Genomic DNA, 72089 nt, shown 5'->3' on the forward strand with positions numbered 1-72089 from the left:
AATAGCAATTAAGTATTCTTTTATTAAATTAAATAAAAATTTTTTATTTCGCCGCATATTTAGAGATACTTTCTTGGTATTGCCATCAAAGAAAATATGCATTGCAGATTGAACTATTTTGGCATATTGTCACTAACGACAATATGAAGGACACTGTCATCTTTATTTTCAGATGACAGATTCATGTTCATTTAAAATATCGCTTGACAGGTCCATCATCATTTTCGCGACAACTTTATGAAAATTATATCGAGGATTTGTATGGGCTGTAGGCAATGTGTCTTCAGTGATTTGTTATGGTCATGTACCGTTCTTTTATGATGTCTTAAAGACACTAATGTGCAAAAATGTAGTCAGAAAACACCAATGGCATCTAACAAGGCATACGTTCTCATATTTTAATACATACACTAATGTACAGGTAACTTTATTTTAAATACATTGTATACAATGGGACCAAAAGTAGGCCTTACAACCAAATTATTCTTATATATGTGCGTGCCCTTGTACTAAATTCCAATTCCAAACTAATTATTTTATTACCTTAGACTATTATATTATCTTAGACTATGCACAACTTTCGATAATGATAGTTATAATCTTTTTGAATTACGTTTAACATTCAGACGATATTTCAATATCGAAAATGCCAACATGCACAAAACAACAGTTGTTGCTCCCAGAACTAATACAGAGCGTATGTAACTTATATTTAAGCTGCCGAACATTTTCAAAATATATTTTGGCTTTGTAATGGCAAACTTCGCGCCATCGTAAGGATCGGGGAAATCCGGTCTATCTAGGCAAAATAATGGCACCAGCATTCCCTCCAGAGCATGTCTCAGAAAATTGCTGTACATTAATATTTTGTGAAATAAGGAGAGATCTGTACCTCCAAAGGACAAATAGGAAAAGAGCAGCATTATTCCAGTATACATGGGGCCTATGAACAAGGCGTGCTACAAAGAAATACAATTAGGGCTAGAAGGGAGATCACCTTAAAAACATGTTTCTTACCATTATGCCAAAACTTGATCCCACCAGTAGGCCATAACTTGAAGAGGCAAACGATATCAGAGTTGTTATGGCAGCGAACAGAATGAATCGTCGTAGCTCCATGGGCTGTCCAGTTATGAAGTATATCAACACTGAGCATACAATCGACATAAAAAACAGGTATGGCAGTTGGGCCGTCAGAAAGGCCATATAATAAGAGCTGAGGCGGTACCATTGATTAAAGTATTCCGTTCTCATGAATTTAATCATTTGCGGCACTATGGACATGCAATTATTGATTTTATTTAAGTAACAATATGAACTCGTGCACTTACCATTTGCTACCATTGGAGCCATGGCTAAAAATATGATTTCCGTGGTGAATGTCACTGGCAGGAGAAAGGTAAAGAGGCTATGTTCAGAGTTTCGAAAGACATTGTAATAGGCAAGGCCAACCACAATTGAACATAGTATCGGAGCACTTAGTCGTAAATTTACATTTGCCTGAGAAGAGAAGAATTTAAACATTAATAGAATTATTCATCACGAAGTTGCTACAAGCTTTGAGTTGTCTGTAATATCAGTAATTAGTACCTAACAACTAAAACCATGCTAAGTTCGGCCGGGCCGAATCTTTTATAGCCTCCATCATGGATCGCATTTGTCAAGTTCTTAGAATTACTTTTTCGAATAGAAAAACACCACCTCCAAAATTTCAAATCGAGTAATAATTACGTCCTCTAGAGGCTCAAAAAGTTAAACTGGCAAATCGGTTTATATGGCAGCTATATCAGGTTATAAACTGATTTAGACCATACTTAAAACAGTTGTTCGAAGTAATACCAAAACAACATATGCAACCATATTGGATAAGAATTTCGCCCTCTAGAAGCCCAAGGAGTCTACTCGGACGATCGGTTTATATGGCGGCTATATCAGGATATAGACTGATTTAGACCATATTTAACACAATTGTTGGCAGTAAATATAAAACACTTCATGCAAAATTTCGGCCAAATCGGATAAGAATTGCGCCCTCTAGAGGCTCAAGAAGTCTATTCGGGACATCGGTTTATATGGCGGCTATATCAGGTAATGGGCTGATAAAAACTATGCTTGACACAGTTGTTGGTCAGCCAAATCGGATAAGAATTGTGCCCTCTAGAAGCTCTAGAACTCAAGACCCAAGGTCGGCTTATATGTCAGCTATATCAGGTTATGAACCGATTTGAACCATAGTGAGCACAGTTATTGAAAGTCATAACGAAACACATCATGCTAAATTTTACCCAAATCGGATAGGAATTGCGCTCTCTAGAGGCTCAAGAAATCTATTCGGGAGATCGGTTTATATGGTGGCTATATCAGGTTATGGACTGATATAGACTTTACTAAGCATAGTGGTTGAAAGTCATACCAGAACACTTCATGTAAAATTTCAGCCAAATCGTATAATAATTGCGCCCTCTAGAAGCTCCAGAAATCAAGATTCAAGGTCGGTTTATATGGCAGCTATATCAGGTTATGAACCGATTTAGACCATACCTTCAAAGTTGTCGGATGTAATACCAAAACACCACGTGCAAAATTTCAGCCAAATCGGATTAGAATTGCGCCCTTTGGAAGCTGAGGAAGTCAAGATCCAAGATCGGCTTATATGGCAGCTATATCAGGTTATGTACCGATTTGAACCATACTTAGCACATTTGTTGAAAGTTATGACAAAACACCATATACCAAATGTCAGCCATATCGGATGAGAATTGCGAACTTTAGTGGCACAAGAAGTTAAGATCCCAGATCGGTTTATATGGCAGCTATATCAAACCATGGACCGATATGGCCTATTTACATTCCCAACCAACCTATACTCATAAGAAGTATTTGTGCAAAATTTCAAGCACCAAGCTTTACTCCTTCGAAAGTTAGCGTGCTTTCGACAGACGGACGGACATGGCTAGATCGACTTAAAATGTCAGACGATCAAGATATTACCCCCATCCTATGGTGGAGGGTGTAAAAAAATTATAATGAAAAACGTTACGCTGAAAAAGTGAAATTGTGAAATGGAAGGATATGCGACTGGGAAGTGTTGAATAACAATAGCTCCTCTAATCATCGTTATATTAACTTCAGCCTTATCGAAAATAATGCAGAAGTGGTCCCCCGGCTGAATGTTTTGAAAAATATTCTGTTAGACTATCCCTTCTAGGGCTAAAAAGGGAGTGGAAACTTCGACATAGCGGTCAAGCGGATCACGAAGACCCTGTCACTGGTGTAAGCATGTTCTCTAGCCAAACAGCGACCGCCATGGTGGACCCCGGAACTGGTTGGTCTAAGGAAGGGCCGCAGAAAACTCTTCAACATGGCGACAACCCCAAGGGCACTTCACGATTGGTACATTTATAAGGCAAAGCTAAAAAAAATACAAGGGCGAACAGAGATGGGCTCAGAACAAATCCTGGGTGGAATTCTGCAGCTTCGTGGTGGATACATCTGAGGCGTCTTGGCTAAGGAAGATCCTACCCTCGAAACATATTACGGCAGGATACATTCAGAAGTCAGATAATGGGTGAACAATGTGTAAGGAAACACCAAAAATTACCGATTCTTCCAAGTTTCACTTAAACGGGATTTTTTACTAAGGCGTATTACAGTTTCTCGCGTATTCGCGTGGTATATAAAATTCGTAAAAACATGTTTTGATATATCGCTAATGTTTGTATCTTACTTTTAAAGGGTTTCACCGAACATTGCTCTTTTCCAATCAAAGTTATTTTATACTCACTTGTGTCTTATCCTCAAAAACTGTTGTATTTTTAGCGTTTCACTTAGCCGGTTTCGACTGTACTTCTAAATATCCCATAAACATTCCATTTATGAACAGGGGATACAGGGGATATTTCAATCCAAAGCTAATTTGGCAAATTGACCTATATTACATGTTTAATATTCACCTTTTCTCGCCACATTTGTTGCAAACATCGAATTAAGATAAATCTGAACTCCAACCACCAAGATCTTTCATATGCGCTCGATTCATTTAACATGAGACGGGAATTCTCCAATATGTCAAACATTTTAAATTTATTTCGATTTGGAAAATCTCTGTGATTTGCATACGCTGACTTAGGAAACCAACTTGCAATTTTACCATTTCGAATTTCTTCCACCATTTCATATTGAAAATCTCCAAAAGTCTTTATGGAGACATCGATTACTAAAAGACAAAAAATAGACACTTATTGCAACTCTTAAAGAGATTATTTCAAACTTACAGAAATCCACGGGATTATGTGTTATAGGGCAATTTAAACTAAATTCTTTTAGAAAGGGTACTATATATTTTACTGGTCCTTGATAAATGCATTCGCCGCTCGATATTGCGTAAATCTTGTTGAATAATTGCGATAATCTGGCCGATGGAGCATGCAGAGAGCAAATGACCGTTCGTCCGCAGTCTGCCAAATGTTTCAAAAGTCCTAGGCATTGCGCAGCAGAAAATTCATCCAAACCTCTGAAGATATAAAATAAAATTAAATAAACAAGTAAAAGCGTGCTAAGTTCGGCCGGGCCGAATCTTATATACCCTCCACCATGGATCGCATTTGTCGAGTTCTTTTCCCGGCATCTCTTCTTAGGCAAAAAAGGATATAAGAAAAGAGTTGCTCTGCTATTAAAACGATATCAAGATATGGTCCGGTTCGGACCACAATTAAATTATATGTTGAAGACCTGTGTAAAATGTCAGCCAATTCGTATAAGAATTGCGCCCATTGGGGCTCACGAAGTAAAATAGAGAGAACGATTTATATGGGATCTGTATCGGGCTATAGACCGATTCAGACCATAATAAACACGTGTGTTGATGGTCATGAGAGGATCCATCGTACAAAATTTAAGGCATATCGGATAATAATTGCGACCTCTAGGGGTCAAGAAGTCAAGATCCCAGATCGGTTTATATGGCAGCTATATCAGGTTATGAACCGATTTGAACCTTATTTGACACAGTTGTTGAAAGTAAAAATAAAATACGTCATGCAAAATTTCAGCCAAATCGGATAGGAATTGCGCCCTCTAGAAGCTCAAGAAGTCAAATCCCCAGATCTGTTTATATGACAGCTATATCAGGTTATGGACCGATTTCAACCATACTTGGCACAGTTGTTGGATATCATAACGAAATAATTCGTGCAAAAATTCATTCAAATCGGATAAGAATTGTGCCCTCTAGAGGCTCAAGAAGTCAAGACCCAAGATCGGTTTATATGGCAGCTATATCAGGTTATGGGCCGATTTAAACCATACTTCTCACAGTTTTTGGGTATCATAACAAAACACGTCGTGCGAAATTCCATTCCAATCGGATAAGAATTGCGCACTCTAGAGGCTCAAGAAGTCAAGAACCAAGATCGGTTTATATGGCAGCTATATCAGGTTATGAACCGATTTGAACCATACTTGGCACAGTTGTTGGATATAATAACAAAACACGTCGTGCAAAATTTCATTCCAATCGGATAAGAATTGCGCACTCTAGAGGCTCAAGAAGTCAAGACCCAAGATCGGTTTATATGGCAGCTATATCAGGTTATGGACCGATTTGAACCATACTTGGCACAGTTATTGGATGTCATAACAAAACACGTCGTGCAAAATTTTATCCCAATCGGATAAGAATTGCGCACTCTAAAGGCTCAAGAAGTCAAGACCCAAGATCGGTTTATATGGCAGCTATATCAAAACATGAACCGATATGGCCCATTTACAATACCAACTGACCTACACTAATAAGAAGTATTTGTGCAAAATTTCAAGCGGCTAGCTTTACTCCTTCGGAAGTTAGCGTGCTTTCGACAGACAGACAGACGGACGGACGGACGGACGGACAGACGGACGGACATGGCTAGATCGACATAAAATTTCACGACGATCAAGAATATATATACTTTATGGGGTCTCAGACGAATATTTCGAGTAGTTACAATCAGAATGACGAAATTAGTATACCCCCCATCTTATGGTGGAGGGTATAAAAAAAGTAAACTTAGCACATTAAGTTCGGCCGAATCTTGAGAACCCACCACCATGTATTGTACTTAAATGTACGCTTTCGTGATTTCGACAGACGTACGGACGGACGGACATGGCTAGGTCGACTTAGAATGTGACGTCGATCATAATTATATGTACTTTACAGGGTAGCAGATATTATATTTCGAAGTAAAGGGTGATTTTTTTGAGGTTAGGATTTTCATGCATTAGTATTTGACAGATCACGTGGGATTTCAGACATGGTGTCAAAGAGAAAGATGCTCAGTATGCTTTGACATTTCATCATGAATAGACTTACTAACGAGCAACGCTTGCAAATCATTGAATTTTATTACCAAAATCAGTGTTCGGTTCGAAATGTGTTCATTCACCGTTCAGCGATGAGGCTCATTTCTGGTTGAATGGCTACGTAAATAAGCAAAATTGCCGCATTTGGAGTGAAGAGCAACCAGAAGCCGTTCAAGAACTGCCCATGCATCCCGAAAAATGCACTGTTTGGTGTGGTTTGTACGCTGGTGGAATCATTGGACCGTATTTTTTCAAAGATGCTGTTGGACGCAACGTTACGGTGAATGAACACATTTCGAACCGAACACTGATTTTGGTAATAAAATTCAATGATTTGCAAGCGTTGCTCGTTAGTAAGTCTATTCATGATGAAATGTCAAAGCATACTGAGCATCTTTCTCTTTGACACCATGTCTGAAATCCCACGTGATCTGTCAAATACTAATGCATGAAAATCCTAACCTCAAAAAAATCACCCTTTATTACAAACGAAATTATTAGGTTAGTATACCCCATGCCATTGTGGTGCGTGTAATAAAACATCTTGGGAAGACAAAAAGTATTATCTTCTTGAAGTAGAATTTCAAGTCGATACATTTGAAATTGTACTTGACAATTGGTATATACGGACACTCACTCTTGTTGGCTAGTGTATGGACACTAAGAATTATAGTGTTGATAATATAATTACTCTAAGAATAAAAACAACTTACGTAACAGGCTCATCTAAAAGCAGTACCGATGGATTATTTATCATCTCCAGTGCAATACGAACTCGTTTCAGTTCTCCACCTGAGGCACTGGCAATTAATGTATCAGCTTGTTGGCGCAGGTGGAAAATTTCCAAAATTTCATAAATCAAGGCTACACGCTGTTCTCGGGAGCATCTGTTGTCCAATTTCAAATTCGTGGCAAACATCATCGTTTCCCAAACTGTAAAACATGGTAGAATATCATCATCTTGCAGGATATAACGGGACATTTGACGAAACCTTTTCATATTGCGTGGATTGCCGTTAATTGTAAAGTTACCCTCTGCAGTGTAGAGTCTGTAGGTTAAAAGAAAGTATTGTATATAAATGTGAGGTATAGATGACGCGATTATTAGTGCTTCTATAAACAATTTAGTTTAATTAGTTTATTACATTTATTTTGTCATTCCGTTTGTAACACACCCTATAAAGTATACTATAAATCTGTAAAACAATAATCGTCCATCTGTCTGTTTAAATAACTCATGAGTCTTTATCAAATAAAAACTTTCGGTCGAGACGAATTTTGAGTAGCCACGACTATGTATTCGACTAAAAATCGAAACATATTAACTCAGTTTATGTCTGGATTAGTTTAAAGACATCAAATCGGCTAATGAATGACTCTTCTTGGAGCCTCAGTAAAACAAATCGGCGGATGGCTTTTAATGGGGACTATATCTATTGAAAGACTATCTGGGCGACACTTCACATAGGATTGAATAAGTGTGCTCTAGGTATCCAATATCAATTGAATAGGCTAAACAAGTAAAAACGTGCCAAGTTCGGCCGGACCAAAGCTTGGGAACCCACTACCATAGATTCTTCAAAAAATGTACACAAAATTAAATTTTTTTAATTCCGTTCGGAGTTTCCATGCTACTACTCCCATTGCACGCCTCCTCCCCAGGTGGTATATAGGGGAAAGCTCAAAATATATGATGGGTAACGCAGAAATATTGGTTGCCCAAAAAGTAATTGCGGATTTTTCATATAGTCGGCGTTGACAAATTTTTTCACAGCTTGTGACTCTGTAATTGCATTCTTTCTTCTGTCAGCTATTTGCTGTTACTTTTAGCTTGCTTTAGAAAAAAAGTGTAAAAAAAGTATATTTAATTAAAGTTCATTCTAAGTTTTATTAAAAATGCATTTACTTTCTTTTAAAAAATCCGCAACTACTTTTTGGGCAACCCAATAGAATGAACAAACAACAAGAAAAAAGGCGTTAAGTTCGGCCGGGTCGAACATTGAATACCCACCATCTCGGGAATATATATATAACCACCTTTCTTCATATCGAAATATGGGTCGATTCGGACCAAATTCAGCACGGACATTGAGTGGTCAAATAAATACAAGTCACTGTTCAATTTTGTAGAACAAAACATTGGTCCTTTCGCAGCTATAGACCGATCTGAACCATATAGGACACGGACGTCGAAAAACCTTACATTAGTCACTGTGTCAAATTTCAGCTTGATCGGATACTAAATGCGTCTTTTATGGTGTCAAGACTTTAAATCGAGAGATCGGTCTATATGCCAACTATATCCAAATCTGGACCGCTCTAGGCTAAATTGAAACCAGTAAGGAAGGGCAAAAGGCGGGCGGTGCCGACTGTATAATACCCTACCCTATAAGTACAATGTGGGAGCTACATCCAATTCTGAACCAATTTTGATGGACCTCGGCGGATTTTTTCAGATGGGTTATTTAACAATCCTTATCAAATTTCGAGCAAATATGTTCAAACTGTAATAACTACGGTTGACAAATGACAACATTATTGCAAATTAACCAAAGTCTGACGAACATATATATGGGAGCTATATCTAAATCTGCACCGATTTCAAGCAAACTTCTCAGATATTGTGGTAGTCGTCGAGGAAATCGTTGTGCAAAATGTTGGCAAGATTGGTCAATAAATGCGCTAGCAATGGTTCTTGGAGTGAAAATGGGCGATATACATATATGGCAGCTATATATAAATCTCAACCGATTTCTTAAATTCAACAGTAATGCCGAAAGTCAAGAGAAAATCCTTTCTACCAAATTTCAAGAGAATCGGTTAACAAATGATCATTTTATTGCATTATTACTTCAAATTGGACAAACATATATATGGGAGCTATATCCAAATCTGAACCGATTTTTTCCAATTTAAATAGGCTTCGTCTCTAGGCCGAAAAACATGCCTGTACCAAATTTGAAGACGATTGGATGAAAATTGCGACTTGTAGTTTGTATCCAAATTAACTTAGACAGACAGACAGACGAACATAGGTAAATCGAATCAGAAAGTGATTCTGTATCGATCGGTATACTTATCAATTAGTCTAGATAGTTGTCTATGGCAGCAATATCCAAATCTGGACCGATCTGGGTCACTGTCCCAAATCTCAGCAAAATCGAACAATAAATTTGGCTTTTATGGGCCTATGACCTTAAATCGGCAGATCGATCTATATGGGAGCTATACCAAGATATAGTCCTATATAGCCCATCTTCGAACTTCACCTGCCTATGGACAAAACAAGTAAAAAGGCGTTAAGTTCGGCCGGGATACCCACCTCGGGTATATATTAAACCACCTTTCGTCAAAATCCGGTGAAAAATGCATACCTTATGCCCCATAGCAGCTATATCGAAATATGTTCCGATTTGCACCAAATATTAATAAGTGTAAGTCACTGTGCAATTGTGTAAAACAAAATTTTGATCTTTTAAGTAGCTATATCTAAAAATAAACCGATCTATCCCATATACGACACGGATGTCGAAAAGCCTAACATGAGTTACTGTGTCAAATTTCAGTGAAATCGGATTGGGCCAAGACTTTAAATCGAGATATCGGTATAAAGGCAGCTATATCCAAATCTGGACAGATTTAGACCAAGTTGCATAACAATGTCGAAGAGCCTAACACAACTCACTGTCCCAAATTTCGGCGACATCGGACAATAAATGCGCCTTTTTATGGGCCCAAAACCTTAAATCGAGAGATCGGTCTATATGGCAGCTGTATCCAAATCTGGGCTAAATTGATGGAGAATATAGAAGGGCCTAACACAACTCACTGACCCAAATTTCAGCAAAACCGGATAATAAATGTGGCTTTTCTGGGCCTAAGACCCTAAATCGGCGGATCGGTCTATATGGCAGCTATATCCAAATCTATACCGATCTGGGCCAAATTGAAGGAGAATGTCGAAGGGTCTACCAAATTTCAGCAAAATCGGATAATAAATGTGGCTTTTATGGGCCTAAGACCCTAAATCGGCGGATCGGTCTATATGGTATCAAGATATAGTCCGACTTAGCCCATCTTCGAACTTAACCTGCTTATGGACAAAAAAAGATCTGTGCCAAGTTTCAACACAATATTTCTATTTTTAAAGACTGTAGCGTGATTTCAACAGACGGTCGAAAATGGCTAGATCGTCTTAGATTTTTTGCGACGATCAAGATTAGGTATACTTTATATTATCGGAAATGGATATTCAATGTGTTGCAAACGGAATAACAAAATGAATATGGGGGTATAATCATTTTGTTATTCCTTCGGTAATGGGTAAAATAAAACATTTTAAATACAGTACAGTAAAAAGCAAAAACAATCTAACAACTAACATACATGACCTTTAGAGCGATACTTTCTTTGTAAATATGGCCTACAATGTCCGACAACCACTGGATAAAGCCAGCTAACCACTTCAAATTGGAAAATATTGGTTTTACTACCGTTTGCCGATAGTAAATGACTCAACAACTTTCGCCAATCTTGAGTATTGGTGCGGGCCACGAGAACAAATGTCATTGTTGTCCGCGATAAAACCAAACAAATTTTTTTATACACACCACCGAAGGACGGGGATGTATTCATTTTGTTATTCCGTTTTCAACACATCAAAATATCTATTTTCGACCCTTGACCGTCTCGAAATTCTAAAATGACGTAGTCATGTCCGTCCATCCTCCTATACGTCTGTTTGTTGCAATCACATACAGTTTTTAAATGTAGAGATATTGAGCTGAAACTTTGCCTGACTATTTAGTCCATAAGCAGGCAAAGTTCAAAGATTAACTATATCGGACTACGTCGTGACATAGCCTCCACATAGGGCGATTTCCCGACAAAGGATTTTGGGCGCATAAAAGCCGTTTTTATTGCCCGATTTTGCTAATATTTGGCACAATGAGTTGTCCGTGCTGTTCGACCAATCTCCCTATGAAAGGTCTTTCCTTAAACAGTGTGTTAATCACCGAACTGTCCTATGTTTTGTACCATAGGACCCCAACACCACCTATGGTAAAATCTGACAATATTTGGATATAACTGACATATGGACCGATCTCCCGATTTTCGGTCTTTAATCCATATAAGGCTCCTTTATTATCCGATTAGCTGAAATTTGGAATAATGATTGTCCAGATCGGATTTTGACGAAATGTGCTAAATATATATATGTATATCCCATGTTCGGCCCGCAATTTTCATCCGATCATCTTCAAATTTGGCACAGACATTTTTTTTGCCCAACTTATGGAGACTGGAAAATATGCATATATCTATATGTTTAAAAGAGTTGCGTGGCTAACTTATTGACCGATCAACGCCCAGCCCAAACGGCTAAAGCTAGAATCGTGAAACTTGACATCAATGTTGATCTTGGGTCATTGGCGCGGGATAAGATGGAATTTTGTGATATTCGTCAAATAAGGTACTAAAAAGTGCCAAATAGTACGAAATGGTGACTGTTTGGCAGCGCGAACGGAAAAGGCTAGGGGAACGAATTTTGGCTCAAATGAAATAGCGTCTCGAAAACATTATACAAGAACTTTCCCGAAATTGTATTGTACCTAAAGTAGCAACGTTTAGTGCATTTGAGCTAGAGCCCTGAATTTTTGCTATTTAGGCAAACTATGGCAATGAAAATTAGGTGACTATATGAGTTTTTGGAAAATGGTACATTTAAGTACCAAAGATATACGAAATATGTGAAAATGGAACAGGACGACCGGATAGAGCTATAATTTTGAAATTCTGCTTAAAGGATGATATTGCGTAAAAATGGGAGTGGGAAAAACTGTGTAGAGTTGTTCTCGAAACGGCAGAAAACGTGCGTTTAGTATCGAATCTGGTAAAATTTGGTACTTTCTGTACGGATAGATCTAGAGCTCTGAAATTTGGCACGTAGGTAGAACTGGCAAATATATGATGGGTGCCTAATTTCAAAATTCGTACATTTTGATACCAAAATGGGACCAAAGAGTACGAAATAGCTTATCTTCGTCCACAGCGAACGGCGAAAGGCAAAATTAAACAATTTGGTAAAAATTATCGTGATCTTGAAAAAAATTTAATATTCGGTAACAAATCGTACCTGAGATGGAAGAAAACGTACTATAGTGCTGTTATTAATACTATTCGGTACATTCTTCACTGATTGAGCTAAAGCTTTGATAATTATGACACAATTACACCTTGACAGTATATATTGGACAACTAGGAGATATTCTTGGAATCCGTCTATTTAGTTACCAAAACTTACAAAATCTTACCCTCTATGCGATCCCAACTAGAACTCTGAAATTTGGGATACAGGTACCCCTTGGGGGTATATACCGGCCGACTGGAAGAATTTTTTGAAATTCGACATTAAGGCACTAAAAGGTACAAAATAAGACTTTCTTTACAATCACAACCGGCCTACCTAGGCGCTCGCAAAATTTCGAGCGCCTAGCTTTACTTCTTCGAAAGTTAGCGTGCTTTCGACAGACGGACGGACGGACAGAGGGACGGATATTGCTAGATCGACTTAAAATGTCAAAACGATCAAGAATATATGTACTTCATGAGGTCTTAGATGAATGTTTCGAGGTGTTTCAAACGGTATGACGAAATTGGTATACCGCCATCCTATGGTGGAGGGTATAATTAAGGTATTTAAAAAAAGAGTACAAACTTGATATAACAATTGTCGGGCCCCCAGTGGGTCTCCCCACCTCAAAATTATGCACCAAATGGACATCGATACCGATCGGAACAAGATGGGACTCAAGCGAAAGGTAGGTTAGGTTAAGTGGCAGTCTGCCATCAGATTCACTTAGACGTTTTCGTGATACCACAGGAACTAAAGAAGGAAGATGCCTTCTAGTTCCTACCATTAAACCATCCAGATCGCTTTAAACAGCATATTAATTTGCGAATGTTTATATCCGCTAAATCAGACAGGTTCTTAAAGAAATGAGAACCTAAAGTGGAACTCCTTCTAATTGCTAGTGCGGGACACACACACAGAAGGTTTCTATAGTCTCTTCTTCATCGATGTCCTCACAGCTTCTGCAAAAGTCGTTGCTGGTAACCTTCAGCCTTTTAGCATGTTTTCCGATTACACAGTGACTTGTCATGACGGACACAATGACTGAGATGTCTGTTCCAACCAATGACAGCAAAGCAGTAGACCTCTTCAAGTCTAGATTAGGCCACATAGTTTTGAAATACTCTCAGCCCCCTCTTTGTGACCATCTATCATTCGTTGTCCATCGGGACTGGTCCTGAAAACTTAGCTTACATGTCGCTAGAGGCATACCCACAGATTCCAGTATCCCTGAAATGTGTAGGATAGTTACTAGTCTCGCAAGCTCATCCGCCCTAAAATTCCCTGGGATATCTCTGTGACCCGGCACCCAGAACAGTCGAGGGTGGTTTTTGTGTACAGAAATACGTTCTCCAGGGATTTAATGGCTGCCTGGCTGTCTGAGAAAATACTTATTCCAATCGTCTTATTGACTTAATATTTTGGCCATTCCACCACTTCCTTAATTGCAAGGATCTCCGCTTGATACACACTGCAGTGGTCGGTAACCTTTCGATATGACCAGTTTTAGATCTTTAGAGTACATCACAAAGCCCACCTGATCGTTTAGTTTGGAACCATTCATGTAGAAGTCTATATAACTTCTGTTACCAGGGATATCGTAGTTCCAACCGGTTCTATCAGGAATAATGGTACAATACTTTTTATCAAAAAGCGGCTAAGATAGGGTGAAAACGAAAGGTAACTGAGAGCAGAATATGAAAATTATATAAAAATTTGGCTCAATTCTAAAAAATCGCACCCAAACGAACATGTCGGCTAATCGGAACAATATGGGATTCAAACGAAATGTACTTGAGAGTAGAATACGAAACCTATATAAAAGTTTAGGATCCACTCTCATGCGGGACCCCTCAAGATGGGGCTCAAACGAAAGCTATTTGACAGTAGAATACGAAAAATATATACAAATTTGGATCAATCCGGGGAGTCATCCCACACCAAAATTATGCCCCAAATGGACATGTACATAAATCAATCGGGGAAATATGGGATAACAATGAACGGTATTTGAGCGCTTTATACGAATATAAATAATTTTCAAATTTGGACCCTGTCAAAAGGGGGCCGAAAACACTTATAGGTGTAGCGAATCATACCGGGTCAGCTAGTCTTATATATAAAAATCAATTTGTGTTTGTTTGTAGGCTTGTTTGTTTGTGTGTTCCTTATAGACTCAGAAACAGCTGAACCGATTTTCTTAAAATTTTCACTGATGGTGCATAATGATCAAATGAACAAAAATTTGGTATCCAAATTTCGGATGGGGTACCTAGGAGACTCTATATTTTTTAACAGATTGAGTTACAACTTGCAAAATCGGAATGCAGTATTCCTAGATCGTATATATCGGAGAACAAGGTACAAAATGGTTCCTTCTTTTCGGATTGAGCTCGAGCCCTGAAATTTCCTATGCAGTCACACCTTGGCAGTACATATCAGTACTACAGTACATTAGGTACTGAAACGTACAAAATGGTGCGCTCTTAACAGATGAGCTATAGCTTTCAAAATTTGAATACAGTTACTCCCCAGCAAAATTTATTGGGCGATTAGAAGAATTTTTTGAAATCCGTAGTGGCTGAAGAAGTCCCTTTAGTGATTGAAGAACTCAAACCAAAAATCGGAACCTCTGGTGTTTGCAGAAGTCAAAACCAAAGATCTGTTTATATAGCAGCTATATAGACTCAGAAACAGCTGAACTGATTTTCTTGAAATGTTCACTGATGGTGCATAATGATCAAATGAACAAAAATTTGGTACTCAAATTTCGGATGGGGTACCTAGGGGAGGCGTCCATCCCCAAAACCTACCCGATCACGACAACGTAGGACTCAAATGAAAGGTATTTAAGATTAGAAAACGTATCTGATATCCAATTGTCAGACCAAGTGTTTGGGGGACCACCCCAACCCCCAAACACCCCTAAAATGGACATATTTAACGACAATGGCAATATGGGACTTACATGAAAGGTATTTGCGAGTAAAATACGAACCTGATATCCAAATTTTAGATAAAGTTTCTGGGGTCCACCCCTTCCCCAAAACACCCCCCAAACAGGACTTATTTACTGACCATGGCAATATGGGGCTTAAATAAAAGATATTTGAGTGTAGATTACGAATCTGAAGTCCAGATGTGTTCCCATCCCCGAAAACATACCCCAAAGAAGACAAATTTACGACTATAGCAATATGGGGCTCAAATGGAAGGTCTTTGGAAGTTAAGCACGAATCTGACATCAATGTTCGGCAAAAGTATTTATGGGGTCTCGCCACCCCCATAACACAACCGAAATATTTGCTGACCATTGCAATATGAGGCTCAAATAAGAGGTGTGTTTTAGAGTAGATTACGAATCTGATATATATTTTCAAAGCCAAGCCACTGAACCGGCACCCCATCCCCCAAAATACACAACAAACCGGTCATGTTTGCCGACTATGGAAAAATGAAGTTCAAATGAAGGGTATTTGGGAGTAGACCATGAATCTGACATCAATATTCGGGACCAACTGCCTAGGAGACGTCCCACCACAATTACAACCCCCAAGTAGGACATATTTGCTCACCCAGACAATTTGGGTCTTTAAGACAGTGGAGCTCGATATTCATAGTTTTTAGGGCCGATACCACAAACCGGACATATTGACTGGCTTTTTCAATAAGGGGTTTAAGTGAATGGTATTTGAGATTAGAAAACGAATTTGATATCCAATTTTGAAGCCAATGGCAATATGGGTTTCAAATATATGAGAATAGAGCACATTGCTGATATATTTTTTCGGGCTTAGGCTTGGGGGACTACCCCACTCCCCAAAACACCCCTAAATCGGACATATATACCGACCATGTCAATGTGGAGCTTAAATGAAAGGTATTGGGGGTAGAGCAAGAATTGATACCCATTTTCGGGACCAATTTTCTGGGGGTCTACCCCTTTCCCAAAATACCTTACAAACAGCAATTTTTTAGTGACCATCGCAATGTGGGGCTCAAATAAAGGTATTTGGGAGTAGAATACCAATTTGACATCCAAATGTAGCACCATGTATTTAGGGCATCACCCCTTTCCCAAAAGGAAAAAATTTTTGGCCATGCCAATATGTGGCTCAAATGAAAGGTATTTGAGATTAGAAAACGAATTTGATAACCTATTTTGGGGCCATGTGTTTGGGGGACGCCTCATCCTGTAAACTCCTCTTAAGCCAATAGCAATATGGAACTCAAATGGTATTTGAGAGAAGAGCACGAAGCTGATATTTTTTCAGGGCCAAGTATTTGGGGGACCACCTCTCCCCCGAAAACACCACTAAATCAGAGATCATGAGAATATCGGGCTGAAATGAAGTATTTTAAGAATGGAGTACACCTTACATCCAAACTTAAATTCGTAGACCAATAAAGATCATATGGGATTCAGATAAAGGCACTTATATTGTTAAACTGTTAGTCAAGCGATATACTATTTTCATAGCATAGTATTTCACTAAAAGCTCTTTAATTGTCGAAAATAAACATTCCAATGGACTTTTATTCCACATAAAGTAAAAGAAGGCGCAGCGGAGCGTGCCCGGGTACTACATAAAACACGAATCTTAGTTTCTATTTATCTGGGAACCCTAAACTACTTACATGCATAGTTTCAATCGAATTAAGGGCAGGGGTAATGATCTAAAATGGGTTAAGTATTATCTGGTGTCTTTACTTTCGAAAAAAAAGCAACTTCAAGTATCGATACTAATCTAAATGCAAATAATATTAATAAACCAGTATAGCCTGTAGAAAGCTAATAATGACTGACAATGTTTTATATATGGATGTAGAGTTTAATTAGGTATACTTACCCATAGCCGGCCAAAAGATTTAGCAATGATGTTTTTCCACTTCCCGATGGTCCTATTATGACTGACAATTCACCAGCACGAAATTCCCCACTTATTCCATTTAAAATGGTCTTGACTTTTTTTTTATAAAAAAGGGATATAAAATAAATTAACAAGTTGTTAATAATTTTGGTAGTGACTTTTTTCACATTTAAATAAATTTTTCACAATCACATGTAATATAAATATATTTTTCTTATTTTCCCAATATTTTACTATGAATTTCCTTATAGGAGCACACTTTGGTGAATTTTATTTACTTTTCTTTCCTTCTTTGACTCGATATGATAGATCTGAGAATTTTATATTTACAGGCACTTCACAACATATATTTTGGGTAAAAACACTCTCGTCATTCTCGTTGGTAGTTGCAGAAAAGCGCTTCGCATTACCCATCGTATTGAGTTAAAAATCGAAATGAACTGGTTGTGTTTTTGGGTTGATTAAAAAATTGCCTTAAAATCTTATCAAGTCCGCATTTGATTAACAAGCTTTTAAATATTAGACGTGTTTTTTATATTCTTGACTATTTTTAATCCGATTGAATTGAAAGTAAACGCAATTTTTCTCACAATTTGATCAAGAACATAAAAAATTCTATACAGTTACAGTTAAGCTTAGGTGACAAGGGAAGAAAGATGCGAACCAGATTGCTGTGCAAAAACGAATGCTCTCATTCTCTAATTCATTCTTCACAGCAATGAGAATCCAAGGGTTCTGCTTACCAGTGCGTTCTTCGACATACACACAGCATCCACAGAAATCATTTCCAATAAGACAGTACCCTGTTATGACGGACACAATGAGTGAGACTTCTATTCTAGTCAAAGCAATAAACTTCATCAATTTTAGATAAGGAAAAAAATAATCTTGAAGCGTCCAAAGACCTCAAGTTGACCTTTGGGTCTTATCTCAAAAAAATAGATTATATATCGCAAGTCGCATACCGAAAGGTTCCAAATCCCCTGGAATGTGTACAATAGCTATTACACATAAAAAAAGATTTTTTTTAAGTTTTTGGTCCTAATTTCAGGATGTCGAAATTTGTTCATTTTCAATGAAGCTTTTCTTCCGTAAAAGATATTTGGCCGTATTCACAAGGCTTAAAAACAAAACTTCTACAATGAAATCTGTCAAATAAACCTATTTCAAAACTACATTAATTAATTTCTTATAGTTAAACACAAAAATATTGTATTGAAGGTCAAAATATTGTAAAAAGTTTTTTTAGTGAGGGCTATATCAAGATATAGTCCGATATAGCCCGTCTTCGAACTTAACCTGCCTATGGACAAAAAAAATATTCAAAGTTTCAGCTCGATATCTCTATTTTTAAAGGTTGTGGCGTAATTTCAACAGACAAATGGATGAACGGATATGACTAGATCGTGTTATATATATACTTTATAGGGCCGGAAATGGATATTTCGGTGTGTTGCCAACGGAATGACAATGTGAATATGCCTCCATCCTTCGGTGGCGGGTATAAAAACACACACCTCAATCGATTGATATGCATCAATAATAAATGATTAAAAATATATTTTTCTTTTTATACTCCCCACAATAGAATCGGTAAAGTAAAGCTTGAAATTTTGCATAAATGCTTTTTATTAATGTGGGTTGGTTGGGATTGTAAATGAGTTAAAGCGGTTCATATTTTGATATAGCTCTATCTTGAGTCTTGACTTCTTGAGCATCTACAGGGCGCTATTTTTATCTGATTTGGCTGAAATTTTGCACTTGTTGTTTTGGTATTACTTCCGTAAACTGCGTTCATGTCGAATGGTTCAAATCGGTTCATATACTGATATAGCTGCCATATAAACCGATTTCCCGACTAGTCTTCTTAAACTAGAGGGCACAATTCTTATCCAATTTGGTGGAAATTTTGCATCTGTCGTTTTGATTTGACTTCCAATAATCTCGCCAACTATGGTTGATAACCTGATATAGCTGCAATAAAAACCGAAAAAAAACTGAGCCACTGGAGGGCGCAATTTTTACTCGATTTGCCTACAATTTTGGAGGTGGTATTTTTCAATGACTTCAAACAGCCATGACAATTACGGTTCATATCGGTCAATAAATTGATGTAGCTCATATATGTATTGAAAAAGTCATTCAAAGAACTCGACGAATGCGATCCATGATGAAGGGTATATAAGATTCGGTCCGGCCGAATTTAACACGCTTTTACCACGTAATTTAACTAAAATATGCGCTACTGCATCACATCAAGTTCATTTCCTATACTTTACCATAAAGACCCTTTATTTAAAACAGCAACATCGTAGCCATGTGGAGGCCTTCAACATGTTAATCGATTTGTTAGTAAGTTTCGTAATTGTGATCCTGAACTTTACATTTTCGAGGGTATAGAACATAGGATGGGGGTATAATAATTTCGTCATTCTGTTTGTAACTCCTCGAAATATTCATCTAAGACCCCATAAAATATATGTATTCATGATCGTCATAACATTTTAGGTCGATCTAGCCTGTTGGGATAGTAAATGGGTCATATCGGATCATGTTTTCATGTAACTGCCATAGAAACCCATCTGGGGTCTTGATTTCTTAAGCCTCTAGAAGGGGCAGTTATTATCCGATTTGGCTGAAATTTTGCATGACGTGTTTCCTTATGACTTCTAACTACTGTGCTAAGTAAGGTTCAAATATAAACTCATCTTGAATCATGACTTTTAGAGCCACCAGAGGGCGCAATTCTTATCCGATTTGGCTAAAGTTTTGCATAAGGTGTTTTGTAATGGATTCCAACAACTGCGCTAAGTGTGGTTGAAATCGGTCTATAACCTGATAAAGTTGTCACATAAATCGGTCATGGGTCTTAACTTCTTTCATATAAACCAATGTAGGATCTTGACTTCTTGAGCCTTTAGAGAGCGCAATTATTATCCGATTTGACTGATATTTTGTACAACGGCTTCTCTCATGACCTTTAACTTCATATCAAAAATGGTCTGAATCGGTCTATAGCTTGGTGTAGCTCCATTTAAACCGACCTCCCTATTTTACTTCTTGAGCCCCTAAGATGACTTCTACTATGGGCTCCAACATTCAGTTCGATTATGGTCCGAATCGGACCATAACATGATATAGCCTTAATAGCATAGCAATTATTTTCTTTTATCCTTTGTTGGCCTAAAAAGAGATACCGAGAAAAAAACTCGATAAATGCGATCCATGGTGGAGGGTATATAAGATTTGGGCCGGCCGAACTTAGCACGCTTTTACTTATTAATTATCGTAAGTGAGCATAGGTAAAAATGTAGGTACACGTATGTGCTTTCATTATACCCACCACTATAAAATGGTGGTATACTTTTCTAATCATTCCGTTTGTTAAACCTCAAAATATTGATATAAGACCCCATAAAGTATATATATATTCTGGATCGTCTCGACATGCTGAGCCAATCAAGCCTTCTCCGTCCATCCGTCTGTTGAAATCATAATAGCGGTCGAACGCGTAATGCTAGCGCCTGAAATTTTGCACATATACCCAATATTGATGTAGGTTATTTAGGATTGCAAATGAGCCATATCGGTTTAGATTTAGATATAGCTCCCATATAAACCGATCTCCCGAATTGACTTCTTGAGCCCCTGAAAGCCGCAATTTTCGTCCGATTAGGCTGAAATTTCTGTTATTACTTCCAATTTGTGCCAAGTACAGTTAAAATCGGTCTACAACCTGATATAGTTCTCATAAAAACCGATCTCCTGATTTGATTTCTTGAGCCCTTACAAGCTGCAGTTTTTTTTCGATTTGGCCGAAATTTTGCATGTAGTGTTTTGTTATGACTTTCAACAACTGTGCCAAATACGGTCCAAATCGGTCTATAACCTGATATAGCTCCCATATAAACCGGTCTCTCGATCATCCTTGTTCGGTTCCTAGAAGCTTTAATTTTTGTTGGTTTGACAGAAGTATGGTATGTAGAATAAAATTATGCCCTTCAACTAATTTTAGTTTGTATAAATTTTTAGAAGAATCCATCCATGGTGGTGGGTTCCCAAGATTTGTCCCCGCCGAGGGCGCTTTTTATTACTCTTAGAATAATTTCCTTTCTCGAAGAGGGCAACCATCTTAAAAAGACCCCACTAGTGAAGTCGTATTTCTGTTGAAATTGTCGTCAATGTCTTTTATGCTTGGACAATCTAAATTATCTTGCCCAAGTCTTTCTCTAAACAGTCTTCCGAATTTTGTCCAGTTAGTTTTTAATTTATTACGCAAGTTTATCGGATTCGGCACTGACCGTACTATTCCAAACCTAATGTAGCGACGGTCAGAGGAGTGCTCCATGGAGAACCGCATCGATTAGATTTTTCGAACATATTGTCATATCTATAAATTCTCCTCTGTGTTGCATTTCGCACCAGTCGTTGCATTTCCGACGTGGGTGGCGGTGTCGGAGTGTCGAAAGGCAGATAAAGTGATGCTAGGTATGCTCCACCATATCCCTGTCTTATCCCTGTTGCATCTGGCGTTGACAACTCTGGGGAAATTTTAATTATAATTCTTATGACTAATAATCCAGGTCCACAGCCGAGTCAGCCAGGAGGCAAGGGTTGTATTTATACTTAAGCTCGGCAAGGCAAGTTATGCGACACTAAACACCTACAGACCTATTAGCCTACTCAAAACTATGGAACGTATTGTTGACACCATGGTAAAGAGTAGGACATCCACCGAACTGCTCAAATACAAACAGCTTGCCTATGTCAAGGAAAGTTAGTGGAGACTACCCTGCATGAGGTTGGGCATTAAATAGAAGAATCCTTCGATGCGAAAACGTACACACTGGCGGTATGCATTGACATCGAGGGGCCTTTTAACAATGTGCAGACTGACACACTGATCTAATTCTTAGTCCAGTACCGGGTGGACCGGGTCCTTAGAGACTGGATAAACCATATGCAAAGGAACAGGTGGATAAATTTTCCCATGAAAGTGGCACAGAGCACGCCACGGAGGGATTTCAACCCGCCTGCTACACAGATGATGTTATACTTCTTCTAAGAGGTTGGGATCCAAATCAACTATGCAGAAGGGCGCGAGAGGGTCTTGAAAATTGAAAAAATCCATCAGAGTTTGTATAGCCGTCTTGCTCCGGTGCAACAATTGGTCGTCCAATAAAAAGGCTTCGTTCTTTAGGCTGCATTGAGCTTCCTGTCACTCCCCTGCCTGATGGCCACCGTAACGCAGAAGTTAGCATGTCCGAATAGTTAGCATGTCTGAACACCTGGGTTCTCCTGGAGAGAACATCAAAAAAGAATTAATGTGGTGGTTTTCCCCTCCTAATGCTGTCGACTTATGTGAGGTACTTTGCCATGTTAAAGAAAAGGGGAACATTGAGCTCAAACTTGAATCGGACAGCACTCACTGATGTGTGAGAAGTTTGCCCTTGGAATGTTCATGGGCTAATTTGCACTTCCTGATGTTTCAATTGACTACCTAGTCTTCCAAATCATGAGTAAATGGGCTTCTTGGGAGTGGGTGATGGTCGATCGATGGTGATCGTCGGCTCATTACCCATTCCCAAGCAACCCGGAGATGGTAAGTAAAAGAATACATTTTAAGACATAGTACCTTTTTGGCATTATATTTGTGACAAAATGACTTAAAAACTAAAAAAATATTATTTACTTCTACTTAAATTCACTAAGTAATCACATCTCGAACTTGATGCTAAGATTTGAAAAAGGGAACGGTTAACTGCAGCTTCTAGTTTGACATGTTAACTTTTGGATTTTTTTCTAAAGTTAAGACGATATCTTAACATCACAAAAGAGATAGTGGCAAAGAGTAGAGCAAATGCGTTCAATGCTACAACAGCTCTGGTGTAATCGATATTTGACCAGCCGTAAAGTTTTAAAACATATTCCGGATTTGATGTCAGGCAAAATATTTGAGCTGGTGGGCAGGGGAATTCTGGCCTATCCATGCCAAGTATGGGCACCAGCAAAGCTTCCAAGGAATATGTCATAAAACTAATGGTAAGTACAATATTCTGCAGCATTGTCTTACTGTCTCCAGCCACAGTTTGATGGGCGAAAACTGTCATTAGGGCGGCAAGCAGAGGTCCGATATACAATGCATGCTGTAAGACAAGGAAAACAAATCGAACACATGTGCCGTTCTTAGAAAGATGTCTTATTCATAATATCAATATGCCCATACTTACCACACCTCTTAACGATGTGCCCAGCATCAGTCCAAAACATAAAGCCATAAATGCCACCAGAAGTAGGGACACGGTAAACATAGTGAATCGATGTAACTGCAGCGGTTGGCCTGATATGAAGTAAATTAATGCAGAGCCAACAATTGTCATAGGAAATAAAATGGTAAATTGGGATGTCAGCAGAGCCATAAAGTAGGAGCTTAGGCGGTACCATTGATTGAAGTATTCCATTTTCATAAGTTCTATATCACGTGGAACTGAAAAAGAAAAAAAAATTAGTGTGATTAATATTAATTACCATTGGTTTAAAGGGAGTTTATGAGATGAGGCGTCCTCAAACTCTTGGCCCCAAAATGTGTAATCTTTGGGGGGGTGTTTTGGAAAAGGAGCGGTGCCCCAAATACATGATTCCACATTTGGATTTCAGATTCGTTTTCTACTCTCAAATATCTTTATTGGAGCCCCACGTGGTCGGTAAACACTTAGTCCTGAAAATATATCGCATCGTTCTCTACCCTCAAATATTATTTATTTGAACTCCATATTAACATTGGCCTAAAAATTGGATATCAAATTTGTTTTCTAATCTCAAATACCTTTCATTTAACTCCTTATTGCAAAAGTCAGCAAATATGTCCGGTTTGGGCTATGGGCCCTAAAAACTATCGATATCGAGATCGACTCCCTTTAATACTCAAATTGTCATGATGAGCAAATACATCCTATTTGGGCGTTGTTATGAGGTTGGGACGTCCCATAGGCAGTTGGACCAGAATTTTTATATCAGATTCGTGGTCTACTCCCAAATACCTTTCATTTAAGCCCCATATTTCCATAGTCGCAAACATGACCGGTTTGGAAAGGGGATGGGGCAGCCGTTCAGGGACTTGGTACAGACAATATATATGTCAGATTCGTGTTCTACTCTAAAATACATCTTATAACAGCCCCATATCGGAATGGTCAGCAAATACGTCCTATATGGGTGATGTTATGGGGGTGGGGCGGTCCCATAGACACTTTTTCCTGAATATTGATATCAGATTCCTGCTTTACTTCCAAAGACCTTTCATTTGAGTCCCATATTGCTATGGTCGTAAATTTGTCCTCTTTTGGGGATGTTTTTGGAAGGGCGGCCCCCCAAACACTTGGCCCCACATTTGGATATCAGATTCGTATTCTAAACTCAAATACCTTTTATTTATGCCCCATATTGCATGGTCAGTAAATAAGTCTGTTATAATAAGTTTTGGGGAAGGGGTTGACTCCAAGAAACTTGGTCGTACAATTGGATATCAGATACGTTTTCTTATCTTAAATACCTTTCATTTGAGTCCCATATTGTCGAGATTTTTCTAAATATATAATTGGTGGGTTATAGGGTGGGGCGGCTCCTCAAGGTACACCATCCGAAATTTGGATACCAAATTTTTATTTTCAGGATACCATTAGAGAGCACACAAAATTTCGCTTAAATCGCGGCACACATAACCGAGATCTGGCGTTTCTGAAAATTAGGGTAAGGGAGGATCCTACCCTATTTTCACCACAGGATCATTATGCACCATTAGTGAAAATTTCATGGAAATTGGTTCAGCCGTTTTTGAGTCTATAAGGAACATACAAACAAACAAACACAAATTGATTTTTATATATAAGAAGATTATACCCAATCCCATAGTGATTTGAGACCTTATAACGTATATAAAGTGTGTATATACCTTGATGTTTTTGACAATCTGCCCATCCGTTCGTCTGTGGAAATCACTAAGGCGTTCGAAGGAATAAAGTTGTCCGCTTGAAATTTTCTTATTGAAGTAAGGCATTGGGGATTCCATACGGGCTATATCGGTTCAGATTTTGATATAGCTACGTTATAAACCGATCCCAGGTTTGAACTTCTGGAGCCCCTAGAGGCCTCGATTCATTCCCGATTAGGCTGATTTGGCACAAAAACTAGCGATCGACTTCCAACATCCGTGTCATGTATTATATTAATCGGTCTTTAAACAGATGTAACGCCCATATGATCCTTTCACCGATTTGACTTCTTGAGCCCCTAGAAGCCAAAATTTTCATCCGATTTGGCTGAAATTTGGAGGTACACTTATCGGCTGCAATACTCACACTAAATCCCCAAAGTCACTTAAATATTTATATCCCGATATGACTTCTTGAGTCCATAGGAGCCTCAATCAATACCCGATTTGATTGTTACATAATTCAAATACAAATTGAGTTAATAAGGGTAAATTTGTTGTGGTATCCATGGTGTTGGATACCCAAGATTCGGAACGGCCGAACTTAGCTCGTATTTATATCCTCCACCGCTACTGTGGTACAGTGTATTATAACTTAGTGAAGTTAAATGTTCCACTCGGAAGGAAGAGAGATAGACCCATTGATAAGTGTACCGATCAACTCAGATTCACTTTCAAATTCGATTTAGCTATGTCCGTCTGTCTGTCTGTCTATGTTTATTTGTGTACAAAATACAGGTTGCAATTTTCATCCGATCGTCTTCAAAATTTGGCACAAGCAGTTTCTTGAGCCTTGAGGCGAAACCTATTTAAATTGGAAAAAAAATCGGTTCAGATTTAGATATAGCTCCCATATACATGTTCGTCCGATCTGGACTAAAATTGCAATTAATTCGTCATTTGTAAACAGATGCTCGCCAAATTTTGCACGAGAGGTTCTCTTATAAGTCTCCATATATTCGATAAATTGCATAGAAATCGGCTCAGATTTAGATATAGCTTCCATATATATATTCGTCCAATTTAAACTAAAATTGCAAGAATATCGTCATTTGTAAACCGATTCTCACGAAATTTTTGAAGGATTCTCTTATAAGTCTCGGCATTATCGGTGTTTTTCATAGAAATCGGTTCAGATTTAGATAATGCTATTATATATATGTTCGTCCCATTTTGACTAGTATTGCAATAATATGGTCATTTGTTAAGCGATTCACACGAAAATTGGCACAAAGGATTCCACTATGACTCCCGGTATTGCTATTAAATAGAAATCGGTTCAGATTTAGCTCTCATATATATTTTCGTCCGATTTTGAATAATACTCAATAATTTAGCAATTTGTTAATCGATCTTCATAAAATTTGACACGAAGGTTTCTCTTATTATTCTTCTGATGACAGATGAATTTCATATAATTTGTTTTAGATGTAGCTCCTATATATATGCATCTCCCGATTTTCACTCTTAAGGCCTTTGATAACCGATTTATCAACCTCATCTCAAAAATTTGCACAACGATTTACTCTATGAAATTCTACATATCAAATTCTGAATATCCAAAGTGGTGTAGGGTATCAAATGTCGGATTCGCCCGACTTTAGCCCGTCCTTACTTGTTTTCTTGTTGATATTCTTTCTAAGAAATACTTACCACTTCCGAATATTGGAGCAAAAGATATAAAAACTACAAACAGTATAGCAGCAGCAACGAGATTAAAATCAAATATGCTATACAGTGCATTACGGCTACATTCAAAAAAGCTAAGTCCTATAAAGGCCGATCCCAATATTTGAGCAACAATTCTTAATTTGAAATTAATCTGAAATGAAAAATAAAGATGTAAAGGTTGATTATTTCTCCAAGTATTAATGGGACATTCCTAATATCAATAAGTAAAAGCAACAAAGTTCGGCAAGGCCGAACATAAATTCCCACCACCGTAGATAATTTATAATGCATTTTCATTATTACACCGAGTATAAAAATCGGCATAGGTAATCCGAGCATGCTACCTACTCGGAAACTGGGGCTACCTGTACCTGTGGACTATATTCGGTACGGATATCGAGAGGCCTAGAGCAACCCGCTGTGCCACTTTGGGCCTTAGACCCATAAAAGCAATATCGGCTTATATGGCAGCTATATCCAAATATGGTTCATTCTGGACCATATTCGAGTCGGATTTTGGCAGGCTTAATACAACTCACTGTTCCATATTTGAGAAAAATACAAATCAGCCTATTATTGCCTGAAGACCCTATACCAAGAGATCGGTCTATGTGGCTGCTGTACCTAAATAAAGTCCGATAGGGACAACATTTGGCAATGATATCGAGGGGCATAGAAAAGCTCGGCGTTTGAAATTTCAGCAAAATCGAATAATCCATGAGCCTTTTTAAAAACTCCAGAGCCTATGGCGGTAGATCGGTGGCATCTATATCTGATATGACCATTTCAAGAACTCAACTTGCGTATTGAAGAAATACATGTAAGTGCCCAATTTCAGATCAATATCACAATGTTGAAAATCTGTAGCCTGATTACAACTGATGAAGTCATAGACGCAATCCTATGGCAGCCAACATACGTACAACCATACCGGATTGACCCGATGCAGTGCTACATCCGCAAGGGCTGCCGCCTCAATATTGGTTACACCTCACCCACGCCGACCAATGATGGAGGCGGTTCTGGCAAACTGAGCAGAACCATGGTCCAGGGTTCTTTTCAATTCCGGCATAGACCAGAACCGTGCACAGAAAGCACTCTGAGGCGTACCTCGTTTTTTTCATCATGAGAGAGTCACATCTCAGAGTGCCTTCTCCGTACGCTTCTAGTCTATCTTGGAATTGAAAAGGATCCTGGACCATGGTTCTTCTCAGTTTGCCGGAACCGCCCCTTCATCGGTCGATGTCGGAGAGGTGTAACCAGTGCATGAAGTGTGTTCATTTCCGACCTTGCTCTGGCCTTACGTGGCAAGGTGTAGTGCCACGTACATCTACCTCTCCCGTGCGGTAATATACACAACAGAAGCACCCCAGCCCCAATATTGCCGGGACAATGCCGTGAAGTTTATCATTCTTGAAATTGAATTTCGACTGCCTCCGAGGCAAGATCGAGGAGATAGTCGATTTTATGACCAACACTCGCAGCCTGCACAGTTGTCACATATACAATGTGCAGCGTAAGGATCGCTTAAGGAGTGTAGGTGGGGGATGGACCTTCGTGACATACCATTCCGTACAGTATAGACCCATCTCGCCTGCGTCTGTCGCTAGTGATTACAACATGGATTGTATAAGCATAGCAGTCAAGTCCGGTACTGCCGAAATAGAGCCATACAATGTGTACATGGCGCCGGTCGGTTGTTGAATCCTTATTAATGGCCAAGTTTACAGGCCCCACATTATTGGCCTTCTGTCTGGTCACAATAACCTGGCTTTAGGAGACTTTAATGCGCATCACCTTTCGTGGCATTTTCCCCTGGGTAACGAGGGGCATAGCTTTAGCAGAACAGATTGAAGGCTCCACGTTTTTTACGGTGAATGGGGATGCCCCCTCTAAGATTACGAGGAGGTGCAGTCATATCTTTGGAATCAGATCACCTCCCTATTATCCTCACCATCGACCGACCAGTAGAAAGCCGATTGGGTCGGCTTCAGAATGTTCTCCAATCGCCGCTTCAGTTAACTGACACACGCCTCGAATGTGCTAGTTACCGAGAGGAATATCCGAGACATCATTAACGAGCACCCAGTCTGTTGAATACCCCAAGACAGACCAATTTCCCGGCGCAGGCAGTAGTACTCGCGGACAAGAGTGGTAGGATTCGTTGCACTGACCCCACTAATCCCTGAATCAACGATCTGAATCTGGAGATAAACAGGGTAGTCAACGAACATAAGCGGAATTTGTGGCTGGAACACTTGGAGCAATGTAACTTAGTGCCGGTATATGCAAGCTGTGGTCTACTGTTTAGTCACTCTCGAATCCCTTTATAAGGGATGACAGGATCTCAGTCAGTTTTGGTGGCGTAACTGTGACTGATCCTAAGAAATGTGCCAGGTTATTCAACCGTCAATTTATTGTGCATCCCGAGAGTTACAGGGCTGGGTGTAGAGCCATTTGTCGTATCCGTGGTCTCTGAGCCGATGAACAACCACCATAAATTGGACGATGTTATAAATGTCATCCGTGGCGCCAACTCATTCGAAGCGTTGATCCGCGACGAAATCTCTTCAATGGTGCTGAAGAATCTGAATCTACCAGAGTCGAGTACCTTAAACCGTCCGCAACCTGTCTTTGAACACTCTCATAGTACCCGATATCTGGAAGATGAGCAGAGGGATCCCGCTACTGACGCCCTAAAGGACCCGAGTAAGGGGGAGTCACACGGACCCATCTCACACAGACCCATTATTTGTATATACTATTGGATTTTTATGTTATGGATCGTAACGTAAGTTATTAACAATTGAGATCAAAGCGATTTTTGATTTGATAAAAATTCATTAAGTCATTGATGTTTGAAAATCGCAGATCCCACCACCGCTATGTTTTGGACTTGGGGAGAGAGAGAAATATTTTATCTTGGCGACGCATTCAACGCTATCGACCTGTTCGCAGAAAAATTTCCGAAAATTGTGTTTTTTCTCTCTGTTTTTGGTGTGTAAAAAACATAAATCGCCCGCCTTTGACTACGTGCCTTGCTATAAAGCCTGCGGTCCTTCTTTTCAATTAGCCATATCTCTCCGGTCATCTAAAGTTTGTCTTAGGCTGATTTCCTTTCTCGAAGCGAACAATTCTCTTCGAATCACTCCACTATAGTAGTCAATGTTTTCCATATTTAGTCTGACAAAAGAATTCTGCCCGAATTCACCTCTAAGTAAAGTTTCGAACTGTGTCCGTTTTGGTGCATACTCATACTTAGACGAAATATGAAGCAGAGACATTTTTGTATTAACTTACAGTATTACGCCACATATGTTGTGTAAAACGCCAAAATATCAACCTGTATTCCTGCCACCACGACAACATGTGTTCACTTTTTCCCGATTTGTCTTTTTTTCTATCTTCTATCATTTCAAATTCCATTCTTTGTGAGGGTTGAGGTGGTAGTATGACCGGCTCATCCGGGGACCATTCGAAACAACTGCCATTACCGATTTTTAAGACCATGCTCTTTTGATGATTTCCATACGATTTTGTAGAGACATCAATTACTAAAATTAGGTAGTATGTAAAAAAATATCAAAACATACTTCCGAATCCGCAGCGGGCTACATTGACAAGCAATTATTAATTTGCTCAGAATTTCATTTGTAAGTGATTCAATAAAATATGATTCTATTCAACATAGCCTACTACTGATTCCAATTTGAACAAAAATACCTGATCATAGACTTACTAAAATCCAAGGGATTATACGTTAATGGACAATGCAAATTCAACTCCTTCAAGAAGGGCACGATATTTGCCACTGTTCCTTGATACACACATTCACCATTGGATAGAGCATAGACTTTGTTGAACACCTCAATCATTCTGGCCGATGGACAGTGGAGAGAACAGATAATAGTATGGCCACAATTGGCAAATTGTTTCATGAGTCTTAGACACTGCATGCCTGAGACTTCATCCAATCCACTGGAAAAATAATAAAAAGGATATTTAGAGTAGTTACAAAGGTAAGAAAACTTATTTGTCATATAGAATGCAGATCCTTTTCTACTATTACACTTACGTTATGGGTTCATCCAACAGTAATACGGCAGGTTTATCAATTAACTCCAAAGCGATTGAAATACGCTTTCTTTCGCCACCCGAAGCTTTCGATAACATAGTGTTAGCCAGTGATTTCAGGTGAAAAGTATCCAAAATGGTCTCGATAACATTTCTACGTTCTTCCTTGCTGTAGCTAGAATCCAATTTGAAAAGTGAAGCAAACATCATGGTTTCCATAACAGTGAAGTAGGGACTAAAATCATCATCTTGTAGAACGTATCTAGAAACTTTGCGAAGTTCTTTCGTACTGCTGTTATTGTCATTTATGCTTACGGTGCCGGAAGTTGTATGAATTCTGAAAGAAGCAGTGAATATAAATAAAACAAATAATTGACAACAAATATAAGAACAATAAATTAATAAATTTATCCCATTGGAGATAAGATTTAAGCCGTCTGGGGCCACAAGACATTTTTCAGGATATTGGTTTGTATTGCATCTTAATAAGAGCCAAATCAGGTAAGTTTTGCGTGTTTAAGGGGACTCAAGAATTTTAAACTGTAGTTCCGCTTACAAAGGAGCTATATGCAAATATAGTTCGATGTGGTCCATTAACAATACCAACCGGTCTATAATATTTAAAGTATTTTTGCAAAATTTCGACGAGTAGAATTACTTGCTGTGATAGTTAAGACACAAGCGAGTCGAACTTCTTCCTTCTCCAAATTCAATCACCTAGTTTGGAGATGTCTATCCTTACTTGGTCACTTGGTTTTGGTCTTTCGCTTCTTCATCAGCCTTACCCTTTACCATCAGTATAATTTTTAAATGACTTTTTATACCCACCATCATTGGATGGGGGTATACTAATCTAGTCATTCCGTTTGTTACACCTCGAAATATTGATCTAGGGCCCCATAAAGTATACATATATTCTTGATCGTCTCGACGTTCCGAGTCGACCATCCGTCTGTCCATATCACGATAGCGGTCGAACGCGTAAAGCTAGCCGCTTTAAATTTTGCAAAGCTACTAAATATTGATGTAGGTCAATGAGGATTGCGAATGGGCCATATCGGTTTAGATTTGAAAATAGCTCCCATATAAACCGATCTCTCGATTTGTCTTCTTGATCCCCTGGAATGCTCAATTTTTGTTCGGTTTGGCTAAAACTTTGCACATAGTGTTCTGTTATGATTTCCAACATCTGTGCCAAGAACGGTTCAAATTGGTGAAGAACCTTATATATATATATATATAGCTCCCAGATAAACCGATCTCCCGATTTGACTTCTTGAGCCCCTCGAATTTCATCCGATTTGGCTGAAATTTTGCACATAGTGTTATTATTTCCAACAACTGTATCTAGTACAGTCCGTATCGGTCTATAACCTGATATAAGCTAGGTTAGGTTGAGAAGAGGGTGCAGATATTAATCCCGCCATGCTACAATGGACATACACCTAAACCAGTAATCGGCTTGTTGTGAGCTCTAAAAACTATTGGGTTGCCTAAAAAGTAATTGCGGATTTTTTAAATGAAAGTAAATGCATTTTTAATAAAACTTAGAATGAACTTTAATCAAATATATAATTGCCATTTTGTTCTATAACCTTTTGCCATCTTCCTGGCAAATTTAGTATTCCACGCTCATAGAACTTCTGGCCTTTATCTGCAAAAAACTGAACCAAGTGCGATTTTATATCCTCATCATTGCCGAAAGTTTTACCATTTAAGGAGTTCTGCAAAGATCGAAATAAATGGTAGTCTGATGGTGCAAGGTCAGGGCTATATGGTGGATGCATTAAAAGTTCCCAGCCAAGCTCACTCAGTTTTTGGCGAGTGACCAAAGATGTGTGCGGTCTAGCGTTGTCCTGGCAAAATACGACACCTTTACGATTGACCAATTCTGGTCGCTTCTCCCTGATGGCTGTATTCAATTTGTCCAATTGTTGACAGTAAATATCCGAATTAATCGTTTGGTTCCTTGGAAGCAGCTCAAAATATACCACACCCTTCCAATCCCTCCAAACAGACAGCATAACCTTCTTTTGGTGGATATCAGCCTTTGAAGTGGTTTGAGCTGGTTCACCATGAACGTTTTCCACTAACGTTGTTGTAAACAATCCATTTTTCATCTCCAGTTATGATTCGTTTTAAAAACGGATCGAATTCATTGCGTTTAAGGTGCATATCACAAGCGTTGATTCGGTTTGTTAAATGAATTTCTTTCAATACATGTGGTACCCATATTAAAATTGACGCCAAACAAACAAATGTAAACAAAATTTCGCGCACTTTTTTTCTAAAGCAAGCTAAAAGTAACAGCTGATAACTGACAGAAGAAAGAATGCAATTACAGTGTCACAAGCCGTTGAAAAAATTTGTCAACGCCGACTTTATTACTACTATATTACTGACAATTACTTTTTGGGCAACCCAATATAAAGTAACCCCCAAAGAAGGTGTTAATCTCATTCTTACACTGCAAGACTGTTCGTGACCTTACCGTCCTGGTTGTTATTGCCCTTATGGTAATTTTACTGTCGGTAAAGATGTTCACACTCGACGTCCTCATTCATCTCAGTTATGCGATCGGAAACCTCTTCCCTTCCTTCCAGGTTTCCTATCGTCGCCTCGATTATACCGCGATGGTATGAACTGCTCCCATCCTCGATCTATTCTTCCATCGCCTTAAGTCTCATAGCCGCAGTGGCTGCCTCACACTTTATCTGTATGTCAATGAGTCGAATATCTAGAATAGTCTCCAGTGCCCTAGTGGGCGTGATCCTCATCGGAGCGATGAGGACCAAGACAAGATGTTCTCTGAACCTGTTGTATGATCCTTATGGTGCCCTTTTTCTCCATAGCAGTCCACCAAAATACTGAGGCGTAAGTAAGTATTGGTGTAATCACTCTCCTGTAGAACCAGTGGACTAGTCTCGGATTGAGGCCCCATTTCGAGCCTACGGCCCGTTTACATAGTGCCCAACATCTGTGAGCCTTCTCAGTACGCTCCTGAATGTGCCACTTCCAATTCAGTTTCCCGTCCAAGATCACACCTAAGTATTTGACCTTAGGCCCATAAAAGGCGCATTTATTGTGCGATTTCACCGAAATTTCGGACAGTGAGTTGTGTTAGGGTCTTCGACATTTTTCTGAAACTTAGCCCAAATCGGTCCAGATTTTGATATAGCTGCTATACAGACCGATTTCTCGATTTAAAGTCTTGGCCCCATAAAAGGCTCGTTTATAATCCGATTTCGCTGAAATTTGACGAATTGACTTATGTAAGGCTTTTCGACATCCGTATCGTGTATGGTTCAGATCGGTCTATATTTGGATATGGCAACCAAAAAACCAATATTTGTTCTACAAAATTGAACAATGACTTGTACTCAACGTCCATTTCGAATTTAGTCCAAATTGGACCATATTTCGATATAGCTGCTATGGGGGCATAAATTATAATTTTTTCACCGGATTATGACGAAAGGTTTACATATATACCCAATGTGGTGGGTATCCAAAGTTCGGCCTGGCCGAACTTAACGCCTTTGTACTTGTTACCCTTTAACCATTTCAACCATGGAAAAATACACTACGCGTTAAGGTTGTGGAATCATGTTAAAAAGAGGGCTTTGAAAACAAAATACATTGTTTGCACTTGGTTATTTTTTGTCCAGAATAAGCGCTCAAAAATAATTTCAATTAGGAATATTATGCCCAAATTCTAATTCACATTATTACCCGATTTACATAAAATTTGTCTCATAGTATATAAGTGTGCCGCTTAATAATTCCATCATAAATGAAGTAGCAGACCTTTCCAGCTAACAACACACCTGCCAACCTGCTATTGAAAAGATTTTGAAGCTCGTATAACAGCAGAATCTACCGCGAACAGGCAGTAGACAGTTTTTGCTATTATCAGCAGCTCTCCACAAATTTAATTATCAACTACAATACAACTACTAGCAAACTTTAAAACCAACACTGATAACATAGCTCTGAAGCAGCGAAAGCTTCAGATATTACAACAAGTATGGCTACAATCTGCTTTGAGATAAACTTAAAATTATATGTCAATCTAGCTGTGTCACTCCGTACGTCTATTGAATGCGAATGAAGCTCTCCGCTTGAAATTTAGCTCAGAAACTTTTTATTGATGTAGGTCAAAGAATCCACTTCCAAACTCAACCAACCGGCCAAATAAAGGAAACTAAATTTCCCATGAACATTCCATTAAGGAACAGAGGATACTTCTCTCATATCAATGAGGGCAGTCTGATTAAAGTTTAAGTTCAATGATAAGGGGCCTCCGTTTTTGATGCCGTGTCCGAATGGGATGCCACAAAGCAACACCACTTGGTGGAGAAGATTAAACATGACACCATACCTCACAAATGTTGCCAGCATTAGTGTCCTGCCAAATACTTTACCAAAAACTTGAACTTACCTATAGCCAGCTAGAAGATTTAAAAGCGTCGTCTTGCCAGATCCCGATGGACCAATAATTGCAGTCAGTTCACCTGAGTGAAATTTGCCGCTTATGCCATTCAAGATATTTTTTGCTGAAAGACAAGCAACGAAGTGTTATATTCCACAAATTGATTTTGATTTTATAAATATCCAATAGAAAATGACAAAGTTGATTAAACCACATAATAAACTAAAATAATAGAACACTGGTTTATTGGGGCATGATTTTATAGTTCTAATGTGGACAGACATTTATTATTTTAATAGTTCCGTAATCAAGCACTCCTAAAACGAGTTGCGTTCATTGAATTTCAGTAGAACAGCTGCATTTGTTTAGTGCTGCAATCTCTTATCAGAAACTTTATAATGCCAATACAAAGCCTTTGCAAACTTTAAAGGATTTTACTGCAAATTGTTGAAATTGTTTTGAATCCATTCGGATATGAATACGTTACAACTGGTCCTCTATTCTGCTTTCGTAATTGTTATAAAACACTTCAACACTTCCATAACACACAAGGATCAAGGATCCAGTCTCCAGTTTTAGGATAAAATTATCATACACATTAATTCACTTCATTTTTCATTTGTAATTTTTGCTATGTAGTTTAACAGTCCATTTGAAAAGAAGAACAAAGAACCAGCCCTTAAAGCACACTTCAGCCTTCTTCCGAAATATTAAAGGATCATCACTGATTTATTTACTTTTATTTCCATCTTTCACTCGATAGGTAATATCCTCAAATTGTATGTTTACTGCCACATTCCTGGGTAATTGTTCCAGTCTCCACGTGTGGTCCCCACCGGTATTAGATCGATTTGTCATTGTCACAATTTCCGAGACCACGTTGAGTACAAATTTCTACCGAAATTGAAATATCTGTACTAATCCCCAAATTTTATTTATGTTCCCAGAAGATAGTGAAATATTTTTACTAATTCCGCGTCTTATTATTTTAAATCCGTTCGCAAGCTAAGCTAGAGAAATGATTTTAAAACGGAACATAGCTCCATACAAAACAAACATCTACTTCATGCTTATCTCTAAACCAGTTTAGCGTTGTATGATTAACTTAAAAAAAAAAACAACAACAACAAAACTGGAAATCTAACAAAACAGCATATTATTGAAATTGGCTATTATGTCTGTGGCAGCCGCACAGTGATTCACATCTAACAACGATTTTTTTTGGGACTAAATTAAAAAGAAATACAAAATCATTCTCACGATTATAATAGTGTGATAGATGAGTTAGTACCAACGTAGGATTAATGGGTCCGATTGTCACAAAAGGCTTTGGTCTGTTATTAAAAAAAAAAGTAAAAACCAGTAAAAAGGCGTTAAGTTTGGCCGGGACGAACTTTGGATACCCACCATCTATGGAATTTATGTAAACCATGTTTCTTCATAATTCGATGTAAAATGTATAATTTATGCCCCAGATCAGCTTTATCGGAATATGGTCCGACCAAAATATTGGTCTTTTTGGTAGCTATATCCAAATATAGACCGATCTGAATGATATACGACACGGATGTCGAAAAGCCTAACATAAGTCACAGGGTCAAATTTCGGCAAAATCGAATTATAAATAGGCCTTTTATGGGGCCAAGACTTAAAATCGAGAGATCGGTCTATATGGCAGCTATATCCAAATCTGGACCGATCTGAGCCAAATTGAAGAAGAATGTCGAAGGGCCTAACACAACTCAATGCTAATTTGCAAATTTAGCCCATGAACATTCCACTAAGGAACAGGGGCAAACTTCTCCCCTATCAATGAGTACAGTCCGATTCAAGTTGAAGCTCAATGATAACGGGCCTCCTTTTTATAGCCGAGACCGAACGGCGTGCTGCAGTGCGACACCTCTTTGGAGAGAAGTTCTACATGGCATATTACCTCACAAATGTTGCCAGCATTAGGAGGGGAAAACCACCGTTGAAAATTTTTTCTGATGGCCTCGACAGGATTCGAACACAGGCGTACAGCGTCATAGATGGACATGCTCACCTCTGCGCTACAGTGGCCTACTAACATAACTCACTGTCCCAAATTTAGGCGACATCGTAATGTCCGATGTCGCCTTTATGGACCCAAAACCTTAAAATGAGAGATCGGTCTATATGGCAGCTGTATCCAAATCTGGGCCGATCTAGGCCAAATTGAAAAAGCATATCAAAGTCCCTAACACAACTCACTGTCCCAAATTTCGGCGACATTGGACAATAAATGCGCCTTTTATGCGACCAAGACCTTAAATCAAGAGATCGGTTTAAATGGCAGCTATGTCCAAATCTGAACCGATGTGGGCCAAATTGCAGAAAGATGTCGAAATGCCTAACACAACTCACTGTCCCAAATGTCGGCGACATTGGACAATAAATGCGCCATTTATGGACCCAAACCCCTAAATCGAGAGATCGGTCTATTTGGCAGCTATATCCAAATCTGAGCCGATCTGGACCAAATTGAAGAAAGATGTCGAAAGGCCTAACGCAACTCACTGTTTCAAATTTCAGCAAAATCGGATAATAAATGTGGTTTTTATGGGTCTAAGATCTTAAATAGGCGGGTCGGTCTATATGGGGGCAATATCAAGATATAGTCCAATATAATCCATCTTCGAACTTAACCTGCTTATGGACAACAAGTAAGAGCGTGCTATGTTCGGCCGGGCCGAATCTTACATACCCAGCACCATGGATCGCATTTGTCGAGTTCTATGCGCAGTATCTCTCTCAGGCAAACAAAGAATATTGAATAAGACTGTTAAGTTATTGGAGCTATATCAAGTTATAGTCTGAATGGTGAATATTGTAGAAGCCATTGTGTAATATTTCAGTTCATTCGTATAAGAGCTGCGCCTTGTAGGGGATCAAGAAGCAAAATCGGAAGATAGGTTTATATGGGAGCTGTATCAAGCTATTTATCGATTCAGACCATATTAGACACGTATGTTGAAGGTCATGAGAGAAGCCGTTGTACAAAATTTCTGCCAGATCTGATGAGAACTGCGTCCTCTAGAGGCTCAAGAAATCAAGATCTCAGATCGGTTTATCTGGCAGCTATATCAGGTTATGTACCGATTTGCGCTATACTTAGCACAGTTATTGAAAGTCATACCAAAACACTTCATGCAAAATTTCAGCCAAATCGGTTGAGAATTGCGCGCTCTATTGGCTCAAGAAGTCAAGATCCAAGATTGGTTTATATGACAGCTATACCAGATTATAAACCGATTTGAATCATACTTAGCACAGTTATTGGAAGTGATACCGAAACACTACATGCAAAAGTATAGTCAAATCGGACGATAATTCCGCCCTCTAGACGCACAAGACGTCAAGACCCAATATCAGTTTATATGGCAGCTATACTAAAACATTGAGCGATTTGAACCATACTTAGTGCAGTTGATGAAAGCCATAATAAAACACCTCATGCGAGATTTCAATCAAATCGGAAGAGGATTGCGCCCTCTAGAGGCTCAAAAAGTCAAGACCCAAGATCGGTTTATATGACAACTATATCAAAACATTAACCGATTTGGCCCATTTACAATCCCAACCGACCTACACTAATAAAAAGTATTTGCGCAAAATTTCAAGCGGCTAGCTTTACTCCCTCGAAAGTTAGCATGCTTGCGGACGGACATGGCTAGATCGACTTAAAATGACATGACGATCAAGAATATATATACTTTATGGGGTCTTAGGCGCATATTTCGAAATTAGTATACCCCATCCTATAGTGGAGAGTATAAAAAAAGAATCTCTACAAAGTTTTAGCTCAATATCTCTATTTTAATACCCTCCACTATAGGAGGGGGGTATACTAATTTCATCATTCTGTTTGTAACTACTCGAAATATTCGTCTGAGACCCCATAAAGTTCATATATTCTTGATCGTCGCGACATTTTATGTCGATCTAGCCATGTCCGTCCGTCCGTCTGTCTGTCGAAAGCACGCTAACTTCCGAAGGAGTATAGCTAGCCGCTTGAAATTTTGCACAAATGCTTATTATTAGTGTAGGTCAGTTGGTATTGTAAATGGGCCATATCGGTCCATGTTTTGATATAGCTGCCATATAAACCGATCTTGGGTCTTGACTTCTTGAGCCTCTAGAGTGCGCAATTCTTATCCGATTGGCATGAAATTTTGCACGACATGTTTTATTATGACATCCAACAACTGTGCCAAGTATGGTTTAAATCGGTTCATAACCTGATATAGCTGTCATATAAACCGATTTTGGGTCTTGACTTCTTGAGCCTCTAGGGGGCGCAATTCTTATCCGATTTGAATAAATTTTTGCATGACGTGTTTTGTTATGATATCCAACAATTGTGCCAAGTATGGTTTGATTCGGTCCATAACCTGATATAGCTGCCATATAAACCGATCTTGGGTCTTGACTTCTTGAACCTCTAGAGTGCGCAATTCTTGTCCGATTGGAATGAAATTTTGCACGACATGTTTTGTTATAATGTCCAACAACTGTGCCAAGAATGGTTCAAATCGTTTCATAACCTGATATAGCTGTCATATAAACCGATCTTGGGTCTTGACTTCCTGAGCCTGTAGAGGTCGCAATTATTATCCGATTTGCCTGAAATTTTGTACGATGGATTCTCTCATGACCATCAACATACGTGTTTATTATGGACTGAATCGGTCTATAGCCCGATACAGCGCCTATATAAATCGATCTCTCTATTTTACTTCTTGAGCCCCCAAAGGGCGCAATTCTTATTCGAATTGGCTGACATTTTACACAGGTCTCCAACATTTAATTTAATTGTGGTCCAAACCTGTTTTGCCTAAGAAGAGATGCCGGGAAAAGAACTTGAGAAATGCGATCCATTGTGGAGGGTATATAAGATTCGACCCGGCCGAACTTAGCACGCTTTTATTTGTTAAAGACTGAAATGGTATTTCAACAGACAGACGGACGGACATGTATAGATCGTTTTGGATTTTTACGCTGATCTAGAATATATATACCTTATAGGGTCAGAAATGGAAATTTCGATATGTTGCAAGCGAAATGACAAAATGAATATACCCCCATCCATCGGTGGTGACCCAGTATCTCTTTATAGCCAAACAAAGAATTTTGTATAGAAATTGCCATGGTTGGATACCATAGTTGAAGTCATTGTGCAGAATTTCAGCAATATTGGGTAAGAGTTGCGCCATAATGGTGGTCAAGAAATAAAATCATCTTGGCGCCACCAATAAAACTATCGATCTGTTCGCAGAAAAGCTGTCATGAGGCCCGTTTTGCGGCTCTAATCATCATATTATATTCCTAGAGCTGTATGCAATACACCTCCCAATAAACTGCCCCTGTTTGACGACTTGCTCTATTATAAAGTCTGCGGACCTGTTTCCCAATGTTGCAAATCTACCCGACCATTTGTCTCGAAGAGGACAACTATCTTCGAAAGACTACAGTCGCAATCCTCTTGAAATTGTCGAAAATATCTTCTATGCTTAGACAATCTAAATTATCATGCCCAAGTCTTCTTCGAAGTAGTCCTACCAATTTTGTTTAGTTGGTTTTGAACTTATTACGGAAGCATATCGGATTCGCCGCTGGCCGTGCTATACTACACCTAATGTAACGACGGTCAGAAAAGGAGTACTTCATGGAGACCCTACAATCCTGAACCTCATCGCTTAGATTTTCCGAATATATTGTCAGATCCAAAACCTCCTCCCTTATCCTATTAACAAACGTAGCGGTGTTAGCAATATTTAGTGTTATTGGGTCGTTAGTATTCAAGAATTCTGCCAGGGATGATAGTTGAGTGAGTACGAACGTGGGATTGATGGGTTTGATTTCCAGCAGAGGCCCAAAGCCTGTTAGTAAAAAAAGTAAAACTTGAAGTCATAATGAACTTAAATTTTCAGTGGCTTACTTTAAAAGTTTGTCAATCCAACTAAATCCTAACCTGGAACATGTTTTCCAAGACGTTTGCTCCAAATAAAGTTCATTGTTTGTTCACATTTAATTTTTAGGATTTTTGAATTCCACGGTTAGTGGACAAGATACGGTACCTAGCTTTGTGCGGGTGCCAATGTGTCTTGCATTGATTAAAAGTAAGATATAAAACACATGTGGTTCATGTATTTTCAATGTTAAACAAATAAGTGCATCCAAAAATCTGGCAAAGTCGACTTTTTCATACCCTGGACCACAGTTGGTACAAGTTAAAAGTTATTTAAGGAAGTCAGTAGAAAATAGAATCATGGGATGTATGAATAAATTTGAATAGATTCATTTTGACCCAAAAAATGTCTGTGCTAAATTTTAAAATGATTTTGTGCAAATAACGATCTAACGATCAAAATAAACATGAAGATATACAGGCAAATCTAGACTAGATCTACAGACAAAAATATGACTAGATCTACTCAAAGAGTCATTCAAAAACGCTACTTATGCTTATGAATTAACTGAATATAGCTCTTTTTCTTCTCGGTGTCACAAACAAATGTACCAAGCTTTAATACCCTTTACCACAACAATAGGGGTGTGAGATGTCTTTATTTAGTATGTGGTTTTATAACACTTGAAATTGTATTTGATTTAATGCAAAGCATTTCTCTCTATCCCATTCTAACTAAGTTATAGCAAAAAAACCTTAAGTTCGCCCGGTCTGAATCAGCATGCATCAAATTCTTTAGAAGTTCTCTATTTATTTATTAAATTATCAAGTTCAAGAACAACACGAAACCAAGTAAAAATGCTCTTGCCTCGGCCAAGCCGAAGTTTGGGTACCCACCATCATGGATATGTTTATTATCGTATTGTATTACAAATCTATATTGATATACAAATATGAGTCGATCTGGATCTGGAAAGGAAAATGTCACAGTTTCAAGATAAATCGGTTAATATTTAAGAGGGGGGAGGGGTTAGCTGGTCTGCCTATGGCGCTGAACGCCTGGGTTCGAATCCTGCCGAGACCATCAGAACAATTTTCATCGGTGGTTTTCCCCTCCTAATGCTGGCAACATTTCTGAGGTACTATGCCATGTAAAACTTCTCTCCAAAGAGGTGTCGCACTGCGGCACGCCGTTCAGACTCGGCTATAAAAGGAAGCCCTTTATCATTGAGCTTAAAAACTTGAATCGGACTGCACTCATTGATATGTGAGAAGTTTGCCCTGTTCCTTAGAGAAATGTTCATGGGCAAACTTTCCATTTGCATGGGCAGATCAGACTATATGTCAACTAGAGATGTTACTCACGTACGCTCATTTTTATGTCGACTCACTTCACGCACGACTCACGAGACAATCACGACTCACCGGGTACTCACGACTCAGAAGGCAATCACGACTCACGAGGCGCTAACGAGAAAATTACTACTCACCAGGCACTCACGAGACAATCACGACTCACAAGGCGCTCACGAGCCACGGTAAAACAAATATTGGGTTGCCCAAAAAGTAATTGCGGATTTTTTAAAAGAAAGTAAATGCATTTTTAATAAGACTTAGAATGAACTTTAATCAAATATACTTTTTTTACACTTTTTTTCTAAAGCAAGCTAAAAGGAACAGCTGATAACTGACAGAAGAAAGAATGCAATTACAGAGTCACAAGCTGTGAAAAAATTTGTCAACGCCGACTATATGAAAAATCCGCAATTACGTTTTGGGTAACCCAATATTTTTCCATAAAGCGAATAATCATACAGCATTTGAATGTCTCAAATCATACAGCATTTGAATGTCTCAAATCATACAGCATTTGAATGTACGTATTTAAATGAATGAATAAAATGTATCAGCTCAGAAATACCACTTATTTCATCTTTTCCTTTATTTGCACCTGTAGCCATATTCGTACGTTAAAATACCGTATGATTTGACAGAATATAACAAATTTTGTTATTCCCACCACCGAAGGATGGGGGTATAGCCCTTCAACATCCTTCTTCAATTTGGCCCAAATCGGTCCAGATTTGGATATAGCTGCCATAAAGACCGATCTCTCGATTTAAGGTTTTGGGCCCATAAAAGGCGCATTTATTGTCCGATGTTGCCGAAATTTGGGACAGTGAGTTAAGTTAAGCCCCTCGAAATACTTCTGCAGTATGGCCCAGAGCTGTACAGATTAGGATATAGCTGTCATATATACCGATCTCTCGATTTAAGGTTTAGGGCCCATAAAAAGCGCATTTATTGTCCGATGTCGCCGAAAGTGAGTTGTGTAAGGCCCTTCGATAACCTTGTTCAAATTTGCTCAGATCGGTTCAGATTTAAATATAGCTGCCATATAGACCGATCTCTCGATTTAAAGTTTTGGGCCCATAAAGGCGCATTTATTGTCGGATGTCGCCCCTTTTCGCCATATTATTTTCAGTATAGACTCAAAAACAGCCAAGTCGATTTTAATGAAATTTTTACAGATCATTATTTAGAGAAGTTACAAAGGAAATGACGATGTAAATATACCAAAATGCTATGGTGGAGGGTATTCAAATGAAAGTGTTGCATTTTTCGCAGATAGTTGTGTTTGGCCACCCGGTGAAAATGGGATAATCTAATATTTGATATTTGAGGGGGACCCTCCCCCTAACCACAATTTTCAAAAACGCAGATCTCGACTATGAGTGCACCGATTTAATCGAACTATTCTATGTCCGGTAGGACGGCGAAAATGCTATGGGAAATTCTGATGGTGAAAAGAAGAAGTAATTACTGAGAGAAAGTAGAAGGAGGTCAGTATAGCTTTCGGTATCATAACGGGACACATAGGACTACGAGCTCACTTATGCAAAGTGATGAGACGTTGCAAAATTTTCTATTTCATTACCCGGCTAACAGACACCGGCACTTAGGTGGGAACCAGACATAAACCAACTGGCTTGGTATGGAAAACAAATTAGGGTTTTGTAAGTAGCTCAGAATTTCTAACTTAAATTTTCTTTTTATACCCTCCACCATAGGATGGGGGTATACTAATTTTGTCATTCTGTTTGTAACTCCTCGAGATATTCGTTTAAGACCTTATGAAGTATACATTTTCTTGATCGACATAACATTATAAGTCGATCGAGCCTGTCTGTCCGTCCGTCTGACTATCGAAAGCACGCAAACTTTCGAAGGAATAAAGCTAGCCGCTTGAAATTTTGCACAAATAGTTCTTAGTGTAGGTCGGTTGGGATTGTAAATTCGCCATATCGGTGAATGGTTTAATATAGGTGCCATATAAACCGATATTGGGTCTTGACTTCTTGAGCCTCTAGAGGGCGTAATTCCTATCCGATTTGGCTGAAATTTTGCATGACGTGTTTTGTTATGACTTCCAACTACTGTGCTAAGTGTAGTTCAAATCGGTCCATAACCTGATATAGCTGTCATATAAACCGATCTGGGATCTTCCCTTCTTGATGCTCTAGAGGGCGTTATATTAACCAATTTGGCTAAAATTTAGAACAACGGCTTCTCTCATGAACTTCAGCATACGTGTCAAATATGGTCTGAATCGGTCTATTGCCTGAACCAGCTCCCATATAATCCGATCTCTCTATTTTACTTCTTGAGCCCCTAAAGAGCGTAATTCTTTTTCGAATTGGCTGAAACTTTACACAATGACTTCTACTATGGTACTGATTGGAACACTATGGGACTTAAATGAAAAGACATTAACAGTACATATTTGGGACAACAATTCAGGGACCGTCTCACCTCCTACAAAACCCCCCAATAGAACATGTAGGATGATCGGGACAATATGGCACTTGAATGAAAGTTCTCTGACAGTATCTGAGTCACGTTATTCCCCTCAAAAGGACATGTAGGACAGCAGAATACCAATTTTATATTGTAACTAGCTGAGCCCGGCCCTCTCTGCTGCGACCGATAATGCTATGTAGGAGAGGAGAAATTTAAATTTGGAAATTTCTGCTTAATTTCAGTTGAAAATGTATTCCAATTTTCCTGTGGGGTTTTCTACTCTTAAATACCTTTTATTTAAATCTCACATTGCAATGGTCAGCATTGCAATGAAAAGTAAAAAATTCCTGTTGGTGGGTGGGCCCCCAAAGACTAGGTCCAAAGGTGAAAGTCAATTTCACCTTTGGGACCTTCCATTTAAGATCCATGTTGCCATGGTCGGTAAATAAATCCGATTTGAGGGGTTGCTGGGGATGGGGTGACCCATGAAACGCTTAGTGCCACAGTTGGATATCACATTCGTTTTCTACTCTCAAATACCTATATTTTGATACCCATATTGTAGTGATTGCTCTATATAGCCGTTTGGCGGGTTTTGGGAGTCGGAAGCACTCAGAGGAGGCATCCCACCCCAACCTATGATACCAAATTTTTGTTTTTAGGTTATTGACAGTGTGCAAACACAATTTCTCTTAAATCACCCACCCATCTTCGAGATCTGGTGTTTTTGAAAATTGGGTAAGGGGGATCGGTTCAGATTTAGATATAGCTGCCATATAAACCGATCTTCCGGTTTAACTTCTCGAGCCCTTACAAGCCGCAATTTTTTGTCCTATTTAACTGAAATTTTACAGATAGCGTTCTCTTGTGACTTCCTACAACTATTCCAAGTACGGTCCAAATCAGTTAATAACCTGATTTGACTTTTTGAGCCCTTCCGAACCGCAAGTTCGGTTTAAATCGGTCTATAATCTGAAATAGCTCCCGTATAAACCGATCTCCCGATTTGACTTCTTGGGTCATTACAATCCTCCCGATTAGGCTAAAATGTTGTATGCGAATTCCTGTTACGACTTCTAACAACGGTGTCAACTACGGTCTAAATCATTCTGAATAACCCGATATAGCTCCCATGTAAACCGGTCTCTCGTTCTTCCTTGTTCGGTTCTTAAAATCTAAAATTTTTGCTGGTTTGATAGAAGTATCAATCATCTGGGCTCCAGCATAATTTTTTTAAGAGAATCCGTTTTCAAAAAGACATATAAGACAGTTTCGATCAGTGTTATCGTTTTTGGTAGGTTCCCACCAAAATTTTTAGGTTAATTTTCTTTTCGTAGGGTGGTAGGCTGACCTCAAATTTTGGTAAGTTTTTCCACTCAAATTATTGAAAAAAATCCCCGGGGATAGCTCAAAATTGTTTCATTTCTTTCGTTTCAGTGTATTTATTCAGTTACACTTTGACCTCTAGCTTGAAGTTTCAAACAAAATCGATCTAGACTATATATCTCCCGTACTCGGCTTGGACGTCCTGGGTCTACTACTGTTAAAGGGGTCTCACTGTTTAAAATTTCAGAGAAAATTTTGAATAAGTTCTGATATTGACTACAACTGCAGGGTAAAAATTCGGATTGCGATTGCCTTCAGTTGGAAGATCAAGCTATATGGCAGCTACATACAATTATGGACATATCTGGCCCATACTCGGATGCTGAGGGGTACAATGGAACTCACTTTAACGGCGGATACGGGTAGTGAATCTGGCGACAGCTTTATCCGACTCTCTTGTTCATCGCAATCGGGGCAAAATACAATTTTTATAAACTTTAACTATGCAAATTTGCCCATGAACATTCCATTAAGGAACAAGGGCAAACGTCTCATGATCAAGTTTAAGCTCAATAATAAGGGGTCTTCTTTTTACAACCGAGTTCGAACGGAGTGCCGCAGGGCGACGCCTCTTTGCGGAGAAGTTTTTACACGGCAGACATACCAAACGGTACAGTACCTCACTACTGCTAAATATTTTTCCAATGTTCTCGTCAGGACTCGAAACCGTGCGTTCAACGTCATAGGCGGACATGCTAACCTCTGCGCTACTGTGGCCTCCGTCTTTCCATATCCATCTTTTAATATGGCCGATATTTTATGGGCTACTAGCCGAACCGGGCCCACTCCGCTGTGCCTTCTTTAACTCTCCAAAATCTTTTTAGGGTGGGGACACTCCGCCCTGAATGCGGATATTGAATTCGTGCCATTGTAGACATTACGCTGAACGCATTGGAATTCCGGCGAGAACATCAGACAAAGCTGTGGTTGGCGACATTTGCGAGTTACAATGACATGCATGGTCATTTAAAAAAATTTCGCCAAAGAGGTGTCACACTGCGGGACGCCGTTTTATTGGGCTATAAAAAAAGGGTCCGTTATCATAGAGTTTAAACTTGAACCCAAATTTTAATACCATATTCGTTTTCTGGTCTCCAATACCTTTTATTTGGTACCTTTATTGTGCCCAACGAACCACCTTCGGATTTGGGTTTAAGAGGAGGGTCCGCCGACACCCGATATCTTAGAATTATATAGCCTATGTTTCCTTCCAGACGTACTTAATCTATGAAATTTTTAAGAAAATCGGCTCAGCCAAGTATCATATAGTCATAATGGGTCTAATGGCGTTTTTAAGGGGTACCATGACCCCCTATACTTCGAGTTGATTTTGTATGCCAGATTTGAAATCCACTCCTGAATACCTTTCATTTGAGCCCCAGATTGAAATGAATGTCCAATATGTCTGTTAGGGGGAGTTTTGGGGTTGGGGCGGTCCGATGGGTACATAGACTCAAATTTTAATACCATATTCGTATTCTACTCTCCAATACCTTATATTTGATACCTATATGGTCCCGATCGCTCCACTTCTGATTTTGGGTTGTGTTTTTGGCATAAGGGGGAGGGGGACTGACCCCCTTCCGATACCGAAAAATTATATAGCTTATGTGTCCTTCCAGACCAACCTACACAATATGCGAACATTTCGAGAAAATCGGCTCTGCCGTTTTCAGTCTATACGGAACAAACAAACCGAGTCCCGGGTTTGTCTAATGTTCCCATTTTAGGCGCTTTTGTGGGGGTGGGGTCACCCCCAATACTTCGACATGAATTTGTATGCCGGATTCGTTATCTACTCCCGCATACTTTTCATTTGATACCCATATTGTCCCTATCGGTCCACTTTTGATTTTGCTGGTGTTTTTGGGCTAACGGTGGAGGGTCCGCCCCTTTCCGTTATCAATAAATTATAAAGCCTATTCCTACTTCCTGACCATATTCATAATCTACTCCCGAATACCTTTCATTTGAGTCCCATATTGTCATGATTGTCAAATAAACCTATTTTAAGGGGTTTTGGGGTTGGGGCGGCCCCCCCAAGGTACTTGGACCTAGCTTTTATTATGAAATTGTGTTCTACTCTTTGAATCTTATATTGTCCCGATCGGTCCACATTTATTTTTGGGTAGTATTTTTGGGGTAAGGGAAGGGTCCGCCCCCACCCGATATCAAAAAATTATATAGCTGTGAAAATTTCAAGGTAATCGGTTCAGCCGTTTTTGAGTCTATACGGAACAAACAAACAAACAAACAAACACAAATTGAATTTTATATATAGGATAATGTGATTTCAACAGACAGTCGGAGGGACATGGCTAGATTCTCTATGAATATTAAGACGATCTGGTCTAGGTTGCATTTTTGGCTTGTAGAACTTTTGGTTGGTTTTGGTCGCGTTTGGTAGGATTTTTCTTAAATTTTGTTACGAAATAATTTTCTTGAGTGACAACACTGGTTACGACATATATATTTATAAGCTATCAACTACATCAACTCTATCAACACATTGGAAAGAGTGTAAAATAGTCTCATACAATTCGTGTCCCAAATTCTTCTTAAAGATGAATAAAACACCACCCATCAGTTGTGAAGATGCCACTGTACTCGTATATTTTTGACGCAAACACAGATACTGAAAACAAAAGGTCAACTGATAACATTTCGATTACACTAAATTTGCGACAAAATTCCAAAAACATTGGCTGAACCAGGATTCCATATGTAAAAACAAAAAAAAATATATTTGTGTATAATTTGTTTTTGCATAGGAAAAATATCACTTTTTTGACTTCCTTCTAAAATTTAAACGTATTTTTAATACCACATATGCCATTAATGTAAAAAATATAGTCAAACCGCTTAATACCAGAACACAGTGCATAAAATTCATATTGTTATATCCAAGTAATTTTAGAACAAATTTTGGTTTGGTGGTTAAGCAAAACAACTCGGCAGAAGGGCAGGGAAGATTGGCACGATCGTTATCAAGTAATGAGAACATAACCCCCTCTATGGCGTAGGTCATATAGCTGATGACAATCACAAATTCTTGTAGAGTTGATAAGTCTGTCCCACACGCGCGTTGATGTCCAAATATAGACATGATAAGTATAAATATTGGACCAGCAAATAGAGCATACTACAATAGTATTAAAAAAAGAAATTAACTTAACAAGATTTAAATTATTTCAATTTTTTTGAGTTTCTTACCAGACTTTTGAAACTGACGCCCAAAAGTAGACCAAAACTGGCTGCCATTAATGAAACAAGAAGTATGGTTAGAGAAAACAAAGTAAAACGATACAGCTCCATGGGTTGTCCGGTTATAAAATACAATAAAGCAGAACCAATTATGGACATTGGACACAATAGAGGTAACTGGGAAGTCAGCATAGCCATAAAGTAGGAACTCAAGCGGTACCAACGATTAAAATGCTCTCTTCGCATTACTTCCATTTCTCGGGGAACTGGAAATAAAAATAAGAAAACCGCATTATTCACACCTGAAGTGACATGCCCCTTTTGCAATCTCCAATGACCTAAATTTGTGCAAAATTTCAAGCGATTATATATATTCTTTCGACCTTTTTCGTGATTCCGACAGACGGAGGGATGGTCAGACATGGCTACATGGACTTATAATGTCAAGATGATTAAAAATATATATTTCTTTGAATGGGTCGCAGATCAATATTACGAGATATTACAAATGGAATTAGATTAGTAAACCTCCCCCCACGTCCTATGGTGGTGGGTATGAAAGAAAAAAATTGAGATATTGAATTGAAATTTGGAACAGATACGCCTTTTTGATGCATGTAGGTTAAGTTCTTGAACGGGCCCAACGGACTATATTTGGACATAGCTGTTATATAGACCGATCTGCCCATAGATGCTCTATATTTTGTCCGATTCCGCTGAAATTTGAAACAGTGAGTATTTTTAGGCCTTCCAACATCTGACCCAAATATGGCATAGATCAGACTATATTTAGATATAGCTGCCATATGGACCGATCTGCCGATAATGGGCCTGAAGTCCATAAAAGCTTTATTTATTACCCGATTTCGCTGAAAATTGAAACAGTAAGTTATTTAAAGCCTCCCGATATCTGACCTAAACATGGTTTAGATCGGAATATATTTGGATATAGCTGTCATATAGAACGATCTCCCGATAAAGGATCTGAAGCCCAACAAAGCTTTAGTTTTTATCCGATTTTGCTGAAATTTTAAACAGTGAGTAGGATCTCCCAACATAGGACCTAAATATGGTTCAGATCCGACATTATTTAGATATAGCTGTCATATAGACCGATCTGGCGATAAGGGATTTGTAGTCCATAAAAGCTTTATTTATTACCCGATTTCGCTGCAATTTTAAACAGTGAGATTTTGAGCCTCCCGGTATCCGATTTTAATATGGTTTAGATTGGACTTTATATACATATATCTGCCATATAGACCGGTCTTTCATTTTAGGGTCTTAATGCCATAAAAAGCAGATATATTGTCTGAAAATTTTACTTGTATATGTGTTTTCGGTACCTGAATAAAATATGATCGAGACCAGACCCTATTAAGATATAATTACGGATATAGTAGTAGAATTATAATACAATAGGATGATTATTTTATCCTTGTTTAATTTAGTCCATATCGGTCCAGATTTGGTTATAGGTGCCATATGGAATGATCTCTCGATTTTAAGTCTTGGCCCTATAAAAAGCGCGTTTATTATCCGATTTCATTGAAATTTGACGCAGTGACTTATGTGAGGCTTCTCGACATCCGTGTCCTGAATGGTTCAGATCGGTTTATATTTGGATATAGCTGCTAAAAAGACTAGTAGTTTGTTCTACAAAATTGAACAGTGAGTTATATTTATTAGGCCACTCAATGTCGGTGGCGAATTTGAGTGCATAAGTTATCAAATTTTCACCGGATTGTGACGAAAGGCAGTTTATATACGCGAGGTGGTTGGTATCCAAAGTTCGGCCCGCTCGAACTTAAAGCCTTTTTACTTGTTTACATCTTCGGATGAGAATGGCTTCCTGTTAAAAATCAATATGCCCAAGGAGCTAGATGAGGTAATGTACCGATTCGGGCCATACTTCCTGTTGATACAAGCATTGCGCCCTCTTTAGGCTCAAGAAGTACAACAAGTAAAATCAGCCTATATGGGAGCTGTATCAAATTATAGTTCAATGATAGCAATCAAACCCGGCCGACACGAGATAACTGAAACCACCACACGGGCTGTAACATTGAGCACCGACTTGTGTGGTGTTCTTTGTTATCATGGGAACCTTAGCTGAAAGCTGCCGGACGAATTCACAGAATGCGGATAGTGGAAAGCTTCACATTTATGCGGAGTATCTGCAAAGGCGGCCGCGTTCAGTCACCGATTTCGATAGGAGAGTCTCAGTGAGGGGTCAGGTGGCACTGACTCTTACTTAACTACTGACTGTAAATGATACTCAAAATGACAAGGCGGGTTATGAGCGCCTTCAAATAACAAATGTTCAACATCAGCGTCTGTTCCCAGGTTAGGGATCATGGAGCAAGCGGCTCGTGACTCCAAGGGATACATGTACGACCTCACATAACAATTGCGGTTGGGGCGCTGGGCGAGTAACACGCACCCTAAAAACTATAAGAATTACTCAGAGAAACAGAAGAATATTAACAAGTAAAAGCGTGCTAAGATCGGCCGGTTCGAATCTTGGGAACCCACCACCATGGATTCTGGTAAAAATTTGTAAAAAAAAAATTTTGTTGAAGGGCAAAATGTATTCTACATACCTATATTCTGTCAAACCAGCAAAAATTAAAGCTTCTGGAAACCGAATAAGGATAATCTAGAGACCGGTTTATATGGGAGTTATACCAGGTTATAGACCGTTGTTGGAATTCATAACGAAACACTATGTGCAAAATTGTAGCTAAATTGGAAAAAAATTACAGGTTTTAAGGACTGAAGATGTCAAATCGGAAGAACGGTTTACTTGGGAGCTATATCAGGATATAGACCGATTCGGACCGCACTTAGCACAGTTGTTGGAAGTCATAACAAAATACTATGTGCTATCGCGGTGACGAAGTATAATACTACGGTGACGAAGTATAATACAGGCGTCATGAGAAGAGGCATGAATTTGGCTGTGGATTTGTGGTTAGTCGGAGACTGGAACACCCAGTCTCGATGAGAGGCTGCTCACAATTCCCATAAATGCCAAATTCTTCAACATCAGCCTTATTTGTGCCCATGTCCCGAAGGAAGACAAGGACGAGCAGACAAAGGACATTTTCTACGAGCGACTAAAGATAGAATCGACCGCTGCCGGCATATAAAGGAGAGGTATAGGGAGAAAAGTAAAGAGAAGAACCCATCCATCCATCCATCACACGCATCCTATGGTGGCGGTTATTATAAATTCATTAAATTGAATGTTGATGATTCTGAAACAATGTTCAACACTTAAAGAGCCTTATACAGAAACCACACTTCAATATATACTAACCATTTGCTATTATGGGAACCATGCCCAAAAAGCCGAATAAAAGCATTATTGCTAGAGCCAATGGATAATAATAAATGGCATATTCAGCATTCCGACCAATTTCAATAAAATTTAGACCACCTAGCGTGCAACATACAATATAAGCGGCTATTCTCAATTTGACATTGGTCTACAATAAAAGAAAAAATTCAACAAGTAAAAATGTGGCCGAATATTGGGAACCCACCACCATGGATTCTGCTAAAAATTTATACAAGTTTAACTTAGTTGAGGGGCATAATTTTTACATTACAAATTTCCGCCAAACCTGACAAAAATTTAAGCTAAGAACAGTATAAGGTTAATAGCGATATCGGTTTATATGGAAGTCGGATTATAGACTGATTCGGACAATGGTAACCACGGATGTTGGAAGCCAAAACAAAACACTAAGTGCAAAACTTTAGCCAAATCGGCCAACAATTGTGGCTTCAGGGGATTAAAAAGTAAAATTGGGGGATCGGTTTTTATAGGAGCTATATATCAGTTAAGACATCGACTTGGACCGTTGAAAGTCGTAACAGAACACCATTCGCAACATTTCAGCACAATCGGATAAAAGTTTAGGCTTCCTTATATATGGGGGTTATATTTAAATCTGAAGCGATATGGCCCATTTGCAATTCCCAACGACCTACATCAATAAGAAGTATGTGTGCATTTCAAGCGGATATCTTTATTCGTTCGACGTTATCGTGGTTTCCACAGACGGAAAGACGGACATGGCGAGATCGACTTAGAATGTCACGACTATCAAAAATATATATACTTGATGGGGCCCAGGACAATATTTCGATGTGTTACAAATGGAATGACAATATTAAGCCCACATCCTACAGACCAAATGCAAATTTGCCCATGAACATTCCATTAAGGAACAAAAGCAAATTCTCACATATCACGGAGTGTTGTCCGATTCAATGATAAGGGACATTTTTATAGCCGAGTCAGAACGACGAGCCGCAGTGTGCCACCTCTTTGGGGAAAAGTTCTTACATGGCAAAGTACCTCACTAATGTAGCCAGCATTAGGAAGGGATAACCACCGCTGAATTTTTTTTTTATGTTCTCGCCAGGATTCGATCCATGCCATTCAGCATCATAGACGAATATGCTAACCTATGCGATACGGTCGCTTCCCATCCTATGGTGGTGGGTATAAAAAGAGAACGTAAAATTTACAAGGACTGAACTTTGGATATCCACCACCATGGATTCTGCTAAACATGGACTCATATATGTGAAGGGTGATTTTTTTAAGAGCTATATGAAGGTTAAAAAAACTCATAAAATTCAGAAAAATGCATCAATATATAAAAGAGGTTCGTGACTAACTGACTGATCACCGACCAACTCAAAGGACTAAAGCTAGAATCGAAATTTTGCACGAATGTTGGTCTTGGGTCATAGGTATGAATAAGGCTGGATTTGGTGATATTCGTACCAAAAAGTACCAAAATGTACGAAATGGTACATATTTGCCCAGCGTGAACAGAAAGGCTAAAATTATATTCTTGGGCACAAATTAAAAAGCATCTCGAAAAAATATGGTGCCTGAAGTGGTAAAAATAGTACGTTTAGTACCACAATTGGTACTTTCTTTGTTAATTGAACTAGAGCTCTGAGTTTTGGAACTTAGGTACACTATGACAATCTTAATTATGTGGCTTTAAGAGTTTTTGGAAATATGTACATTTATGTACTAAAAAAGTACCAAAAGCGTACGAAATAGGTAGACTTTGTACAGGAGAGGTGGATAGAAATGATAGATGATAAAGTCATTCTGTGCAAAAGGATGAGAGTGAAAAGAAACAAGTTAAAGCCGGTCGAATCTTGAGGACGCACCACCATGGGTTCTGCTAAAATATGGGAGCTATATCTGGTTATAGACCGATTCAGAGTGTACTTGGCACAGTTGTTTGAAGTCATAACGGAACACTATGTGCAAAATGTCAGCCAAATCGGATAAAAAATTGAGGCTTCCAGGGGCTCAAGAAGTCAAATCGGGAGATCGGTTTAAATGGAAGCTATATCCAAATCTAAACCGATAAAGCCCATTTGCAATCCCCAATGACCTACATCAAATTAGGTACCTGTGCAAAATTTCAAGCGGCTAGCTTTGCGCCTTCGACCGCTTTGGTGATTTTTACAGACGGACGGACATGTCTTGTTCGACTCAGAATATTGAGACAATCAAGAATATATATACTTTATGGGGTCCTAGATCAATATTTCGAGGTGTTACAAACGGAATGACTAGATTAGTATACCCCACCCTATGGTAGTGGGTATAAAAATGGAAAATTACCACCAAATGATACTTTCATTACAGATAGAGTTAGAGATCTGAATTTGGCATGGTGGTACACTTAGAAAATATATTATGGGTGACTAAGTTATCTATTCAAAATTCATACATTTTGTTGCCAAAATTGATACCATTTGGTACTTTCTTTACAGATGGAACTAGAGGTCTGAAATTTGGCATGCAGGTACAACTAGAAAAAATATGACAGGTGAGTAAATAATCCATTCAAAATTCTTGCACTTTGGTACCAAAATGTTAAAAATAGTACGAAATACAATAGCTTGTCTGCTCCTACAGTTAACGGGGACTGCTATAATTAAGCAATTTGACAAATATTATAGCAGTCTTGACAAAAATATGACATGTGGAAGAAAATGTACTAATTGTGGTATAATTGGAACCTTGAAAGAATATATTGGGCAACTAGAAGATTTTCGTTATTCCTATATTTAGCTTTAAATCATTCTTAACGGAATGATTTAAAGCTCCCAAAATCGGGATACAAATGCACCTTGACTATAAATTTTGGATGACACCAAGGTTATTCAAAATCGTACATTTAGGTACAAAATGATATATTCTTTACGAATTGAGCCAAAGCACTAAAATTAGGATACGGTTACTCCTTGACAGTAAATATTGGACGTCTAGAAGAATCAGGTACCAAAATATGCAAAATGGTACTTTCTTTATAGAGTGATATTAAGCTCTCAAAATTGGGATACAGCTACACCTTGACTATAAATTTTCGCCGACTAGAAAACTTTTTTCAAAATCGTACAGTTAGGTACTAGAACGTACAAAATGGTACTTTCTTTACAAATTAAGCTTGCGAATGGAAATTTATGCATGAACATTCAAGTTTTAAACTCAGTGATAAGGGAACTCCTTTTTATAGCAGAGTCCGAACGGCGTTCGACACCTTTTTGGAGAAAAGTTTTTACATGGCATAGTACCTCACAAATGCCGCCAGCATTAGAAGGGGAAAACCACCGCTGGAAATTTTTTTCTGATGATCTCGCCAGGATTCGAACCCCAATTACGTAATTATTAAATTTTAGAAGTCCTACACTAAAAACCGAGGTAGCAAAGCGGTCCACCGGGATGCCCTCCTGGAATTTATATCGATGGTTCTATATATATTTATAGTGCTATCTAAACAATAATCAGTGTGAGTATTGAGGGATGCTTGGGATTAAGCTTCTAGAAACCTAAAAAATCAAATCGCGTGAACCGATATTCAATCTTCAAAGTCCTACATCGAAAATAAGTATCTGGTCCGAATTTCAGACCGTTATCATAAATTATACAGATGAGCGCAGGAGCGATCAAAATATATATGCTTTATAGGGTCGTAGTTCAATATTTCGAGGCTTTACAGACGGAATGACAAAATTATTATTCCCTTATCTATGGTGGTGGGTTTTGAAAACTTACCATATCCCTCCACATTTGTTGCATAAAACGAATAAATAGAATATTATACTCCTTAAACCATGGCAGCATTTCCTCTGACAACTCTAGTGACGAGGGTGATAATTGCATATTGTCATTTAAGTGAAGTATTTCAACTTTTCTCACATCGATTATGCCTAAATCCAATGACTTTTTGGGTAACCATTCATATATATGGCCATTGCTTATTTTGTCAACCATAATCCGTTGATATTCCCCATAGGATTTTGTAGCAACTTCGATTACTGCAAGATATAAAAATTCGTTAAAATGTCACCTCTCTCTTGTACAGTCCAACAAAACATACTGAAATCCGTGGGATTGTGCGTCAAGGGACAGTTTAAATTGAGATCATTCAAAAAGGGCACTATGTTATCCACTCTTCCCTGGTATATACATTCGCCATTGGCCATGGCGTACACTTTGTTCACCATTTGCAATAATCTGGCCGAGGGGCAATGCAGAGAACAAACGATGGTATGACCACAATTGGCCAATTGTTTCAAAATCCTTAGGCACTGAGTGGCAGAGAACTCATCTAAACCTCTAAAAAATATGTAAAAAAGAAGAATAGACATTTTTTCTTTACGCACTTGCCAAATAAGATACATATCTCAACTTACGTAATAGGCTCATCCAGAAATAAAATTGGTGGATTGTCCATCACTTCCATTGCAATGGAGATGCGTTTTCTTTCACCGCCTGATAGTTTAGTCATAATGCTGTTAATCTTGCCGCTCATATGAAACTTTTCTAAATTTTCATAAATCACCTTCTCCTTTTGTGCCCTACTGCAGCGGTGAGACAATTTAAAGTTCGAAGCAAACATCATGGTTTCCCAAACAGTAAAATGTGGACTAATATCATCATGCTGCAAAACATAACGTGACTTCTGACCAAATTCTTTTGCATTTTGAGGTTTATCATTGATGTATACACATCCGGAGTTCGTTTGAATGCTGTAACGCAGAAAATTATTAGTTAATGCAAACAATATTTTCAATTATTTCCAAACATATTTTTTCTTAGAACCAAGGTAAAAATTTTGAAGCATTGAATCAAAATTTCAATATAGCTATACTAATATTTTTAAATCTATGCTATCATCTTCAAATCCTCAGAGAGGGTTTAAATATGCTGGCGTATGTGACGAGGAGGATGAAAAGCTACCTACATAAAATAGTACTGATCGTTCCCCCAGCAAATGGCAAATGGGCATGCGAATGACCGCTACCCTACATGGAAGTATGTGGTTGCAAAACAACAAGAGATTGCTGACTTATAATTCTTAAAGGCTCCCAATATGAAGTCCTCTGCCCATCAGAAGAGGCGAATTCATATTCACTTGATAGAATGTCGCTATTCTGGAAACGTAGTTTTGATGCGATACTGCAAACAGAGATGCCCGACGGAACCTTTCTGGTATGATAAGCAGACGACATAGCTGCAATCAACGCGGTAAGTGACACGAAAAGGATGGAGCGCAAACTTCGGCAGTTGAAGCTTAAAGCAAAGGACTGGCGGGAGTCTTGCGGTTTGCAATTGGCAATACACAAGACGGAGTTGATCCTACCAAACAGAGAAATATGCACATAGAAAATATACTAGTGACGACCAAGTGATCCTTTTCTCGGTACAGAGGAGAATGCTCTACAGCGCAAGGTGCAACCTCCATGAGATTACCAAATTGGTCAGTGAGCACAAGTGGAAAAAATCATTGGACTATATCTTAGAGCTGGCAAACTATCGATAATCTCAACGTTCGATATTTATACCCTACACCACTACTGTGGTACAGGGTATTATAACTTAGTAAATTAGCTTGTAACACCCAAAAGGAAGAGAGATCGACCCATTGAAAAGCATACCGATCGACTCAGAATCACTTTCTGATTCGATTTAGCTATGTCCGTCTGTCTGTCTGTCCGTCTATCCATATTAAATTGTGTACAAACTACAGGTCGCAATTTTCATCCGATCGTCTTCAAATTAGGTATGGGCATGTTTTTCGGCCAAGAGACGAAGCCTATTGAAATTGGAAAAAATCGGTTCAGATTTGGATATATCTCCCATATATATGTTCGTCCGATTTGTAGTAATACTTCAATAAAATGGTCATTTGTTAGCCGATTCTCTCGAAATGTGGCAGGAAGGATTTTCTTATGACTCCCGAAATTACAAGTGAATTTCATAGAAATCGGTTCAGATTTGGATATAGATCCCATTTATATGTTTGTCCGATTTGCAGTAATAATGCAATAAAATGGTCATTTGTTAAGCGATTCTTTTGAAATTTGTTAGGAAAGACTCTCTCTTGACTCTCGACATTACTGAAAATCGGTTCAGATTTAGATATAGCTCTCATATATATATTGGGTTGCCCAAAAAAGTAATTGCGGATTTTTTAAAAGAAAGTAAATGCATTTTTAATAAAACTTAGAATGAAATTTAATTAAATATACTTTTTTTACACTTTTTTCTAAAGCAAGCTAAAAGTGACAGCCGATAGCTGACAGAAGAAAGAATGCAATTACAGAGTCACAAGCTGTGAAAAAATTTGTCAACGCCGACTACATGAAAAATCCGCAATTACTTTTTGGGCAACCCAATATATGTCGCCCGATTTTTACTCCTAGAGCCACTTTAAGCGCATTTACTGACCAATCTTCCCAACATTTTGTACAACGCTTTCCTAGACGACAGATTTAGATATAGCTACCATATATATGTTCGATCGATTTTGAGAAATAGTGCAATAAAGTGCTGATTTGTTAGCCGGTTCTCTCAAAATTCAGCAGGGAGGATTTTCCTATGACTTTCGACATTACTGATAGAATTCGGTGTAGATTTAGATATAGCTGCCATATTTGTATATCGCCCGATTTTCACTGCAGCGGCCACTGCAAGTGTATTTTTTGATGAATCTTGCCAAAATTTTACCCAAAGCTTTCATCGACGACTACCACAATATCTGACTTTTCTCGAAATCAGTTCAAATGTAGATACAACTCCTACTATATGTTCGTCCGATTTGCAGTAATATTGCAATCAAATGATCATTTGCTTGGACCGATCGGAGCCAAATTAATGAAGGATGTCAATTGGGCCAACACAACTCACTGTCCCAAATTTTGGAAAAAAAAGGATAATAAATACGCCTTTTATGGGCACAAAACCTTATATCGAGAGATCGATCTATATGGCTGTTATATCCAAATGTGGACCGATCGGGGCCAAATTGAATAAGGATGTCGATTTTCCTAACACAGGATAGGTATATATCAAGATATAGGTATATATGGCTATATCGCCACCCTAGAGCTTAACCTGCCTATGGACCAAATAAGAGTCTGTGCAAAGTTTCAGCTCAATATATTTGCTTTTAAAGGCTGTAGCGTGATTTCAACAGACAGACAGGCAGATGGACGGACAGACGGCTAGATCGTCTTAGACTTTTACGACGATCGAGAATCTATATACTTTACAGTGTCGGAATTAGATATTTCGATGTGTTGCAAACGGAATGACAGAATGAATATACCCCCATTCGTCGGTGGTGGGATAACAAGTCAAAGCATGCTAAGTTCGACCAGGCCGAATCATGGGAACCTAACACAATGGATTCTGCTAAAAATGTATACAAACTAATTTAAGTTGAAGGGCATAACTTTATTCCACAAAAGCTATATCAGGCTATAGACTTATTTGGACCGTACTTGACACAGTTGTTGGAAGTCGTAACAAAACACCGAAGCAAAATTGCAGCCAAATTGGAAAAATATTGCGGTTTATAAGGGCTCAAGAAGTCAAATCGGAAGATCGTTTAATATAGAATCTATATCAGGTTAAAGACCGATTTGGACCGTACTTGATACAGTTGTTGGAAGTCATAACAGAATACCACATGCACAATTTCGCCCAAATCGAATGAAAATTGAGGATTCAAGAAATCAAATCAGGAGATCGGTTTATATGGGTCCTACATCAGGTTATTGACCGATTTGGAACATACTTGATACAGTTATGGAAGTTTGAATAAGAAAACACTACATGCATACTTTCAGCCAAATTGGACATAAATTGTGGTTTCAAGGGGCTCAAGAAGTCAAATCCGGAGATCGATTTTTATGGGAGCTATATCTACAGCTAACCCGATATGGCCCATTTACAATCTCCAACGACCTACATCAAGGGGCTCAAGAAGTCAAATCCGGAAATCGATTTATATGGGTGCTATATCCAAATCTAACCGATATGGCTCATTTACAATCTCCAACGACCTACATCAATAAAAAGTATCTGTGCATAATTTCAAGCGGCCAGCCTTGCGTTCGACCGCTATCGTGATTTCGAGAGACGGACATTGCTAGATCGACTCAGAATGTCGAGACGATCCAGAATATATTCACATTATGGGGTGGCAGATAAATATTTCGTGGTGTTACAAACGGAATGACTAGATAAGTATGCCACCATTCCATGGTCGTAAGTATCGGTCCATGTTTTGATATAGCTGACATAAAAACCGATCTTGGATCTTGACTTCTTGAGCCCCTAGAGGGCGCAATTCATATCCGATTTGGATAAAATTTGCATGAGATGTTTTATTATGACTTTCAACAACTGTGCTATCTATGTATGGTTCAAATCGTTACATAACCTGATACAGCTGCCATATAAACCGATCTGGGGCCTTGACTCTTCAGCTTTTAGAGGGCGCAATTCTTATCCAATTTTGCTGTAATTTTGCACGTGGTGTTTTGGTATTGCTTCCAACAACTGTGCTGAGTATGATTCAAATCGGTTCATAACTTGGTATAGCAGCTATAAAAACCGATTTTGGATCTGGAATTCTTGAGCTGCTAGAGGGCGGAGTTGTTATCAGATTTGGCTGAAATTTTGCATGAGATGTTTTGTTATGGCTTTCAACAACTGTGCTAAGTATGGTATACATCGGTACATCGGTACATTGCGGCCATATAAACCGATCTGGGATCTTGACTTCTTGAGCCTCTAGTGGGCACAATTCTCATCCGATTTGGCAGAAATTTTGTACAATGGCTTCTCCCATGACCTTCAACATACGTGTTCAATATGGTCTGAATCGATCTAAAGCTTGAAACAGTTTTCAAATAAACTGATTATGCTTCTTGTGCCCCTACAAGGCGCAATAACTTCTACAATGTTCAGCATTCAATTCATTTATGGTCCGAATCGGACTATAACTTGATATAGCTCCAATAGCATAACAGTTCTTATTCATTATTCTTTGTTTGCCTAAAAAGAAATAGCGCGCATAGAACTCGACCAATGCGATCCTTGGTGGGAGGTATATAAGATTCGGCCCGGCCGAACTTAGCACTATCTTACTTCTTATATATATATAGATTTCTCAATTTTGGCACAGGTCAAGTCTGATGACGCCTCCTAATTATATCTGGTAAACAATTATTATTTGGGTGTTTTTGTTATCGCCCTCACAAATGTGTTTTTTTTTTTTTTAATGTTTCTCTTTGTACAGCCAACAGTTTTACCTACCCATAGCCTGCTAAGAGATTCAAAAGAGTTGTTTTGCCACATCCCGATGGACCTATTACTGCCGATAATTCTCCTGCTCGAAATTCACCACTTATGTCATTCAAAAGTATTTTAGCTATAGATTTTTTGTAAAGAGAAACAATAATTTTGAAAATAATTCACTGGGGAACATCCGTTAGACCAAACAAATTTACTCTGTTTTCCGTCTTGCACGCGATAATTCACATTTGCAAATTTTATATTAATCCCCATATTCGTGGGCAGCGTGATTCGAATAATAATGGGCGATGATAGTAGAAACGCGTTCACCTGTTCTGACCACGCAAAAACACAAATTCAAACTAATGCGTCGAAAGCTTAAGACACGAACTGCAGTTTCACTTCAAAATGTTTTGGGCAAATTGTTTTTAAGTTAAGTTGTGAACGCTATCAAACTATTATGACCATTTTGTTGTGAAAATTCTGTTTCGGAGAACGCAGTACACTCATTGTTCCCTTGAATTAGCTAAACTCTAATTTGTATACGCACTTACATACATACAAAATATACACCTTTGGTCAGTGCGTAGCTTTCCGGTGGCAGAATTTGTTAGGCCTTTCACATCGAGGCATTAGAGAGAAGAGTACTAAGGCAAACAAAACTTCTTAAAAGAAACTAAAACAAGTAAAAAGGCATTAAGTTCGGCCGGGCCGAACATTGGATGCCCACGACCTCGTGTATATATGTAAACCACCTTTCGTCATAATTCGGGGAAAATGCATAATTCATGCCCCCATAGCAGCTTTTTAGAAATATGATCCAATTTGGACCAAATTCGACACGAATATTGAGAGGTAGAACAAAATATGAGTCTTTTTGGTAGCCATATTCAAATATAGACCGATGTGATCCATATACGATACGGATATCGAAAAGCCTAACATAAGTCACTGTGTCAAATTTCAGCGAACTCGGATTTTAAATGTGCTTTTAATGGGGCCAAGGCTTTAAATCGAGAGTTTGGTCTGTATGGCAGCTATATCCAAATCTGAACCGATCTGGGCCAAATTGAAGAGGGCTGTCGTAGGACTTAACACAACTCACTGTCCAAAATTTCGGCGAAATCGGACAATAAATGCGCCTTTTATGGGCCCAAAACCTTACATCGAAAGATCGGTCTATACGGCAGCTAAAGGGTGATTTTTTTGAGGTTAGGATTTTCATGCATTAGTATTTGACAGATCACGTGGGATTTCAGACATGGTGTCAAAGAGAAAGATGCTCAGTATGCTTTGACATTTCATCATGAATAGACTTACTAACGAGCAACGCTTGCAAATCATTGAATTTTATTACCAAAATCAGTGTTCGGTTCGAAATGTGTTCATTCACCGTAACGTTGCGTCCAACAGCATCTTTGAAAAAATACGGTCCAATGATTCCACCAGCGTAAAACCACACCAAACAGTGCATTTTTCGGGATGCATGGGCAGTTCTTGAACGGCTTCTGGTTGCTCTTCACTCCAAATGCGGCAATTTTGCTTATTTACGTAGCCATTCAACCAGAAATGAGCCTCATCGCTGAACAAAATTTGTCAAAATTTTAACACATTTCGAACCGAACACTGATTTTGGTAATAAAATTCAATGATTTGCAAGCGTTGCTCGTTAGTAAGTCTATTCATGATGAAATGTCAAAGCATACTGAGCATCTTTCTCTTTGACACCATGTCTGAAATCCCACGTGATCTGTCAAATACTAATGCATGAAAATCCTAACCTCAAAAAAATCACCCTTTATATCCAAATACGGACCGATCTGGGCCAAATTGCAGAAAGTTGGCGAAGAACCTAACGCAACTCACTGTCCCAAATTTCAACGACATCGGACAATAAATGCGCGTTTTATAGGCTATATGGCAGCTATATCCAATTTTGGACCGATCTGGGCCAAATTGAAGACGGATGTCGACTGGCCTAATACAAATCGGATAATAAATGCGCCTTTTATGGGCCCAAAAACCTTATATAGAGAGATCGGTCAATATGGCAGCTATATCCAAATCTTGACCGATCTGGGCCATATTGCAAAAAGATATCGAGGAGCCTAACACAACTCACTGTTCTAAATTTCAGCGACATTAGACAATAAATGCGCCTTTTATGGGTCTAGAACCTTAAATCGAGAGATCGGTCTATATGGCAGCTATAACCAAATCTAGACCGATCTAAGCCAAATTGCAGAAAGATATCGAAGACGCTAACACAACTCACTGTCACAAGTTTCGACGAAATCAGACAATAAATGCGCGTTTTATGGGCGCAAGACCCTAAATCGAGAGATCGGTCTATATGGCAGCTATATCCAAATCTGGAACGATCTGTCCATATTGCAGAAAGATGTCGAGAAGCCCAACACAACTCACTTTTCCAAATTTTGGCAAAATCGGAAAATAAATGTGGCTTTTAGGGGCCTAAGACCCTAAATCGGCGGATCGGTCTATATTGGGGCTATATCAAGATATAGTCCGATATAGCCCATCTTCCAACTTACTTTGCTTATCGACAAAAAAAAGAATCTGTGCAAAGTTTCAGCTCAATATCTCTATTTTTAAAGTCGGTAGCGTGATTTCAACAGACAGACGGACAGATGGGCATGGCTAGATCGTCTTAAATTTTTACTCTGATCAAGAATCTATATACTTTATAGGGTCGGAAATGGATATGTCGATGTATTGCAAACGGAATGACAAACTGAATACACCCCCATCCCTCGGTGGTGGATATAAAAACACAATTTTATATCCATCACCGAAGGAAGGAGGTTTATTCGTTTAGTCATTCCGTTAGCAAAATTTTGGTATCAAGATGAGCTATATCAGACTCTATCTTGATGTAACCCCCATATACACCGATATACCGTTTTGGGCTGGTAAAACGCATAATTTTTATCGTAAACATGATTGAAATTTAAATATAAGAACCTGAATGTATAATTTGGCAATGAAATGAGGCCATCGTAGCGCTGAGGTAAGCATGTCCGTCTATGACGCTGAACGCCTGGGTTGGAATCCTGGTGAGAACATCAGAAAAACTTTTCAACGGTGGTTATCTCTAGCTAATACTAGCGACATTAGTACTTGTCGCACGGTGGCAAGCCGTTCGGAGTCGGCTATAAAACGGAGGTCCCCTATCATTGAGCTTCCTGAATAGAATGTTCAGGGGCAAATTTGTATTTGCAATGAAATGACTACAAGTTGTTTTTAGCTCTACGATAAAAGGCCTTTACTAAACTCTACACATAACTGTAGTCCGCCACAGGTTTCAGTTTCAGCACATTTGCTCTACGCCATAGGCGATAAAAACGAGACAAAATTCGCCAAATTATTGACACAAAGATAAGAGTTTTTATACCCACCACCATTGAATGGGACTCTACAGCAGCGTTGCCGTTTTGGGCTATTTTTACCAAAATTGGTAGGATTTACTTTCAATTTTAAGAGTTTGGTCGGATGGACGGCCGATATCGATTTTGGTAGACTTTTAGCGAAATTGCATTCTATATCCACCGCTATAGGATAAAGGGTATATTAAATGTAGTCATTCTGTTTACAATACATAAAACCAGTAAGGAAAGGCAAAAGTTGGACGGTGCCGACTTTTTAGGTACAAATTGGGATCTATATCTAATTCTGAAACAAATTTGATGGACCTCGCCGGATGTTTTGAGATGGGTTATTAAACAATCCGTACCACATTTTAAGCAAATATGTTCAAACTGTAATAACTATGGTTCACAAAGACAACATTATTACAAATTACCCAAAATTTGACGAACATATATACGGCAGCTATATCTAATTCTAAACCGATTTCCAACCAACTTCTCAGATAATGTGGTACTCGTCGAGAAAAGCGTTTTGCAAAATTTTGGCAAGATTGTTCAGAAAATGCGCTTGCAGTGGCTCTATATATACATATCTATATCTGAACCGATTTCTATGAAATTCATCTATAATGTCGTGAGTCAAGAGAAGATCCTTCCATATTTCAAGAGAATCGATTCACAAATGACCATTTGATTGCAATATTACTGCAAATCGGGCGAACATATATATGGGAGCTGTGTCTAAATCTGAACCGACTTCGAGCAAACTTTATGGACATTGTGGATGCGCCTTCTTTTACTTTATATGGAACCAAAGTTTGCATGGAATATTTATTTTCGACAATTAAAGATCTTTTAGTGAAATACCATGCTGACTTGACTAACAGTTTAACAATATAAGTGCCTTTATCTGAATCCCATATAATCTTTATTGGTCTACGAATTTAAATTTGGGTGTAAGGTGTACTCCATTCTTAAAATACTTCATTTCAGCCCGATATTCTCATGATGTCTGATTTAGTGGAGTTTTCGGGGGAGAGGTGGACACCCAGATACTTGGCCCTGAAAAAATATCAGCATCGTGCTCTTCTCTCAAATACGATTTATTTAAACCTCATATTGCCATTGGCTTAAAGAAGTTTACAGGATGATTCGTCCCCCAAACACATGGCCCCAAAATAGGTTATCAAATTCGTTTTCTTATCTCAAATACCTTTCATTTGAGCCACATATTGGCGTGGTCGAAAATTTTTTTCCCTTTGGGGGTGTTTTGGCAAAAGGGTGATGCCCTAAACACATGGTCCTACATTTGGAAATCATATTCGTATTATACTCCCAAATACCTTTATTTGACCCCCGTATTGCGATTGTCGCTAAAAAATTGCTTGCTCTACCCCGCAATACCATTCATATAAGCTCCAAATTGACATGGTCGGTAAATATGCCCTATTTAGGGGTATTTTGGGGATTGGGGTGGTCCCCGAAACACTAAGCCCGGAAAATATATCAGCAACGTGATCTATTCTCATATATCTGTATATCATTTATTTGAACCCCATATTGTCATTGCCCTCACAATTGGATATCAAATTCGTTTTCTAATCTCATTTAAACTCCTTATTACAAAAGTCAGCAAATATGTCCGATTTGGGGTATTGGCCCTAAAAACTATGAATATTTAGCTCTACTCTCTTTAGGACCCAAATTGTCTTGGTGAGCAAATACGTCCTATTTGGCGGTTGTTATGGTGGTGGGACGTCCGCTAGACAGTTGACCCCTAATGTTGATATCAGATACATGGTCTACTCCCACGATCTGGCGTTTCTGAAAATTAGGGTAAGGGGGAGGGTCCGCCCCCACCCCCCCCCCCCTTCAGATATCAAAAAATGTAGTACCCTATTTTCACCACTGGATCATTATGCACCATATGTGAAAATTTCGAGTAAATCGGTTCAGCCGTTTCGGAGTCAATAAGGAACACACAAACATACAAACAAACAAACCTACAAACAAACACCAATTAATTTTTATACCCACCACCGAAGGATGGGGGTATATTCATTTTGTCATTCCGTTTGCAACACATCGAAATATCCATTTCCGACCCTATAAAGTATATATATTCTTGATCAGCGTAAAAATCTAAGACGATCTAGACATGTCCGTCCGTCTGTCCGTCTGTCTGTTGAAATCACGCTAAAGTCTTCAAAAATAGAGATATTGAGCTGAAACTTTGCACAGATTCTTTTTTTGTCCATAAGCAGGTTAAGTTCGAAGATGAGCTATATCGGACTATATCTTGATATAGCCCCCATATAGACCGATCCGCCGATTTAGGGTCTTAGGCCAATAAAAGCCAAATTTATTATCCGATTTTGTTGAAATTTAAGACAGTGAGTTGTCTTAGACCCTTCGACATCTTCCGTCAATATGGCTCAGATCGGTTCAGATTTGGATATAGCTGCCATATAGACCGATCCTCCAATATAGGGTCTTAGGCCCATAAAAGCCACATTTATTAACCGATTTCGCTGAAATTTCGGGCTGTGAGTTGTCTTAGGCCCTTCGACATCCTCCGTCAATATGGCTCAGATCGGTTCAGATTTGGATATAGCTGCCATATAGACCGATCCTCCAATTTAGGGTCTTAGGCCCATAAAAGTCACATTTATTATCCGATTTTGCGGAAATTTGGGACAGTGAGTTGTGTTAGGCCCTTCAACATTCTCCGTCAATTTGGCTTAGATCGGTCTAGATTTGGATATAGCTGCCATATAGACCGATCTCTCGGTTTTAGGTTTTGGAGCCATAAAAAACGCATTTATTGTCCGATGTTGCCAAAATTTGGGACAAAGAGTTATGTTAAGCCCCTCCACATATTTCTGCAATTTGGTCTAGATCGATCAAGATTTGCATATAGCTGCCATATAGACCGATCTCTCTATTTAAAGTCTTGGCCCCATAAAAGGCACATTTTTACTCCGATTGCACTGAAATTTGACACACTGATTTATATTACGCTTTTCGACATCCGTGTCGTATATAGTTCAGATCGGTTTATTTTTAGATATAACTTCTAAAAAGACCAATATTTTGTTATATACAATTGAACAATAACTTTTACTTATTAGTACTATGGGGCATAAGGTATGCAATTTTCACCGAATTTTGATGAAAGGTGGTTTACATATATACCCGAGGTGGTGGGTATCCAAAGTTCGGCCCGGACGAACTTAACGCCTTTTTACTTGTTATATATAAGATTATATTATTATAGCTTTGTTTTATTTTATTCTTTGTTGCGTTAGTAGAGTTTAAACGACTACGAGAATGTGTGTTGGGAGGAAGAGATTGTTTTTATTTGAATTGAAGAAAAGAAATTTTCAGTTATCAGATAATCGGGCATAGATATCACACCATTGCTATACGAGTTTATTATTATCAGTAGACAGTGTGTGCTATTATCAGCAGACTTTATTCAATGAGTGCATTATCCTTCTCATGCCCATCGATATATACCGAGTAAAGAACTTGACAAGTGCGGTTTTCAGTGGGGGACGCATTTTCGATTTTGGTAGGTTCTTTCCAAAATTTTGTAAGTCTTTTTTCTGTTGGTTGGAACTAGTTAGAAATATGACATTATTTTTGGTAGACTTTATCTATAACTCAAAATCGTTGGGTGCAAAGTCGTTTCTATGTACACTCAACCAAAATTTGTTATTTAAATCAGCAAAAATTTTTGCTAAAACAGCAGTTTTTTTCTGCTGCAAATGGAAAAAGCAGACATTACTGCTGTTTCAGCAAGAAGAGGGCTGATATATTACCAAACATTTCGGTGATCTAAATGAGCAACCAAAATCTGATGTTTTAAGTACAAGTAAAAAGGCGCTTAGTTCCCTCGTGTTTATATGTAAACCACCTTTTGTCATAATCCAGTGAAAAATGCATAATTTATGCCCCCCTGCAGCTTTATAGAAATAGAGTCCGATTTGGACCGAATTCGACACGGATATTGAGAGGTCTAATAAGTACAAGTCATTGTTCAATTTTCTAGAACATAATATTGGTCTCTTATGTAGCCATTTCCAATATAGACCGATCTGAACCATATACGACACGGATTTCGGAAAGCCTAACATAAGTCACTGTGTTAAATTTCAGCGAAATCGGATTATAAATGTGCCTTTTATGGGGCCAAAACCTTAAATCGAGAGATGAGTCTATATGGCAGTTATATCCAAATCTGGACCGACCTAGGCCAAATTGGAGAAGGATATCGACTGGCCTAACACAACTCACTGTCCCAAATTTTGGCAAAACCAGACAATAAATTTGCCTTTTATGGGCCCAAGACCTTCAATCGAAAGATCGGTCTATATGACAGCTATATTTAAATCTGGACCGATCTGGGCCAAATTGAAGAAGGATGTCGAAAGGCTTAAATATGGCTTTTATGGGCCTAAGACCCTAAATCGGCAGATCGGTCTATATGGGGGCTATATCAAGATATAGTCCGATATAGCCTATCATCGAACTTAACCTGCTTATGAACAAAAAAAGAATCTGTGCAAAGTTTCAGACGAATATCTGTATTTTTAAAGACTGTAGCGTGATTCAACAGACAGGCGGACGGACATTGCTAGATCGTCTTAGATTTTTACGCTGATACTTTATAGGGTCGGAAATGGATATTTGGATGCGTTACAAATGGAATGCCAAAATGAATATACCCCCATCCTTCGGTGGTGGGTATAAAAATCTACTGAAATGAAGTTTTATGCTTTTTTAAGTTTGCCTGTTACTTGTTTTGATTACTTTACGCATTTTTGTACCCACCATCATAGGATGGGGGTATACCTATCAAGTCATTCCTTTTCTAATACCTCGAAATATTATGGGGTCTTGAATAATACATATTCTTGATCTTCGCGACGTTTTGAGTCGATCTAGCTATGTCAGTCCGTCTGTCGTCTGTCTGCCTCTAAAAATTTTGAACATATACTTTACTATTGATGTAGGTCATTGGGGATTGCAAATGGGACATATCGGTTCAGATTTAGATATAGCTCCCATATAAACCGATCTCCCGATTTGACTTCTTGAGCCCCCGGAAGCAGAAATTTTTACCCTCTGACTGAAATTTTGCATGTAGTGTTCTCTTATGACTTCCAACTACTGTGCCAAGTACGGTTCAAATCGGTCCATAACCTAATATTGCTCCCATATAAACCGATTTCCCGATTTGACTTCTTGAGCCCCTGGAAGTCGAAATTTTTTGCTGATTTTCCGATTTAGCTGAAATTTTGCATGTGGCGTTCTATTATGACTTCCAAGCAATGTGATATAGCTCTCGATCTCCCGATTTGAGTTCTTTGATCGAGAGACCGGTATACATCGGAGCTATATCAGGTTAAATACCGAATCGGACCGTACTTGCCACAGTTGTTGGAAGTCACAAAGAAACACTACATGGAAAATTTCAGCCAAATCAGACAAAAATTGCGGCTTCCAGGGGCTCAAGAAGTCAAATCGGGAGGTAGGTTTATATGGGAACTATATCTAAATCTGAACCGATATGGCCCCTATCGTGATTTCGACAGACTGACGGACGGGCATGGCTTTATCTATTCAGAATGACGAGACGATCAAGAATATATATACTTTATGGCGTCTTAGGGGAATATTTCGAGGTGTTACAAACGGAATGACTAGATTAGTATACCCCCATCCTATGGTGGTGGGTATAAAAACATGTTAGCTCAATTTTTTAATGGTTGTTGAAGACAGCTACTACAAACGACTGCAAGGCAGTTCGGTGTTAGATAAAGAGTAGCCTGAACTTTTCCAAGATAAAGCCACTCTGAACCGATGTTTGGAACCTCTCATCCCCTTCGCCAACACTGCTTCTCAGATCAAAATACAAAAACCTATACATTTTTGCCTTTCAACCATTGTGGTTTCACACTTCTTGATTGGGCAGTCGGAATGGCACGTGCAGAGAATCATAATAGAGAGCTTTTTATACCTATTGTTTAATATACCCCATGCCATGGAATGGATATAATATTGTACTTAATATATTACCTTTTTATTTTTTTCATCACGTCCACTTAACTACTACAAAAGAGAAACAACACATTATACTATTATTAGTCAACCACCAAAAATTTAATTAGATTTTCTTGAAACAGCATTATCATTTGTTAATCTTCACAATATGTCATTCA

General features: G+C 38.6%; 3 protein-coding genes across 3 annotated transcripts; all 3 read right to left on the reverse strand.

The window, feature by feature from the left end:
* Nucleotides 1-474: 474 nt before the first annotated feature.
* Nucleotides 475-17778, reverse strand: LOC106093325 (ATP-binding cassette sub-family G member 1). The gene is made up of 8 exons (XM_059369518.1): nt 17625-17778; nt 17326-17440; nt 7056-7391; nt 4275-4513; nt 3954-4216; nt 1332-1500; nt 1018-1274; nt 475-959 (listed from the first exon to the last, which is right to left on the reverse strand). Exons 1-8 carry the CDS (start codon nt 17758-17760, stop codon nt 594-596), a joined length of 1881 nt encoding a protein of 626 aa, XP_059225501.1. The 5' UTR covers nt 17761-17778; the 3' UTR covers nt 475-593.
* A 5214-nt stretch (nt 17779-22992) lies between these two features.
* On the reverse strand, nt 22993-36519 carry LOC106091875 (ATP-binding cassette sub-family G member 1). The gene is made up of 8 exons (XM_013258562.2): nt 36251-36519; nt 35523-35637; nt 31083-31418; nt 30747-30985; nt 30308-30561; nt 26990-27158; nt 23577-23833; nt 22993-23492 (listed from the first exon to the last, which is right to left on the reverse strand). Exons 1-8 carry the CDS (start codon nt 36369-36371, stop codon nt 23130-23132), a joined length of 1854 nt encoding a protein of 617 aa, XP_013114016.2. The 5' UTR covers nt 36372-36519; the 3' UTR covers nt 22993-23129.
* A 12998-nt stretch (nt 36520-49517) lies between these two features.
* On the reverse strand, nt 49518-62764 carry LOC106091876 (ATP-binding cassette sub-family G member 1). Its single transcript, XM_013258563.1, has 7 exons — nt 62689-62764; nt 62495-62609; nt 57580-57915; nt 57264-57502; nt 56939-57201; nt 49843-50099; nt 49518-49771 (listed from the first exon to the last, which is right to left on the reverse strand). The coding sequence occupies exons 1-6, from the start codon at nt 62744-62746 to the stop codon at nt 50079-50081; spliced, it is 1032 nt and encodes a 343-aa protein (XP_013114017.1). The 5' UTR covers nt 62747-62764; the 3' UTR covers nt 49518-49771; nt 49843-50078.
* Nucleotides 62765-72089: the final 9325 nt, after the last annotated feature.

Source organism: Stomoxys calcitrans, chromosome 5, assembly GCF_963082655.1.
Source record: "Stomoxys calcitrans chromosome 5, idStoCalc2.1, whole genome shotgun sequence".
In the NCBI taxonomy this organism is placed as follows: domain Eukaryota; kingdom Metazoa; phylum Arthropoda; class Insecta; order Diptera; family Muscidae; genus Stomoxys; species Stomoxys calcitrans.

Excerpts from the sequence above, each read along its gene's own strand:
- LOC106093325 (XM_059369518.1), bottom strand. The coding sequence starts at position 17,760 with ATGGGTAATGCGAAGCGCTTTTCTGCAACTACCAACGAGAATGACGAG. Across the intron at positions 1,501-3,953 it reads AACAAATGTGGCGAGAAAAG|GCAAATGTAAATTTACGACT; the intron begins GTGAATATTAAA and ends TTCTCTTCTCAG. Across the intron at positions 1,275-1,331 it reads GGCTCCAATGGTAGCAAATG|TGCCGCAAATGATTAAATTC; the intron begins GTAAGTGCACGA and ends GCATGTCCATAG.
- LOC106091875 (XM_013258562.2), bottom strand. The coding sequence starts at position 36,371 with ATGACAAATCGATCTAATACCGGTGGGGACCACACGTGGAGACTGGAA. Across the intron at positions 31,419-35,522 it reads AATCTTCTAGCTGGCTATAG|AATTCATACAACTTCCGGCA; the intron begins GTAAGTTCAAGT and ends TGCTTCTTTCAG. Across the intron at positions 23,493-23,576 it reads GCACATCGTTAAGAGGTGTG|CATGCATTGTATATCGGACC; the intron begins GTAAGTATGGGC and ends CTTGTCTTACAG.
- LOC106091876 (XM_013258563.1), bottom strand. The coding sequence starts at position 62,746 with ATGGGGATTAATATAAAATTTGCAAATGTGAATTATCGCGTGCAAGAC. Across the intron at positions 62,610-62,688 it reads CGTGCAAGACGGAAAACAGA|CTAAAATACTTTTGAATGAC; the intron begins GTAAATTTGTTT and ends AAAAATCTATAG. Across the intron at positions 57,916-62,494 it reads AATCTCTTAGCAGGCTATGG|CATTCAAACGAACTCCGGAT; the intron begins GTAGGTAAAACT and ends TCTGCGTTACAG.